General features: G+C 33.4%; 1 protein-coding gene across 1 annotated transcript; it reads right to left on the minus strand.

Annotated features, from left to right (window-relative positions):
- Positions 1 to 6,565: 6,565 nt before the first annotated feature.
- On the minus strand, positions 6,566 to 44,457 carry LOC145664425 (uncharacterized). Its single transcript, XM_081731108.1, has 2 exons — positions 44,254 to 44,457; positions 6,566 to 7,949 (listed from the first exon to the last, which is right to left on the minus strand). Exon 2 carries the CDS (start codon positions 7,939 to 7,941, stop codon positions 7,066 to 7,068), a length of 876 nt encoding a protein of 291 aa, XP_081587234.1. The 5' UTR covers positions 7,942 to 7,949; positions 44,254 to 44,457; the 3' UTR covers positions 6,566 to 7,065.
- Between the last annotated feature and the right edge of the window lie 27,632 nt (positions 44,458 to 72,089).

Raw genomic sequence — 72,089 nt, forward strand, 5'->3', positions numbered from 1 at the left:
AAGTTATTTACGAAACAATTTTCATCAAATGGAAATAATTTTTGTTACTGATTAGGATTTTTGCTAAATTTCGCGCACGCAGAATAGCAGTGGGGTTGAGACGTCATATCGGTTTAGAAATACAGTAGATTCAATAGCACTATGGCCAGAATATTTTCATTAGGTATTTCTAATTTCCTGTTGTAAAGAACCTAGTGTGTATTTATTAAAATCGTACTCTTATCCTTTTCAGAATGACCTTCACATCACAAGGACGACAGAGGGATCTCCAATCAAACGTCCTCCAGCCAGAAAGAGACGATGTGAGAGGGATAACTGGGAGAGAGTGAAGCGTAAGAGAAGAAGAAATAAAGGGGAGCAATATACCTCCAGTCATTCAAAGGATGTTGTTTCAGCCAGGAAAGTGGGTGAACCATGTAAATGTCCAAAAAATTGCTGGAAAAAAAATTAAAGGGGACATAGAGTTTATTTTTCATTCATTCTGGGACTTGGCTGATTATGCAACACAAAACACCTACCTCATGCAAAATATGAGAATTCAGAATACGAAACGTTCCTACACAAAAGGACAATCTTCGAGATCATTCACGTTTTCTTATAATTTGAAAATTAATGGTGTAGATGTTAGTGTGTGCAAGAAGGCCTTTCTTGCAGTTCATGGACTTCACCGCAGCAGAAAACGAATACAGCTACTTCAGGAACAAATCAAGGGTGGAAACATCACAGCCAAAAGTGATGGAAGGGGTAGGCATCACAACCGGCCAAATGCTTTTACAGAAGCCAGTTTGGAATCTGCAAGGAAGTTTATAACATCCATACCGAAATATGCCAGTCACTACAGCCGGAGCCAAAACGCGAACAAGCAGTACCTGGACTGCGATCTCACGATAAATTCTCTATATGAGACAAAGTATATTCCGTGGTGTGCATCTCAGCAGACAACGTCCATTAGTTCTGACAGATTCCGAAGGCTTTTTTGTGAGGAATTTTGTATAGGGTTTAAATTACCTAAGTCAGACACTTGTTCCTTTTGCGACTCGAATAAAATAAATTTGGATCATGCTAAATCTGTACATGACGAAAACGAAGCCAAACAGTTAGAAGCCAGTAGAGCGCTACACCTAGCTAGGGCAGAAGCCGCTAAGGAGAAACTCACCTATCTCTCACAGCTTGCTTCTTCAGATCCTACGAAATATCATGTAATCTGCGTTGATTTACAAAAGACCCTCCCAACTCCAAAATTAACGGTTGGTCCTGCTTTCTACAAGAGAAAACTCTGGAGTTATAATTTCGCAGTTCATGATTGTGGCTCGGACATTGGCTTTATGTTTCTCTGGAGTGAAAATATAGCTAAACGCGGTTCCTCTGAAATTTCTAGTTGCATACTTAAATACATTATGGGAAATAACGTGCAAAGTGAAGAACTTCATATTATTAGTGACAATTGCAAAGGGCAAAATAAGAATTGGACCTTGATTGCCTTATATGAAGCACTGCTTCGGTGTGGACGATTTAAGAAAATTTTTCATCATTTTCCAGTCGTAGGCCACACACAACTGCCATGCGATCGTGATTTTGGCCGCATAGAACTGTACGCACGTAGGCATCACCCCATTGTGTATACAACAGATGAGTGGGCACATGTAATCAGCAGTGCCAACAGAAAGAAGAAATTTCATGTAACTCGCATGCAGCAAACCGACTTCAAGGATTTCACACCACTTGTGTCATCAATTTCCAAGAAAATAACCACAGACACCAAACAGCCTCTCAAGTTTTCAGATGCAGCCGTGTTTAAGATGGAATCAGCTACTCCCTATGTTTTGCATGTAAGCTATTCGTACCAGAAGGAAGCACCTGTATGGACTACGTGCAACCTAAAGAAACGAGGCCGCCCACAGCCAGAAGTGAACCTCAACGATTTGCCATGCAAGTACCAGGAAGGAATTCCTATAGATATCCGGAAATACTCTGATCTAATGTCTCTGTTGGAATGGATCCCCCCAATATACCATAATTTTTATCGTAGCCTTGTTCCGACGGAAGTAGCTGGAGAAGAGTGTGTAGAAATGTTGGATGGACTTGATGATTGATGCATAAGAAGGGTCAACCTTGGTTGAATTCAATGTAATTTGTGACCTGCAATAATATGCCACTATTTCATGTCAGCGCTAAGAGCATTGTGACTGACTTACATATTCATTAAACTTGTAAAGTATTTAGTTTTCCTTACATACTTCAGTTTGATTTTTCATTATTATGTATATTTTTTGTTCACAATATAATTCTTGTGCATTTATGTTAGTTGTTATCCCACAGAACTGACTCCTAAAATTCTGATGCAATAAGGAGCTAACCAACAATGAGTAATATTGAATTACAAAAAGAACAAATTCAACTTTTTTCATTTTAATTGTACATAATTGTATGTCTTTATATAAACTAGAAACTTTAGTGAAGCTTTTCGAATGAACTGCACAACATAAAAATAATAATTCCGATTTATTGATTTTTTCAAACTTTCAAAAGCTATTATCTCGGAAACAACTTTTTGAGGGTTAGCTCCTTATTGCACCGAGCCCTTCATATAGTTTCTGGATACATTAGTTATCAAGAAAAGCTTGGGGCAGTTGACTCACAGCGTATATAGATCACCAACTAATACTTGGCGCGGGAGTCCCAGGTTGGATTCCCGGTGGGAACTCAGGTGGTTTAGATCCCACGTTAAGCTGAAGGTCCAATCTTGTTATTGAACGTGATGCTAATCTCCAATCTACTCACCTATCTGTTAACTAACATCGATCTTTAATTAAAATCTGATTCATATCATCATCCGTCCCAGAAAAATGCAAATACATACATTGTTCCACAGGGAAATTGATATCTGATAAAGATCATCATCAAGAAAAAAATATGCCATCTAAAACATGTTTTTGTATAAAATAGTTACCATAAGAGAGATATTAACAAGACAATAAAAAAAAAAATCACAAAGGACTTGGGAAGAAGAAAAACAAAAGTTAGTATTTATGCCCTTTATCCACAATACCTCTAAAAAATTAATAGTTTATTGAATAAATAAGAAATAATAAAAATCCAAATGGCACCTTTCGAGACCAGACAAATACTATGCTCCGTGAAAGATAAAGAACGATTACACAATTCCAAGTATTTAAGGTTTTACGTCTCACGTTTATGCCGGCTAGGCTAAAGGAGAATTCCAAGTATTTATTCAATCCCATGTGAATATGGCCTAACCTACACTGGACAAACGGGACGTATAATTAAGATCAGATGTGAGGAGCATACATGATACATGCGATTAAATCAACCAGAAAAGACAGCATTAGTCCAACATGCGCCGATCATATGCAGATCCATCACGGATATAAACAATGATTAAAAGAAGAAACATAAATAAAATTGCATGATAGCACTTTAAATAGAGAGGAAGACTTGAAATTAAGTTAAATTTCGAACCTTTCATTACAATGAATTAACAAAAAATGAAGATGAATAATAATAAAACGATTAATAATTCCGTTTCCTTTAGCCTAAAGAATATAGCCGTGGGATAACTAGAAAATGTCATTTCAAAACAGTTAAGAATATAATATGGAAAAATTATAGCAATGTATGATTGTTACCTATTGAAATATACAATTTTAACAATGTAACCATTAAAATTATACTACAGTGATTATACAGTTCCCTAAGTTAGTCCGATAATGATGATAAAAAGTATTCAGCTACCTTTAAAAGGTGTGTGATACAATACATAAAACACAAATGTAATACATTAAAAAAAAAAAAAATATTTCCATAAGTTTATCTTGTGGTTTCAAAAATTGTTCTTGATAAGATAAACCAATCTCAGTTTTTCCCTATGTTGTTCTCTTAAAATGGAAAGTGATTTACATTTTGTGTGCGTGTGAACAACTTTACTGAACTGAAACACTTCGACAGTGATGATGGTCGCTTTGTGACGAACCGAACGAAGAATAATTAACAAAATACTGCGAACTGCGGAGAAAATGTTCTGTTAAAAAATTTTCCAACCAGCTCAAGAAATGTATATGTTACGTCCGAATTGCAAACATTCATATATAATACGCGATTCTTCAATTCTTCTTCTTGCACTGAGTTACCTCAAGTTTTGTAAATATCTGTACAGTTATTATTATTTATTAATACTCAAAATATCTTAATTTTTGAATTTTAATTCGACAGAAAATATATCCAATGAGCAGGCTAATAACCTCTTCAAGCTGTTTGACGAAGCCGCGCCTGGGCTTCAAAGAATTTCGACAGATAACGCCAGCTTACTAGGAGCAGCATTATCTAATGAGGCAAGACGAACAATATTAAAAGACAAAATTTCTAAATTAGAATTATTCTTTACACTTCTTTCCTTGATTTCAGCACACTCTGCCTTTTACCTACTACACGTCTCATTGTCCATGCCAAGGCTGCTATACTTTCTTCGCTGTGCTCCATCTTGGCGGGATGGTGATCTTCTGAAATGCTATGACAACACCTAAAATACCGGTCTAGAATCTATCTTAAATTGCTCACTCAACAATAACTCTTGGTTGCAGGCGTCCCTTCCTGTTAACCACGGAGGTCTCGGCATTGGCCGCGCCATGGACCTGGCTATTTCATCCTTTCTGTCTTCATTCTATGGCGCTAAGCCATTGATCGAGACCATTCTCCAACAAGATCTTAGCCTTGTAACGGATTCGGATGTCAACGACAGCACTTCTAAGTGGTCATTTATCGTGGGATCAAATCCCCCTGATCTTGATACGAGAGGATTACAATCCTCTTGGGACGATCCCATTATAAATCATCACTTTTCTTCTCTACTTCTGTCATCCGATAACCCAGAAGATAAGGCCAGACTCCTAGCTACATCATCTCCTGAAGCAGGCGGTTGGTTCCATGCTATCCCATCACCTTTTTTAGGATTACGTCTTCCCAATGACAGTTTTCAAATTGCCAGTGCACTGCGTTTGGGAGCAGACGTTTGCGAGCAACACAGATGTCCTGCCTGTAGAAGTGTCGTTAACACGAAGGGTCTTCACGGACTCTCCTGTGCCAATAGTGCGGGCAGACATTCACGCCACTCCAGCGTCAATGACATTATCATGAGGGCACTAATTTCAGCAGGCGTTCCTTCTATACGCGAACCGTTGGGATGCAGTCGTTCAGTCGGTAAGAGGCCAGATGATATGACCTAATACCGTGGAAGAAAAGAAAAGCACTTCTATGGGATTTTACTTGTTCCGATACCTTCGCCCCATTCTTCTTCAGCACAAGCTGGCAACGTGGCTGCTCACCGTGAAACAGAAAAACGCAAGAAGTACAGCAATTTACTTGACAAATATAATTTTGTCACTATAGCTATCGAATCAGGTGGTTCCGGGGGTCCCGGTCTTAACTTTATAAAAGAAGTCGGACACCGCATTTATTTATCGTCAGGAGACGCTAGAGCAACCTCTTTTCTACTGAAATGCATCAGTATGGAATACAAAGAGGAAACGTTGCATCAGTTTTGGGAACGCTACCCTCTGGTAAGGAACTGGAGGAGATCTTTTTTCTGTAATCATCTCGGCGAAAGTTTGAAAGTGTATGGATCAAGTATTTGTTTTCGTATTTGTTGTCTTTGTGTTTGTTGTGCAACTGCATCAATCGTTAACAATCTAGTGCTACGAATGTTATTCGTATCTTTCTCGTTATTATAGAGAAAATCCTCCTCCTCTGTCTAGTAAAGATAATGAACGACGTGAAGTAGAATTTCGTGCACTCCCTCCCTTCCAAAGCTGTAAGAAGTTAACAAAAATACAGCCAAAGGCAGCTGCAGTGAAGGAAATGAGTGTTTCATGATCGAAATGTTCGCAGGTGCAGTCCAAGTCGTTAAAGTTCGTTATTGCAAAGAACACGAGAAAGATGTTAAAAACATTGCAAAACCAGCGAGTACATCAGATACGAAAGAGAATTCTTGTAGTTGTGACACTAATGCCCAAAAAATGATGTCTCCAAATTAGTAATTAATTCTTGGCTGCTAACGTTATGTGGAATCTTTGCCTGGTTACTCAATCTTTCTCTAGTTTAAAAGTTATTGTTTAATCTCCCTTGTTTTAAATTGTAGATTTTACCTGAAAAGCTTATGTTGCACGATTATTAGGGCTATTTCTCTCCTGATGAAGATCGAGAAGCGCGATCATTAAATTTTTGCACGAATGTAAATACTTTTTTTTTTTTTTTTTTTATAGCCGCCATATTTCCGTGAATGTTTGCTTTTATATCTTTGTATGCAATTTAGTTGTTCATTTATTTATTTATTGGGCATGATAAAGTTCTATGTTCATAAAGCAATCATATTTTACAAATAGGAAAATTGCAGAAAACGATCATTAGGTTGAAATGAGAGAATGCTTCAATTGTTTGGGATTCAATTAATTTCGATTGTGCCGTATAATTATTTTGTAATTAATTATAAATCCAGGTGCAATGTAAACAATACAAACTAAAAATATACACGTCAATTTAACATTGAATAATCTATTGTCAAAAACTGCTATTTAATATTTTATATAAATTACAAAAGAAAACTTTACATTCACTTTGGTGCATTATATTTATATTCACTGAATTGCAGGTAAATGTGTATTTTATTCAACATGCTAATATTTATTAGGAACCATTCAAAGTGAGAGAAAAAACTAAAAAAGCTAAAAAAAAAGCAATTTCTCGAAGTAGCAGAGCAGAAGACACAACGTATTGAACTTTTTTTTTTTTTAAAAAAAAAAAAAACATTTTATATTAAGCTATTCGATGTGAAGTAAATTGATGAACCTATCGAAATTAACTTACATGAGCAAAAGTTGAGTCGTACTTGATTATGTTTTATTACCAACGACAACGTGAAGCTATTAACTGAAAGCTTCTCTATGAGAACTATACATGAACTGATCTGTGAAATAATATTTACAAAACATAATCTACTTTATTAAAGAGCATGCTAAGAATAGCACCTAGCGTATGAACACTTGATTGCTAAACTTAAGAGAACATTTTTTTCATTGCTGTTGCATATTTCTTATTTAAATCACGAACTTTTCCTTGAAGGACTTTTTGTTGTGTTTTCGCTGCTTGATTCTCTGGCTCAAATTGGAACACATGATCTAAGTCTGACTGTGCTTTCTCGTATTCCTGTATCTGAATATAAGCAACCGCTCGCTTATATAATGCTTTGACATTATTTTCTTCTAATTCAAGAATTTTAGTGCACAAGTCGATCACGAAGTCATGATTATTGCACCGAAGTTGGCATGAAGATAAATTATTATATAAATTAACTTTTAAAGAATTAATGTCATTTTGCAGTTGTTCTTCCGCTTCGTGCTTATCGATTGAGACAATAAGTTTAATAGCCTTACTAAATCTGTAGAACGCGTCAACAATCCTGCCCTTCTGGAAAAGAACTACACCTTTTTCTTTATGATGCACAGCTTTACTGACTTTTTCCTTATCACTCCACTCAAATATCACTGGTGAATTATGCACTTCCTTCAATAAAATCTTGCATCTGAAAGTTAAATTCTCAACTGGTATTTTTGTTTCTGTTTTAAAGTTGACTGTAAACTCAAAAGAACTATACTCTGTTGGAAGCATGGATTGCACGCACTTTTCTACAGTTCTATCTATTTCAGTGTCACTCTCACCTATAACAAAAGTACCATCAAAATCCTTACTGAACGCACTGCTCAGATCTGCATTCTCTGTGACAGTTTCCACCCTCACACTTTCACAGATAATATCACTTATTTCGATTACGCATTTTGCACCTTCCCGTGGTTTATGTTCCCAGATTCCAGGTCTTATTATGTCCTTTTTCACTGAACCATCGGGACTAATCCAACTGAGTTCTTGCCTCATTGTTAACACTGAAAAATAAACATTCTGTGAATATTCACTATAAACTAGATAGCAAATTAAGTAAAGATTATGAATTGTCTTATTTAATCTAATCCCATTTGAAGTTAAATCACTAATAATTGATTATTACTTAAAAATAAAGAACTACAAGTGTGAATTAATTAACGAAAACACTGGATACAATAAACAGATAAACAACCTTAACGTGATCCTTTACATAAATTAATATTGCAAAAAGCTGAATCCTCTTTATTATTATTGAACAGTATTATAATCATCAATGAGATATGAACAAATTATGCTGATTTATTGGTTATATTGTAAACTCTCCTCTTAGTATTCCTTTGGAATACTTGTGCTGTAGAAAAAAGATCATTCTCCATTGTACTTAGCCGTACAGTGTTCCACAAATCAAAAGAAAATTCAAAATGTAACTAATTGATCAACGTAGTTTGTTCATATGATGGGGAATCATTGAAACCATCTGCAATACTATTTGATTTAAAAAACGATTAAAGTTAAGTTGTTTAACTACAACTGCATTCGTTAACCCTCTCTCGGTTCTTACAATAGTATTTTCAAAATATGCATTGTCTATCCATATTTCCTCACTTGCAACATTCCAGTTACAAATTCTAAAAGGTTGTGTTGATGGAATTTAACGTCCCTTCTCATTATAATGGTTGTTACACGCTGAAGTAAGTTTCGAAATGAAATATGTCATTTTACGTCCTTAACTAATAAAAGTGAAAGTTATGAAAGAATTGGTAGACTGAGAATGCAGGGAGAACGGGAGAAATCGGAGAACACTCATGCACACGATGTGTTGTTCACCATAAACTCACATGGTCTGGGTTCGACCAAAGGGACCGCTCGCATCGGAAGTGAGTGCTCTATCAATTCGAAAAACAGAAATATTGCATAAAAATCTCCAACATGGATACTGTAGTTTTGAAAATATGCATGCAAGACAATATTTTTCCGAAATGTTTCAAGTGCAAAATATGCTACTTCACCTAGATTTATAAAAAATACTTAATATTTTAAACCAGATTAATAAGCAATATTATTACGGAAAAGTACTTGTACATGAACAAACTACAAGAAACATTTATATTTCTAGTATGGGTTTCCTCAGTATGGACAGTTCTTTATTTCAAAATATATTTCACGAAGTGCAAAGATTAAGAATAGGCATTTGCTTTCTGACCAAAAGTTTTAATTAAATGATTCCCAAAAATTTCAGAATAATACTTCTTAGTTACGTAACATAAAACGTCAAACAATGTAAAAATGTTTTGCTTACGTCACACAAAGAAAAACGACCTGTTATTGGCGTGACATCACGTCGGGTTCCCTTTAAACAGCCATATACACAGCTTCAAGGAATGCCTTTAAATTCGATTTATTACTGTAAATTATGAATAAATTCAGCAGAACAGTAAAAGGAAAGTAACAAACTAAATCAGATATTAACTGTACATAAAAATAGCGTGTTAATAAGACCTATTCTTCTAGTTTAAAATACGCTATAAATCCTCTGTAATGTTATATCATTACAAATACTTTAGATTTACTTACAATATAATTTTATTATTAAATTAGACCAGAAACATTAGAAGTCTAACCAGGGTGGATTGATTTAAATCAGTCTGATTTAAATCACGATTTAAATCAAGATTTAAATCACTTGATTTTTTTAATAAAAATCGTTGATTTAAATCGAATTTCGAAATAAATTAATTTAAATTGAAAATAAGTAAAATCCAGTTTCTGTTCTGTTCTTTTGATTATGGAAGTTAATAATCATAATACAATGAGACTCAAAGGTACAGTATAGTATGAAAACAAGTGTCATGCAGAGGATGATTAGGGAAAATCCCGTTTTGAACAGGGAACGGAGCAATCCTGCTTTCTTCTTTTCGTAACATTGTGTTTGGGTTTTAAAATCGCTAACTATTCCAACGACGGGGAAATCACCATCAACTTTTAAGACGAAAATTCTTTTTTGTGCGTGTCTGTCTGTTTGTTCCCAGATAATAAGGTGTATTTAGAGGGGTCCTATCCTCTCTCCATATTTTTTTTTTTTTTAATTTTATAACTTTAGGCGAAATGTATGTATTTCATGCCGCAAGCTAGTTCTGAGTTTTTAAAAATAGGCCCCTGCCAAATATCAGTAACTTTTGTGGAAAAAAAGTGTCATTTTGATAAACATTGCTGTACTTTTTTCCTTAATGCTTAACCTTTTAAACTATATCACCTATTTTTAGGTAATAGGGTAGAATCTTCATTATTCGATTAAAAAAGTACCAATAAGGCTTTTTACTTCGTTTTCTTCAAGACTGGAGGCATTTTAGAACACGTTACATACGCTTTCACGCCTTTCTGCGTTGAGGCATAGTGTGTGATGACGTCATAAATTTAAAAAGGTATATTTTGTTATGCGTATTATTTTTTGGCGGGTTACATTTTGCATTCAGAAGACAAATTGTGCACACTCGTTCAGTGCACCCCTTAATAATTTTCAGATCTCTGCGTGGAAACAGAGGGGCAAAAATGTTTTTAAAAAGGATATTTTTTAACAAAAATAGCTTTTTTCGTGATTTTTCCGCCTCAGATAGAGACATATGAATGGTACCGTTTGAAAGGCTGTTCTATTCTGAAGAAAATTATGTACGTACTATGCTCCTAGGATAGATAGGGATGTCTCAGGAAACTGTTACCTGAGATCCTGTTTTATACGGAAATCTGGGATATTTGGGGAATATTATTTTTCGCTGGCTTACTTTTGCACCTACAAGATTGAAATTTTGCACATTTACTCAATGTACCCCTCAATATTTTTCAGATCTCTGCCTTAAAACAGGGGGAGGGATCCACAGAGGTATTTTTTTTAATTATATTTTTAACAAAAAAATCATTTCTTCGTGATTAGCCCGCCCCAAATACATGACGGAGACATTTGAAGGGTACCGTTTGAAAATTTGTTTTATTATGATGTGAATAATGTACAAATCATTATCATAGGCAAGGTTGGCTGGTTTAAACCAAGGTGGTTTAAACCAGCTGGTTTAAACCAAAAAACGAAAAATGTTCGTAAAAGTGAGTTCGTAAAAGCTTGATGAACACACATTTGTGGGTTATCACCTTTCACTCCCGCATATTATTCGTATTATATTCAGACCTAAATTTCCCATTCATTACTCAAAGAGATTATACTGCAAAAGCATCTTTTTTTAAAAAATATATATATATAAGTTTATGAATGTTTCTTTTGTGATTTTTTATAGTTTGTTATTATTGTTATGCAATTGCAAACGAAGAAATTCTAAATATTGTTTCGTTCTAATAATGTTTACTACTGATAAAATACATTGAAATTCCGTACTTGGGAGGTGGGGGTATACAAACCCCACGAAAGGCATTTATTGAAATCAGAAGTATCTTTTGTAACTATTTATGTATAAATGGGTCAGAGCCAAAGTGGACTCAAATAATTCGTATCTTTATTCACTTTTCTTATTGATATGCAAATTACGCCGTTGTATTTCTTTAACTTGGACTAATAAAAGTCGTTGTTAACTAACTTGGATTAAATTAGTTCTTCTGTACTGTGCACTACTTTGAAATATCCAAATGTAATTCTGTATAATGGTTTCACTTGTGCAACTGACTATCTTTTTTCCTTCTGAAATGACTCTTGACAATTATATTAACAAGTATGTAAAGATGAGTACAACGTTTTTTTTTTTTTTTTTTTTTTTTTTTAAATCAGGAGTTCTTTATGAGTGAGTCGGCAGACGTATCGCATTTGTGGCCAATTAGTCCCGGTTCCGAGTTCAAACGGAGGATAATTTCTCTCGTATGTAAGCCGAGAAGCTGTTTGAATTTCACTTTGGGCTTATGTGACCCCTTCTAGCATAACCCGGTTGTTGCATAATAATACCAAGGCGAAAAAAAAAACTTGTTTCTGTCCATATGTGGTATAAGTACGTAAAGCAAATTATTTAAACAAAAAAAAAAAAAAAAAAAAAGGGATTTAAACAAAAAAAAACTTTTTGTTTTTTTCTTTTTTTCAATAAATCATGGTTTTTGCCAACCCTGATCCTAGGATAAATAGGGATGTCTGAGGAAATTGTTATATTACATCCGGGTCATCTGGGGCATTGTAGGAATGTTCTTAGCTCATTGTTAAATAGTTTCCTCACCCTTACTACTCAAGGTAGAAGCTTCAAATTTTGTACACACATTTAGTACACCCCTTAGTATTTCGCAGTTCATTTTGAGATCTGTGCATTAACACAGGAGAGTCCAGAGGGGATCAAAATTTAAAAACAAAAAAAAAAGTTTAAAAAATGCCGATTACTCTCAAAATTTCCCGCTTCAGGGACATGATAGGGAAATGTGAATGTTACCGTTTCAAAAGCTGTTCTATTCTAAAGAGAGTGAGTGATGTATGTACTATGATTCTAGGATAAATATGGATGATGCTGTAGTTACTTGATTGAAAGTCTATAATTTACCTTTAAAAAGAGCCATTTTAAAAGGGTTAAGAAACATTGTTTGCGATTGATATAGGTTAACGATTGGGGATAATTCAAAATTCAACCCCAATACTTTCACTTAAATGGCATAATTAGCATTTAATACTAATTCCTAATGCTTTTTCTTCAGTTCGCGACTTGTATTATACGAGGAGAAAGATTTGATTTAAATCAAAAAAATCGATTTAAATCAAAAAAATCAACAAAAATGATTTTTTTTTAAAAAAATCATGATTTTTTCCACCCTGAGTCTAACTACTACATCAACTCAGATTAATAACAACGCAGACTGAGAATATCTAGGTCACAATATTACAGCTACTAATATAGATTTTTTCTTCCTATTTTCAAAATACGGCTTCCACCTTCCAGTCCTTTCAAAATTCATGGTCTATTAGCATCCTCATACTTTTCTAATTTTTTACCATGCATGTTGAACATTTGTTGGCACATATTATAGTTACAATGTAGTGAGCATATTTGTGAATATATTACGGCTGCAAATAAAGCATTTTCTTCACACACACACTTTACAATTTTTCTACCACCTAGGCTACTGTACATATTAGCAATTGGTAATACAAATCATTGCTACAACGATGTTTTTGTTCGTTGGCCATTATGTTTTTTAGTGCAATAAGAATTCGTATTACATTAGCTACTTTACAGTTTTACTATGATTCGACAAGGGAAGGGGCTATATGGTTAGCGTATGTGCCTTTGCTGCAAGAGACTCCAGGTTCAACTCCCTGTAGTTCCGATCACAATTTAAGCTGTAGGTCATGCCTCATTTAGTCTCGGTGCTGAACGGGATGCTAAACTCCAAACGAATCAACAGGAAGGCAACTGCTTTCGTCACCCACTGGCCAATCGTGAGGACGTTAATTAGTGCAGTTCACTCTGGAAATAAACGCTCATTTACATAAGATAATAGATAAAATGGCACAACTACTTTCATATATTTATGGTAGTAAATGTGTCACTAATGATTAAAGAGCTTCAAGATGAGTAGGAATGTTTGTAGCTACTGATTGTCGTGTACTGCTATCGAACCTAACACTGGTTCAATGCATTGACTTTATTAGTGATTAACATTTCAGTAATATATATAAAATATTATTTTAATATTTGTTAATGCTATGATCTTGTCTTTAGATATTAAAGTACGTATATTTGAATGATTGGGAATAAATAGACAATTAATGTACTTTTTTAAAGAGGCCTAAGGCCCTAAAATATTATATATATACATAGGGGCGAATCCAAAGAGGGGCTATAGCCCCCCTTGACGCTCAGGTATACACTGGATAAAATGGGCTTCAATCCTGCTTTACAGTGGATAAAGCAGCAAACTATGGTTTAGCCCCTCCCTTGATCACATCCTGGATATATATATACACCTCGATTTATTAACGTCGTACACATTTGAAAACATAAATTTCCCTAAGCTGTTTCCTACCAATAACAGAGACATTTTCCTTAGTACTGTAAGAACCTAGCTGTACCAATACATGACGTGTGTAAACATGACAGTCATTGTTTTAAGCGAACGAATAACAGATTGAAATCCGATTGCAAATTTCAACTACTTAGAATCAATACACAAGCGAAATGTTCTCCTTAATTAGATAGTACTCAAATTTATATATAGCGTAATAAAACAAGTTAGTGGAAATTTTTATTCATACAAAATAATAAACATCCATAGGAATTGCCAGAAATGGAAGGATTAACGTAGAACAATTGTTTCGAACTTCCAAATGTATGACGTACGAGCTGTTTTTTACGAACAGAGGCAGGAGAAAGAGAACAGGTTGAGCATAAAGGCGAATGAACAAGATTGCCACTGTTCGGTTAGTCATGAATCCCCGAATAGTGTATCTGCAAAACCATCGACTACGCCTTATTTGCCAGTAGTGATGTGAAGTGGAAAATTTTCCCCTATATTTTTCGGGAAAATTTTCCGTTCTAAACACATATCAGTGATGCAGTAACAATTCCTCTTAACCATAAAATTCATTAACTTCGTGTATAGAAATGTTAAAAAAGTGGAAAATCGTTTAAAGAAACTGAAAATTTTCGTGGCTCAGAAAATTTCCGGTTCTATGTAGGAACAAGCGAAACAATTTTTCATGAATCGGAAAATTTTCATTTTGAAACAAAAAGTAAAACAACTTTTTATGAATTGGAAAGATTTATTTCTCTGTAAAAACAAGTGAAAGTAATATTCATGGATTGGAAAATTTTCATTATGATGTAGAAACAAAGTAGAAAAACTTTTCATAACCCGCACAATTTTGGATATTATGTATAGCGATGTTGGATGGAAAATTTTTCACTACATTTAACTGCACATTGAGCTATAAAATTGAATTCGTCTAGAGGAAAGTTAGACAGCAACAAATTATAATTTTCCAAATAACTTTCGGGAACCGGAAAATTTTCTAAAATTTCGAGTTGGTAAGTAAAAACTCACATAGCGTTTCTCTCTCTCTCTGTCTGTGTGTGTGTGTGTGTGTGTACGTGTAAAGTGCAGCGAACATAAATCGAGTTCGTAGAGTACAAATATCCCATCCCATTATAATTACATGGGCTATGGGAGGGGGGGGGGATATTCAAAATTAACAAAAAATTGTCTACTTACCAATGAATCCTCCCTTGAAAAATTTAAAGATTTTGACGTTTCGGAACTCTCAGCTGGTTCCTTCCTCAGTGGCAAGGTAAAAAGGATTAAAACGGAAAGGAGAAGAAAGGAGTGAAACCAGGAATACATACCACTATATAAAAGTAACGTACAAAAAATATCCTGACATGAACATAGCAGAGTGAAAAAAGAATGAACTGAATAAAAAAGAACGTGGTGACTATGTTAAGCCACTATTGCCAGATCCAAAGTATGCATCAAAGGTAGATATCCAAGTTCGATCAATGTTGCCAGTATCATGGTTCAATGCAGGTTTGTATTTATGAATAAAGAACGATTCTTTAATTTCCCGGTTTTTTTTTTTTTTTTTGTTTTTTTTATTTATTTATTTTATTTTGCTGAACCTATTACCTTAACCTGTTTTATATTATGTGAATGTTGTTTTAGACGAAGCGCTAAACCCGACATGCCTTCTTCTTGTGACTTTTTTGATTGTCTAACATGTTCCTTCACACGCGTGTTAATATTACGTTTAGTTTGTCCAATGTATGAGGAATCACATTCGCAATGGACGCGGTAAACACCTGCCTTATTTAATGGATCGACAAAATAGCTTTTAAATCCAGTGAGACGTTTTTGTCAACTTTTGGGAGAATACTGGAAGCAGATATGTTATGCTTTGCAAGAATATGTTGAATTTTTGTTGAAAGTTGAGGAAAATAAGGAATTCCAATCCAAGTTTCTGCTTCTTTGGAAGTTACCGTTTTGGCGACTTGCAGCGATCTACGTGTTTGATCAAACCATTTTTGTAAAATACATAGCTTATAAGCGTTTTCTTGTCTATTTTATATAAAAACTGTATTTCTTCGTTGAGATATTTTTGACTGTCACAAATTAATAAGCTCTACGAAAGAAGTTCTTCCAAATATTAACCTTGTACATTGGCGGATGAGCTGACTTTTGATGTATGTATGTAGTGCCTGCATTGGGTTTTCGGTATACTTTTGTAATAAATTTATTATGTGATCGGGTAATCAATAGGTTTAGAAATGGAAGGCCGTTATCAGATTCACGTTCAAGTGTGAACTTCAGCGTAATATGCTGATTGTTGAATTGTTCAAATATTTGTGTAAGTGTATTTTCGTAACGAACAAGTAGTAGAATATCATCAGCATAACGGTAATATCTAGCGTATTTAAATGTGTCCTGTCGTAAAATAGACGTTTCAATCTGATTTAAAACGATATTTGACAATATTGGGGATAATGTGTTACCCATGGCTAAGCCATCATTCTGAGAAAAGCAATGATCTTCAAATTGGAATATATTAGTTGTTAAACAAACCTCAAGTAATTGTAATAAAAAATTAGTTTCATAGGTAGAAGCGCCATAGGTAGAACCAGGATCGAGTACTATTGATAGTAAGTTCCAATGGTATGGACGGATACATAACAACGTCTATGGAGGCAAGTAAAATGATATTGGCATTTACAAATGATGATAATTGTTTTACGTCAAGACTGTTTTTTACAACATATTTAAAACCACTATTGTAACTGCTGAGTTTTTTTACATAACCATTTTGATAGTAAATAAGCTGGATGATTGAAACCTGATATGATCGGGCGAAGGGGGATGTCAGGCTTGTGCTCCTTCGGAAGACCATAAATAATGGGAAGACTAGGTGCATGTATTTTCATCATATCTTTTTCAATGTCAGTTAAAAGTGGTGAAGAAGCAATTGTGGACTGTACCTTCTTAATAACCTGTGGTAACGGATTACAAGGATATGAAACAAAATTACACTTCTCTGCTATTTTTAAAATACCGGAAGCATATCTTTGCTTTGGCATAACAACATATTGGTTTCCTTTATCAGCCTTTAAACACCAGATAGCGTGTTTATTAAGAAATATTCTAAATTGTGTAATAAGCCCTTGTACATATCTGGATTTTGGATATGGTCCTACCTTTTTGTATAAGTATAAAAAAGTATTGATATTGGCCAAGCATTCATTTCTAATAGATTACGCGGAATGAGTATCAGGTGCAAGGTCAACGGCTTTTTCTACTGAACAAATTATCTCCTCCAATGGAATGGAAAGCGGAAGGTAACTAAATTTTAAACCTAACATAAAAATCTGATGGAATTTCTTACGTATGTCAATATCGGAAAGGTTAACAAATAATTCTACAGGTGAATCGGACTCTATTTGTATTGGTTTGCGTTTATTAAAAACAAGGGTACCACCTAGATGAGTGATTTTCTTTTCTAAGCGTGCAAATTTAATTTTGTATTCCATTCTTAGCCTAGCATGCAATCTATTCTGTAGAATATGTGCGTATAGCGGGTCAGTACGAAAAGTTAAAGACATCCACATTTGATAGCAATCATTACTGAGCCTGTTTATTAAAAAGTATTTTAACCTAATAATTTGATTTAATGCTCTATTCTGTGCATTATAAAGAATATTGCGTAAAGACTGATTAAAGTCAAATACTTTCCATTTTAAAAAATTTGGAAAAACAGAGTGAATCTCGCATGACTTTAAAAACATTAAGTCAAGAATTGCATTTTGTAATTTAATCCTTGCACTTTCATATGAGCGCCAATCCACCATTTTTGGTGGAAAAATATTATAATTACATGGGCGCATGGGGGGATATTCAAAATTAACAAAAAATTGGATACTTACCAATGAATCCTCCCTTGAAAAATTTAAAGGTTTTGACAATTCAACAATCAGCATCCTAGGCTGAAGTTCACCCTTGAACGTGAATCTGAGAACGGCCTTCTATTCCTAGACCTATTGATTACCCGATCACATAATAAATTTATCACAAAAGTATACCGAAAACCCAATGCAAGCACTACATACATACATCAAAAGTCAGCTCATCCGCCAATGTACAAGGCCAATATTTGGAAGAACTTCTTTCGTAGAGCTTATTAATTTGTGACAGTCAAAAATATCTCAACGAAGAAATACAGTTTTTATATAAAATAGACAAGAAAAGGGTTATAAGCTGTGTATTTTACAAAAAATGGTTTAATCAAACACGTAGATCGCTGCAAGTCCCCAAAACAGTAACTTCCAAAGAAGCAAAACTTGGATTGGAATTCCTTATTTTCCACAACTTTCAACAAAAATCAACGTATTCTTGCAAAGCATAACATATCTGCTTCAAGTATTCCCCCTAAAAGTTGACAAAAACATCTCACTGGATTTAAAAGCTATTTTGTCGATCCATTAAATAAGGCAGGTATTTACCGCGTCCATTGCGAATGTGATTCCTCATACATTGGACAAACTAAACGTAATATTAACACGCGTGTGAAGGAATATGTTAGACAATCAAAAAAGTCAGATGAAGAAGGCGTGTCGGGTTTAGCGCTTCGTCTAAAACAACATTTACATAATATAAAACAGGTTAAGGTAATAGGTTCAGCAAAATAAAATAAATAAATAAAAAAAAAAAAACACGGGAAATTAAAGAATCGTTCTTTATTGATAAATACAAACCTGCATTGAACCTTGATACTGGCAACATTGATCGAACTTGGATACCTACCTTTGATGCATACTTTGGATCTGGCAATAGTGGCTTAACATAGACACCACGTTCTTTTTTATTCAGTTCATTCTTTTTTCACCCTGCTATGTTCATGTCAGGATATTTTTGTACGTTACTTTTATATAGTGGTATGTATTCCTGGTTTTACTCCTTTTTTCTCCTTTCCGTTTTAATCCTTTTTACCTTGCCACTGAGGAAGGAACCAGCTGAGAGTTCCGAAACGTAAAAATCTTTAAATTTTTCAAGGGAGGTTTCATTGGTAAGTAGCCAATTTTTTGTTAATCCCATCCCATTGTTTAAAATGTATCAAGAAAGCGAAAAGAAACCTTTTTGAATTTATCAATTATTTCAAAAACAGAAAATTCCACTATTTCTTGACATATACGCCTGCCTACGTAATGACAGTTATTATATAATAACTACATAAAAGTTCCAGTTCCTTACAAAGATTATTTTTGTAACAGAAAAAAAGAAGAAATGCTTTGACTTTGTGTTTAAAACTATGAGAAAATATCGCCTTACGCGTATTAAATTAACGAAATATGATTTGAAGGAAGAGTAAATTAAAGTTTATGAAACATTTTTGCAGAAATCAAGAATCGTTCGATGTTCACTTCATGAAACTTCTTTCAGACAATATTTATAAGAAATAAATTTTACGGCTAAACAACGATGTAGGAATAAGTGGAGTATGTTTTTATGAATCGGAAAATTTACATCACCGTTTGCCAGTCACCTCTCTGCTTTCTCCTTGCCCTGTGCGAGGGGCTTACTCAAAAAACCGAGGAGCAAACTGTGACGCCGCGAGGAAATGACTGATATAGAGGATACGCAGGACGCAAAATTTTAAAGACAGACGCATTCGCCAATCCAAAAATGATGGTCGCCAGTATCTCTCACGGACAAATTTTGAGAGACCTTTGGTTTGACAGAGCAAGAGATTACATCAGGGCATAAAATTTCAAAACCAGACGATTAGATTCAGGATAATCAATTTTGAATGGAACAATTTACATACATGTTCTAGCTTCAAACAGCGGGTGAAATGATCTCTCGTGTTGACGCGCCAGAAGGCAAATCATTTCGATTGAGGGTGAGAAAGAAGGGGCGAATTACAACGTTGTGACGACTTCACTTTTCAGCTTCGTTGTGAAGACTTCACATTCCGTGTTTTCTCTCAGTGAGAATTATTTTCGTGCGAAACAGAAACTGCGCAGCCTTGTGAATTTAGGCAGAAACCATTCCCACTGAACACTGGTCGCCAGCTCTAAATTTCTAGTCGCCAATGGCGACCGGAAATTTTGCGTCCTGGCATACGTTTGCGGGTACCTGACAGATTCAATTTAATAGGTGAAACTGATACACAGTTCAAGATAATGTTGTTCTGGTACGAGGTAGGGACCACTACAAACTTCTCCGTAACCTGTTAAAAGAAAAATGTAACTAAGTTTACAAGAACAGGAAGTAATCTACACCCCCCAACACCCCCTAACACGTCCAATTTCTTTACACACACCCCTGGATGGAAAAGGAATACTCCCCCAAATACAATTGTATCAATCAGTTTCATATAGGTTATTTATTACATCAAGTTAAAAAAGGTTTAGCGTTTAGGAAAGAAGGCAATATTCTTATTTATTTATTTCTCTTCAAGATACGAAGCGACCTCGTTCTCATGTACGGCTTCGAAAACCACATGACCTCATTGTTTCGGGTGGTGTTTCGATCAAAACAATTGACAAAACAGACCCGCTCATACCTACTCTCCTGGGCTCCGCGATTGTTTCCGAGAAAAGAAGATTGGTGGACAGATGCAGATGACTGAAATTGGCAACGTCTTGAGCGGTCATTCACCTACCTCCTCCTCAATAAGGAAAAAAATATGACAATATAGTAATAGGCCTATAACAAATTCAGTTGGTAAGTGCTACTCTGCAAGTGGTGTATCAACGGACGGAAGCTAGAAGGGTGTAGTCAAAACGTTTTTAGAAATGAAGAGATCGATTGAGGTAAGAATTATATATATATATATATATATATATATATATATATATATATATATATATATTAAACTGAGCCTAGTGTTATGCAGGAACGCATTTGTCGCTACCTTAACTTTTTGTGAAGTATATTTTTATTCACGTAAATTCATTGAGCGGGTTATTAAAATTACATTAAAAAAGACAAAACAGAAAGATGCAAAATATTTGTAAATTGAAAAACTGGATTTCTGGAAAGCAATTAAATGAATGAATAATTTTCCTGTGAAAGATATTCAGAGAAAATAACGTAGCCAGGAAGGGGCTGGAGCGGAAATTAAGAGATCAAATAATATTACAACAATTAACGTTAACAACAGGGTTAGAATATTAAAATAATGAAATTGCAACTATGTACAGTATTAATTACTTAACGAATGTGATTTCAGCATGGGACGAGGGAATTTTTTCCCAATTAAATATTTTGAAAAAAAAAAAAAGAACACTAAAACTTGCTGGCGGTGAATAAATTGAAATAATGGCAGAATTTTGCAAAATAATTACAATAATTCGTATGTAATGTAATTACTGGGTAAAATAGTGATGGTTAATTAATAATACAGTGAAGCCCCTCTTAACGGACATCTCTCAATAGTTGACACCTTCATAAGAGGACAAACTTTCTTATTCTTCCATGTCATAAATGTGTGTGGTGCGGTGTGGTGTTATTTATAGTTAGTGTAAATAGTGAGACTGCCAAAAATGCCCAAATATTTCTGTATTTCAAAAGACGAAATGATATTTCTGTTGAGTGTGGAGTACAACTTTCTCAAGTATGGGGATGGGGAATATCATAACTCAAGATCAGGTGAGTCATTTTTTTTTATTGGTTTCTTATTTAGCAGCAGAAAATAACAGATTTGAACTTGGTTTTCCCTTTGTATTAATATGAAATTTTATTTTAATGATGCAATGTACAGAAATTAATTACTTTTTTTTTTTTTTTTTTTTAAAGCAGATTGAGCTCCATAAATGAAAGCTGCGAGATATGGGGGAACATGGAACCAGTTAACCAGTTACTGTTGCTAATAGTTGCGTAACAAATATACTGTTTTCTTTGAGTTTCTTTAAAAATGTATATCACTATTCTGAGAGCAACCCACTTTTATTTTGAACACCCTCCCAAGTAAAAGTTTCTGGGGTACTTACTGTACAAGAACCAGTTTAAATTCAATTTCATTCTCGTTCTGGCCAGATTTCGTTCCTTCTAATTAAAAACAGGATATTTAACCGATATACAGGGAAAAAAAGTTTTTCAAACAAGACTGTACGCATGCCATTAGAAATGTCTACTGTAACTGACAAACGAGGCCTGAAGAAATCAGTAGCCGGCATACACGTGGGACGTAAAACTCAAAAATTTCATTTCATTTTTACTCCCTCGTGGATGCAGACCATCTAAAAGTAGTTATAGCACATACTATTTATATGTTTCATTTAATTTCAATCAATGTTGCTTTCGAATGCATTCTATCTTTCTTAGAACAGAATAAAATTAATAATTTAGAAATCTATGAAATAAAAAATGTTGGAGACATGTACATAAATACTTATTTATATTGTTATATTAAATAATAAACATCAGTTATAAGTTCGAAGATAAGATGAAATAATAAATAAATGGACTAACATGGGTAATCCTTTATCTCCATTATTGGCCAACATAGTCATGATTCACATTAATAATAAATTTCAAAAAATGGTTGAGTCTCAAGAAAATAAACTAGACTTCCTCAATTTAACGTTCGTTAGGCAGAATAACAAATTCATGTCCAATTTATATAAGAAACCTTCTACTTGCTATTTCTACACTCACCGCAATTCAGCAAATTCGTTTAAAATTAAAATTAACTTATGGCCGAAATTCTTTCTTAGAGTTCACGGTATGCACAAAAAGAAGTTAGAATTCAAGTAAAAATTATTTTTGAATTAGAAAAAAATCTACTATATAAAAGCAAATGTGAGTTTCTGTCTGGTAGCATCACACAATATGTACTGAATCAATTTAAATTATATTTAGTATGATTATCAATCTTAGGTCTTCCAAGAATCTTATGATTAAAGTGCATATTTTAAACGTGGAGCAGGAGCGTCATAATTTATGCGAAAAATTGATTGACGAAATGTAAAAATAATTGAAAATGGGGTCGCTGAGACGAATTGTGACTCTCCACATGCCATTTAAGTTCAGATTCATTTGGTATCTGCATAGGGAGTGCGTATGTGTGTGGAAGGGTGGGGGGAATGGGATGACATTACGGATTTTTTTTATCATTACACAATCATTGTTTTCAGTATTCTGAGGGGAGAGAAGGGGTTAAAATACTTTCCACAAACATACTCTCCCCGTTCGAAGAAGGGACGTTTCGGCTATTCCTTCTCTCTTCGAACTCCCTAGAAGGGATAACTTAATACTTTATAATCTGTGTGTATATACTATAAAAGAGTAAATCCACTGATTCACTCACCAACAGATCTCCAAAACTATTACCGACAAAACCTTGAAATTTTGTATAAACACTCCTTGCACCATAGGCGATAGATTAGGTGAGATTTTGCTATTTATGAACTCTAAAGGGAAGTGGGGGGGAGGGGAATATGGGTCTAGAACGATTTTTTGCTCTTTCCGGATCTCCGAAACTATTAAGTAGTTTGACATTTTATATAAATATTCTCCTTGTATCCTAGGCTGCAGATAAGAGGAAGTTTTCGAAATATGACTCCTAAGGAAGGTGAAGGAGGGAGTAAGACAGTTTCAATGAATTTTTTTCTACCAAATTGTCAGATGTAGAACTGAAAATTTGTATAAATGTTGTTCCCTATTCTATCTCCATATTACACAGGATTTCCAAATATAAACCTAAGATGGAAACTGATTTTTTTTTCTTTTTCTACCGGATATATGAGCGCAGAATCATGAAATTGTGTTTATATTATTCACCTTCATTCAATATCGGAGATGAAGAGGAATGGAACGCAGGGAAAGGAAGAGATGAAAATACTGTCCGCGGAAACTTACGAAGGCATAGGCTAGTAAATGGATATTCTTGGGCAAAACTAAGAAAAGGTTTCAATAAACCTGATAAATGAATTTCGATTCCTTTTCGGTCAAAATTATCAGTTAATTTGAACACAGTTATCAAAAATGGTTTACAAATGAAGTTATAAATTTTGATTAACATACAGAAAATTTTATTGATTATGTTAAGAATTGGGTATATGCGGGAGTTTATGAAGTTATTTGTCAGTGTGATATTCATACCCCGTGATGGTCAAGAGAAATATTGACATCTGGATCAAGAAACAAATAAGAGGTTCGATAGATCAGATTTCTACAGCTACAGGTATTTACGGATATCCAATTATGGCCTCAAGGAAGTTAAAATCATTAGGAAAATTATATATCATATTGGAAGGGATTCATGACAGGGTGGATTGATTTAAATCACTCTGATTTAAATCACGATTTAATAACTTGATTTTTTAAATAAAAATCGCTGATTTAAATCAAACTCCGAAATAAAATAATCTAAAGTGAAAATAAGTAAAATCCCGTTTCTGTTACGGAAGTTAATAATCATAATACAATGAGACTCAAATGTACAGTATGTACAGCATAATATGAAAACAAGTGTCATGCACAGGATGATTAGGGAAAATCCCGTTTTGAACGGGTAACGAAGCAATGCTGCTTTCTTCTCTTCATAAGAATGGGTTAGGGTTTTCAAATCGTTACCTATTCCAACGGGGAAATCACCATCGACATTTAAGACGAAAATTCTTTCGCGTGCGCGTCTGCTTGTTTGTTTCCAGATAATAGGGCGTATTTAGAGAAGTCCTATCCCTTCTCCGATTTTTTTAAAAGATTTATAACTTTAGACGAAATTTATGTATTTCGTGCCTCAAGCTAGTTCCAATTTTTTAAAAATATGCCCCTACCAAATATCAGTAACTTTTGTGAAAAAAGTGACATTTTGATAAACGTTGCTATACTTTTTCCTTAATGCTTAACCTTTTAAATTATATTACCTATTTTTATTCTATTAAAAATCGAATCTTCATTATTCGATTAAAAAAATACCAATAAACCTTTTTACTTCGTTTTTTTTTTTTTCAAGATTGAAGGCATTGTAGAACATGTTACATATGCTTTCACGCCTTTCTGCGTCGAGACATAGTGTGATATGACATCATAAATAAAAAAGATATTTTTTATTATGCCTATTATTATTATTTTTTGGCAGGCTTACATTTTGCATTTAAAAGACTGAAATTTTGCACACTCGTTCAGTGCACCCCTTAGTATTTTTTAGATGTTTTCAGATCTCTGCGTGAACACAGGGGGGTCCAGAGGGGAAAATGTAAAAAAAAAAAAAAAAAGATATTTTTAACAAAATAGCTTTTTTCGCGATTCAGATGGAGACATATGAATGGTACCGTTTGAAAGGCTGTTCTATTCTGAAGAGAATGAGGTATGAACCATGATCCTAGGATAAATAGGGATGTTTCAGGAAACTATTACCTGAGATCCTGTTTTATATGGGAATCTAAAACAGGGGGATATTATTTTTCGCGGGCTTACTTTTGCACCTAGAAGATTGAAATTGAGCACATTTATTCAATGCATCCCTTAGTATTTTTCAGTGTTTCAGATCTCTACCTTAAAACAGGGTGTTGGTCCAGAGGAGTAAAAAGTAAAAAAGGATATTTTTAACAGAAAATCCCTTTTTCCGTGATTTTTCCGCCCCAGAAACACGATGGCGACATTTGAATGATACGATTGAAAATATTTTTTATTCTGAAGAGAATAATGTACAAATCACAACCCTAGAATAAATAGAAATGTCTGAGGAATTTTTTTTATTACATGCGGGTTATCTTAGGCATTGTGGGGATGTTCTTAGCTCATTGTTAAATATTTTCCCCGCCCTTACTATTCAAAATAGCTTGAAATTTTATACACCCCTTAGTATTTCACAGTTGATTTTAAGATGTGTGCGTTAACACAAGAGAATCCAGAGGGGATCAAAATTTGAAAAAAAAAATCAGAAAAATTCCATTTCTTTTTCAAAATTTCCCGCTTCAGGGACATGATAGGGAAATGTGAATGTTACCGTTTCAAAGGCTGTTCTATTCTGAAGAGAATGAGGTATGAACCATGATCCTAGGGTAAATAGGAATGATTATGTAGCTGCTTGACTGAAAGTCTATAATTTTCCTTTTTAAAAAAGCCATAATTTAAAAGGGTTAAGAAACATTGTTTGGGATTAACAGAGGTTAACAATTGGGGATTAATTCAAAATTCAACCCTATTACTTTCACTTAAATGACATAATTACCATTTAATACTAATTTCTAATGTTTTTTCTTCAGTTCGCGACTTGTAATTTACGAGGAGAAAGATTTGTTTAAATAAAAAAAATCGATTTAAATCAAAAAAATCAACAAAAATGATTTTTTTTAAAAAAATCATGATTTTTTTCCACCCTGATTCGTGACGTCCAACAGAGAATACGTCTTTTTCTTTTTTTTCACGTTCTTAAACATAATAAGAAGCAAAAAGTGGTAAATGTATAAATATAAAAATATAAGTAATTTTTTATTCTATGCAATCAAAAATTTTTAAAATTTACAGAAGAAACATGTAATGTTACATAAACGCTTACTCAAATACTCATGTACACATCGTTTACTCGAATACTTATCGTCGGTAACGCGCCTGCTTCTTAAGGACGGAGCCGCGCTTACCCGCCAACTTAGGTTTAGATACTTTTCTTGCTTTATGTTGCCACCTAGCCGAGGTTTTTCCTAACTGTTGTTTGTTTGGCATGCCAAAAAACACTGTGGTTATATCCATAACGATTACGCTCTTCTAAAGTGAATCTGCACTCAGAACTGCTACTTCCTTCATAAGAAACAATTTTTGGTGCAGGTTAAGAATAGTCCATCAAGTTAGAAAAAAAAAAATTCTTCGACTTTTCTTGCTTCAAATAATTCCCTCAGATGTTCTGAGCTGTTACTACTGGCTGAATCCATCTCTAGACAGGCAATAAAAATTTTAAAAATCGTCGTCTTGATCTTCCTGAAATTTGAATATGAAAAGCTATGAGAATTTGCGAAAAATATATATTCTAGTTTTAAAAATAAATAAATATCGGAGGTACAGCAGATCAAAGTTAGCCGTTGTCGAACGTGATATACACACACACACACATATATATATATATATATATATATATATATATATATATATATATTAGGGATGGCCAATTCCGGAATTTTTACTTTCCGGAATCCGGAAAGTAAAATCGGAAAATTCCGGAATTCGGAAAAATTCCGGATTTCGGAAAAATTCCGGAATTCAGAAAAATTCCGGAATTCGGAAATATTCCGGAATTCGGAAAAATTATTTTTTCTTTTTGTAATCCTAAGAATTTTGTTCAAATGCAAACGAACAAATTTCCTTTTTGTAATCCTAAGAATGTATGATGCAAGTTAAGCTGAAACTTACATCCTAAAGTATACACTACTCAATTGTCAGTGTTACCATCCATAGAAATTACAGTGTTGCCCGAATAAGAATACTGCGAAAAGCTTGGTTTGCAGCGAATGAAAGAGTGAACACAACGGTGTTTTGTAACATCATGTGGAAATTCTGACGTCAATGTATGTCCTGGTGTCCGAAGGGAACGGGAAATTACCCTACAACAAGCCCCCGAATCCGCCAAACATCAGATCCCTTGCCGGCAGGACAGCGAATATGTCGAAAGCGCAGCTGTCGGAGTTTTATAACAGTGTTCTGGGATAGCATTCCCAACAACAGGGAGAACATCTATCTCTTGCTGGACTCGTGGACCCCAAACAAAGACGACGAGCTTTCCGATAAATTTGTTCCTGCAAATGTCACATTCAGGAAGCAATTGATTCCGGCTGGAAGTACAGGACTAGTGTAGCCCTTATACGTGTACTTTTTCCGTCCTTACAAGAACTTTGTCAAGTTCTTCACTGACACAATTATCTTGTCGCAGGAAACGAGCATGTGGCACCATGACAATTTCCTGCGTCTCCAGTTCACGCTGTACGAATTCTGCGCTCCCCTGTTCCGCAACATGATTCGCTTTGCTTTCTATAAAGCGGGATACTTGGGCATCGCACCGGAAGCATTCCAGACACCAATTCAGTACTGTTTTGACTCCCTTACCACAGAAATGCGTTATCACTGCGCGTCGCTGGCTATCGTCCGATGTGCATATTGTACTAACTGTTATTGTTTGGATCACTCGATACTTTCTACTCTTCATATCAATTGTATGGCTTAACACTGTCATTTACATAGCTATCTCCCTTTCCCAAACAAATACCATTTGCTATTGCACACACAAGCAGTTTATTCCTTCTGTTTGGCATAGTCTCTCATGTTCACTTTTCAGCCCCATAATTTTGCCCTACTGGTGGACTGCAGCTAAGAACATGGTCACTTCATGTTTGATGCTCTTTCAGGATATACTTTACAACCCGTATTATGCAACGCAAGTCCCGATCACGTACTATTTGCTTGCAAGCTTTTCGAGGTATTTTTATTCTGGCAACACTAATTTCTATGGATGGCAACACTGACAATGCTTCTCATACAGATTTTCTTATGTCAAACATCATGTTCAGTGGTGGGAATACGTTAGAGTTCATTATCTCTTGTCAATATTAAGAGGAACAAGCCAAATGCTAAGTTTTGTGTAGTTTTCGTACTCCAGGCTCTGAACTTTACAGTCCCAGAACTTTTTCTCTACTGGCGGACTGCAGCTAATAATTTGGTAACTTACTAACTATCTGATGCTCTTTCAGTATATGTAACTCTTATTGCGCAATTCGAGTCTCGATATCGCGCCCTTTGCTTGTTAGAAGTGGGCGTGTTGACATGCAGTTAGAAGACTTATATCCATTATTTAAAAAGCACACGTTATCTGTGGAGTACTAACGATTTGCGTCACTATCGAACACTAACATAGCACTAGCGACGTTTAAAGTCGAAATTGGAGTCTGACATAAGTGGCTTGTCAACTTCACGGACATTATATTTTCCTTGAATGCGAGAATTTTGCGCCCGGGAAATTTGCGCCCTACCACAAAAATAGGAAAAAATGCGCTCGCAATATATTTGCACTGGGATGTTTGCGCCCTACCGCAAAAAGAGGGGAAAATGCGCCGGCTATATATTTGCACTGGGATGTTTGCGCCCTACAATTCAACTTATTTTTGTATTGTGTAAAGTAACTTCCACTCACATTTGAACTAGGCTTGCCTCTCATCGTCTCAGTGAGTTACTCCATCCGTTATAATATTCCGAACAAATGAAAAAAATACAATTTTAGTTCACTAAAGGGCAATCCATACAAATACAATTTTTCATTATACTACAAAATTTACAATAAAAGTATAAATGACTGATATATAATTATTTATTAATATAATCAAAGAGTATAATTTAATCTACAAAAGGCTGTTTGGCTCTACCCAGATATCTCTGTTCACAATCCTTGCGAGTTGTTTGGCTTTTCAGGACACAAAATATAGAAAAGAAAATGTAAAGTGAATGTAAAATCAGTTCAGTAATATTATCAAGAAAACTATGTACAGTGTGTTTACTTGCTGGAATTACACTTCAAACACACAATTGCGTTCAGTCGTTCTTTCAGAAAAAAATGTTCCGGAGGGGGGGTCACTGCTGGTACTATTCTATTTATTATTATATTATAGACGTATTATTTTGGTCTCCTCCGAGGGGGCACTCTGAGAGCTCTGGGGAGGCCAGTGTTCCCCCAAAATCATCTCTGGAAGAAGCAGTGATTGCGTTGATCCGTTGTGTTCTTTTGGCTTATATTGAAGTTTATTCTCCCCTTATATAGCCACAATGAAAATAAATCACAAATGACATGGTTGTGGGGGGAGGATTGTTTATGCTGTAATGTCAGCCCCTCCGAGCAAATGCGTAAGCTCCAATAGGTTCTTTTATTTCGCAGGGCTCAAACTTCCCGTTGGAGGTACATCGCAGGCGCAATTTTCCCTGTTCTTGAGGTAGGGCGCAAATTTCCCAGACGCAAAATTCTCGACACCGTTCGAATGACCTCGGAAGATTATATCTTTTTCAATACTTTTTTATATTTTTTTACTCGAGATTTCTTCATAGCTTCTTATTAAAATACATCCTCATTTTATTGTCCTAACCAATCAATATGGGTATGTTGTCAGTAAAATATTTAGATTGATCGAGCCTCTGGTGTGTAACCACAGTATTTCATATCATCCCTCCATTAGAAATCTTGGCTAAACGAACCAATATATGTTGCCAATAAAATAGTTTAGAATGATTGAGCCCCTAGAAATAACCACAGTATTTCGTGACAGACCCAACCTTCCTATTACCACATTCTAGCTACGTGCCTGACTCAAATAATTCTCTACATTCTTTACCAAGCACACATTTTCTAAAGCGGAAAATGCTCTCTAAATACCTAAGCTCATTATTTTCAGCAGATGCACAAATTGGGTAACATTCTATCTACATGAATGCTATATAGTCTATGTCGATTACTGGAAACCGCTTCTCGCTATCTATTACCATATTTACTATATAATGATTAACGTTAAAACCGGAAATGGTTGATTTGTACCGCTTCCGGTTTGAATATTACATTCATCAGGGAACTCGATTCTTAACATCTGTACATCGTGGCCAAAATTGATGGTAATCCATCAGATAGTTCTTGAGACTGTTTGTTTCACTGACGGACAGAATGAATATATGGCTATAGAGTTTTGATAAACTAAATTCGTTAATGAGTGATGATGGAACAAATATAAGAAAGGGAACCAAGAGTAGGCCTACCACCGGAAAAATTTTCGAACACAAAATTAGCCATCGAAAACCCACATGTCCTGGGTTAGAATACCATAGATGAAAACTCTACCACTGAGTCATCAATCACCCGCTTATTAGTTTTATTAATTATTATATTAATATAAATTAATGAATACCTGCTTATGTTAATTATTGAACAATTACATTGTATACTTCGTAAAGTCAAAAATTGTAAATTTGTATTTACTGTACATACAGTGAGCGCAGAAAGTGTTCGTACACCTATGCTATTGAAACGAGAATGCCTGCGAAAAAGAAACAGAAAATTTAAGAAGTGTAATAACACACACAATATGAATAATGAAAACTAAGCTTTATGAATATATCAATAAAGAACCACAAAGACAAGTTTAATGGTCAGAAAGTAAATAAATTCCGTAGGAAGTGTATAGAGTAGACGCAAAAAGAGATTGTACACCTGACGTACGAATACGAAACAAAGATACCACAACTGGGGTTCACTAGTATTCACCTGAGTATACACCTCTGTATAGTTTGACGAATAACAGAATGAGTTTAGTTGTGAATAGGAGTGAAAAAACTGCATGGTGGGCTGTCAAAATGGGAAGCAACCGAACAGAAACAAAAAAGGAAAAAGGAGACAAGAAAAGTAATTATTAAATTGCATAAGAAAGGTACGTATTTGAGAAAGATAGCAAACCTTGCAGACAGGCCTCGTTCAACAGTACAAACAATAATTGCGATGTATAATGTTTCTATCACTGTGCGAAAAAAAAAACAAAAAAAAAAAAACTGGAAGACCAAGAGTGTTGAGTGAACAAGATAAACGTTACATTATTAGGGAAAGAAAAAAGGTTCCGAAAAGTAGTGCTGTGCAATTGGCAACGGATCTGGAAACACGCGGTGTTAAAGTATCAGCCAGTACAGTGCGGAATATTTGCAGGGTATCATGGTCGGATAGCCAGGAAAATGTTATGGGTGAACAAGACAAATCGTATAAAGAGACTAAAGTTTGAAAAAGAGTATAAAGATAAGGGATCAGGCTTCTTTCTGGAATAGGGTCATATTTTCGGACGAAAGTAAATTTAATCTTATCGAATCCAATGGGAGGCGTATGGTATGGCGCAAGGTGAATACAGAGATGAATCCTCAAAATCTCGTCCCTAAAGTAAGACACGGAGGAGGGTCCGTGCTCGTCTGGGGTTGTATGAGTGCCTCAGGAGTGGGTCGTCTCCACTTTATCGATGGAGTGATGATCCACAAAGTGTATATTAACATATTAAAGGAAAATCTCCATAATAGTGCACAGAAAACAATTTATTGTTCAGCAAGGCAACAACTCCAAACATACAGCGGAAAATACTCGATTGTGGCTACTCTATAATACCTTGAAACACCTTCGCACACCTCCCCAATCCCCAGACATGAACCCCATAGAACATCTATGGTCTGTTCTGGAGACAAGAATCAGAAGGCACAGCTTCTCTACTAAAGAAGGCCTGAGAAAAGCTATTCAAGAAGAATGGAACATAATCAGTCCCGAAGCTACAGAACTACGAACTACTACAGGTGAAATCAATGCCACGAAGACTACAGACAATCATTAACGCACAGGGTAATCCCACAAAATATTAAATAACGTAATATACTTTATAAGCATTAATTCAAGCATAAGTGTACGGTGACTTTTTGCGTTTACAAAAAAGGAATTCTCTCTTTCTTCTGAACAAAACAGTGATTGTCTTTGTTTGGCCTTTCTCTTGTATATAGAAATAAAATGTATGAATGTGTAGTCTTAATTCTGGTTATATATATATTTTCCACCTCCCGTTCTCATGCTAGCTGTTTCCAATATAAAGTATGCACGGTGTACGAACACTTTCTGCGCTCACTGTAGGTATGTTGACAATAAGCGAATGTTATTAGAATATTTGTTGAGATTTCTTTTCCTTCACTGCCTTTCGCCTGGTTAAAAAGTAGTTTGCAGTGCTTTGGAGCAGCTGCAGGTGGGAACGCGATAACGTTTGAGACATACCGGCGACTTTTTTGTGTGTGAAAATAAGACCTTCCTCATAAAGCAGTAAATAACTGCAGTAGCAATTGTCTACGTAAGTGATAAAGACATATCCAACTACAAGAAACTAATACAGTATATATATTCATTATTGTGTTTCTCTTTTAACAGCTACTAGCTAGGGATGACCAATTCCAGAATTTTTACTTTCCGGAATCCGAAAAGTAAAATCGGAAAAATTCCGAATTTTTTCTAAATTCCGGATTTTTCCGAATGTCGGAATTTATCTGAATTCCGGAATTTTTCCGAAATCCGGATTTTTTTCCGAATTCCGGAATTTTTCCGAATTCCGGATTTTTCCGAAATCCGGATTTTTTGCAAATTCCGGAATTTTTCTGAATTCCGGAATTTTTCCAAAATCCGGATTTTTTTCTGAATTCCGGAATTTTTCCGAAATCCGGATTTTTTGCAAATTCCGGAATTTTTCTGAATTCCGGAATTTTTCCGAATTCCGGAATTTTTCCGAATTCCGGAAAACAAAATTTCCGGAATCCGGATTCCGGAAAATATTGGCCATCCCTTATATATATATATATATATATATATATATATATATATATATATATATATATATATATATATATATATAGATATAGATATAGATAGATAGATATATAGATATATATTAAAAAACGATTAAAGGTAAACTTTACACAACTTTTCATCCCAGATGATGACTTCAGTATTCATTGCTACATAGTATAAAGAAGTAAATCTAGAACTGTGTTCAAAACCAACTTTGTACAACAGTTACAAAGCGAATTCTTTTTTTTTTTTTTTTTTTTTTCAAAAACATCACTCTCGAAAATTCTGAGAAAATTACAGGAGTCGTATATCAATGAGTACTACATATCATGAAAAGTAGAAAAAGCCACTTTGCCTGTGAACTGGGTAATGAAGTTCTAAAAAAATATTTTCCGGACCAATGCGTTCAATGCTATGGGAAAAAAAAATGTGAAAACCAAACTGGAATTATTTAAATGTTTTATTATTATTATCCTCGTCTGTTACAAAGTTCCAAAGGTCGCAATGAACGAACAAGGCGCTGGAATGTGCGATGACTCATTCTAGAGCCTGTCTATCTCATCTATGTCCTCGGAAAGTATGCGAACTATACTTCGGCCCCACCCCTGCCGACCTCTGACGGAGGAAATTCTCCCTTTGCTTACGGAAAATAAGTGAATGACCTCATCTGTGTTGTCAATATGTCATTCAATCGTTTGGTCTTGACGAGTGAAGATCGTAGGCTATTTAGAATGGCTAACAAGATAGAGGACAGCGAAGTCCGTGAAATATTTCATTTTGCCAACGCTTCCACATCCTACAATTGAAAGATCTCGGTCGCAACAACTTCCCCCTCCTCTTTTGACGGAGGTACGGGAAAGCACACATCGACTGCAGCGCCAGAAGGGTCACAGATCAAATAGAAAGGCTCTAAGAGTTGTAGAAAGGAATATATTTCTACACGTAATCCTATAGGCAGAATGAAATGATGTGATTATGGAAATCGGATAGCGGTGATAGCGCTACACAGAGCTCGAAAAGTAGCGAATAAAATTTTTCAACTCGCTTAAAAAAAATGATATGGTGTGCATAATAATATACATCTAATATTGTAATAGTTTACTGTGTGCCTATTTGGACGAAACAGTAGCACTCTGAATGGCATTCATTACAGGATTCGATAGGTTATAATTAGTGAAATAATCTTTCACTAGACCGCTAACGCTATTTTTTTTTTTTTTTTTTTTTTTAATGACCAATTGTACTAAAAATCCATTCTGAGGGAGCTGCTAATTCTGAAAATTTATAAAGTTGAAAGCTGTTTTTAAAATCACTAGCAGCCCCATCTGCGATTATGGCAGTCCTGACATGTTTGACACCAAGATTTTCTTTGATGTGGAGTGGTAACAAAAAATGAAAAAAATCCTATTCTGTCATCACTTTCAATTGCGTAACATTTGTTTCATTGCTGTAAAAACTTAAATTTAGTCATTCCGCCAATGACACCCTGTATTTTTTCTTATAGAATGGCAGACCAATCCTCTGCAAAACCACAATGATTAACTGAATGTCGGGAGATGTGTTTTCACATTCTGTGCACACTTACGAAACTTGGATACGAGATCCAGAGGTAAAGCGGCGTATTCATGTTTTCAGCACATGTTCTTAGATCTGTAACACTAGTAATATTTTCAGAATTTTTGTGACTATTGTCTTTGAGGAAAAAAAAAAAGAGAGAGATAGAGATAATTGGTTTTAAACATAAAAGAATTCAAGATCTATTTGCTTGATTTAGCGTTATATATATGACGTTCATCAGTGGCTTCCGCATGGTCAATTTTGACGTGCTATATCTCCGGAACACATTTTTAATAAACTGAAAGAAAATATATATACGTTTTTCTGTGATACTTTCATAGTTTCACAGATTGAAATTTAATGGAAATCAGACAATGATTTTCACCTCTCTCACTGTCTGGAGATGGGTTGTGCCGACTCTGGTGAATGCCCAAATATAAACGAGTACAGATTGGATAATATGTGTGCGAGTATAAATGCACATCTGAACGTATGTCATGAAAACGACTGTGCAAAGAAACACAAACTTGTGCCGGGTTATTAGTAAATAGTACGAAGATAACCAGTTTGCTATAAGGGAGCCCCGAAAGGGCGATACGTTACTACACGATGTTTACTTAGTCGCTTTGATTTCACACTTTTAACTCTAAACTTATAGTAGACATAAAATAGAGTTTTTGGTGGTATCCTATTTTAGGCAGGCATAAATTTGTACAATTTACGGAAGAAATATGCTACAAGATTTCAAAATACCATTGCATAAACAATCAAAATATAACGGAATCTTATCTTTTACATGTATAATACAGTAGAAATACGATATGCAAATTGTATGCTTTATTATGTAGTACTCCATAAGAAAGGCACGATAAAACGAAGCGCTATGTGAAAGCTGTGTACAAAGTGATCATAGGAGTGTCACAAAGCTGTGCCACACCCAAAGTATTTTTCTTTATGCCATATAAAGTAATTTCTTTCCATTATCCTCGTTTATGCGTATACCCACTGTCTTCATGCTTCTTAAATGTTTACTACGCACAACTTGAGTTGTGTTTTTAGGTGATCTGGAGTTTTATGCCATATGCCCACACGCTGCCTTTATACTCAGTTCTCCTAAAGTCATTCTGAACCTATTAATGTAAATTCTTCCTTAAGAAACACTAAGGTAGTAAGAATACAATTTCTTCTCCGAGAAGTCAATATTCCATGAATGTAGGTATGCCCCTCTACAATAAGACAGTACGCAGGTTTCCTACATCGTGCTACTCTGATGGTGGAAATTAGTATGTGACACGGTCATCTTTGATATGGACGTATTATTTATAACTGTAATATAGCCCTTGTAATGGTTTCACACTTATAAACGTGAAATAAGTTTCCTACATAGTGAAAAATTTCTTCGACAGTGGAATCTGAATATTCTAGAGTCTAGACAGTCCTCGGCCTATGTTTAATTAAAGAAGCCCAAACTTATTTTTAAAAATAAAATAAAATTTCGCTTATTAGGTTAGATTACGTTAAGCCAAACTACTTTCCTACTAACTACATATTTGTATTCATATTCCCTTATGTGGGCTTCCGGTAAGTACTTATAGTCTCTACAACATTTTACTACAAATGCAAAAAAGCCGGCTTTTTTGGGAAAAAAACGAGAATTTTGGAAATTTTGGCTTTTTTCAGTTTCATGATTTTTCTATTTGAATAGCTTTCTTATAGTATATGGTACTCTAAAATTAAATAAGAATTCATGACCTAACTACCATATTTCGCTCTGGAATTCACCATCATGATGGATGGAGTACATGTTTTATGAATTATAGTAAACATACAGTACGTAGTATCTGAGGGCAATTGTAGAGGATATTTAACTTTATTTTAACTTCTGAGTTATCGACATTCTTTTCTTCTCTATGTCATTTCTTTTTAGTCATCCGTGTTTCATTTCTTCGAGATTAGTAGGCCTACTCTAGCTTCTAGCACACAAGTTAAACTTATGTTTTTTCAATAGATCCCAGGGTTTGCCCAAGTGGGCCCAGCCCGAAAAAAAACCGGTAAGTTTTTCGGGTTGGACCCACCTGAAAAAACCCCTTATCAGATTTTAGACTTTCCTTGGGCGAATTAGAGGCTTTCACGTTAAGGTATACAACAACATTCAACATAAGACCTTTATAAAGTTCTGAATGCACTAAATAATAATAATAATAATAATAATAATAATAATAATAATAATAATAATAATAATAATAATAATAATAAAAACCTTAGCTTGAGATAGTTATACAACAAATTAATGTATGGATTATGCTTTGAAGTAAAATAAGCAATTTTGTATTTTAGAAAATATTTTCCCTTAATAGTGTGCTCGTCGACTTGGCGATACCGAGGGACATTATCACTCATACGTTTGACGGGTTTAAGGTCATAAATGCCAGTACTAATAGTACATATGTACATACATTAGTAAAACTATTAGTATTATATCTTACCTTTGATGTAAAACAGAAGTTTCTTCAACTAAAATTTGCTTTTCCAACAATAACAGTTTAGTTCAGTTATTTGTTGCTACTCTTCAAATAAGCATTCTGTAGAATCAACACCAGCAATAGCGTAAAAATTCTTGTCAAATTTAAGAAGCTTAATGCTCGGGGTTCCGAAGACTATGTAACGCTTACTATTTCAAGTGCTGAGTTCAAATTTCCATACTGGTGGAAGATTTTATGTACACGCCGTGAAAGAAGTGCTCCGGAAATTCCCGAATTAAACGCAGAAGGATCGGAAATTAATACTTCAACAATAAAACTATTTATTTTACGCTTAACCCTGCCATACGTCCCATAAAAGACGGGACAGTCCCGCTTTTGGGCCCGAGTGTCCCGCGTCCTCGCAAATTTAGTCGGGACAAGGAAATTTTCCGTATTTTAACTCCGTTCCATTTCTGATATCAATATCAGCTTATTCGTAAAGTGATACAAAAAATTCTGACATTGGCTGGGAATCCTGTAATTAGTGAATGAACAGTATGCTGTTGCATGCAATAGTTTCGAGGAAGTTATTACACCATACTGTTAGACTTGATAGCGAGCGAAATTTGCAATGCTACTTTTTTCCATTGCACTTGGTGGAAGTTCGGATACTCTCCGGAACATATATATATAAAAAAAAGAGATGGCTTTGAGTGTTTCTACACTTACAAAAAAAGGGAAGATGACTAGCCTTTTCTTCAGCAACACATTAGATAAGTTAACAAGAATTGTAATCTTTTTCAGAGGCTAGGGGCACAGAATTGTGCTTTGGTCCAGGTCTTAGAAAAATGTAAATCTGGTCCTGACAGTTACACACGACACAAGGATAAAAATCAGCTTTTCATCAGATTAAACTGACGAACGTAATTTTGGCATATACAGCCATGTAAATAAATATTGCTAAACGCGCGAAAAATATTGAAGGTAGATTGTACCACTGAATTAAATAATTTGCATATTGTTTTTCTATAAAGCATTTTTATAGCACATCTTAAGTTTTTAAGCATCTTCAGTCTGTACAATTAATTGCAGGGTACGAACAGAGAAAAGCAGCTGCTGCTTAGTGAACTTTCGCCTATTATATTCTTGAAAAAAAAAAAATTAAATAAAATGAAATCATTTAGTCTCACGGTTATGCCTGCTATGTTCAAGGTGACGGTGATGATGAGAAATGAATGAAATGACGGAACGAAGAAAGTGGGAGGAAACGTGAGAATCCCGAGAAAACCCACACACAGGGTGTTTGTCCACCACAAAGCTCACTTGGCGCGAGCTGGGATCGAACTAAGAACCCCATGCACTAGAGGTGAACGCTCTACCACTGAGCCACCGCGGCCTATTATACTTTTGTTCATAACCAGACTACAGTTCATTGCATTGTGTTGGAAAGTTGGGGGGGGGGGGGGGAATGTGAGGTGTCCCGTATTCTCATGGAGAAAATATGGCAGGTTTATATATTTTAAAACATTTATTTATTTCATACAACATGAATTGTATCTTTGTTTTAAATTAATAGACCCCTTTTGGTATTCATATTTGGCGAACGTCAGTCAGGCTTCTGGATGACTTGATCTACATTTGTTCGTTTGTCTGCCGAGCTCCTTCATGGCTATGCGGTTAATGTACGCGTCTTCGGCGTGGGACCCGGGTTTGCTTCCAAGAGGGAGCTCATGTGGTTCGGATTCCTCGTTAGTCAGTAGGTCCCGTCTCATGTAGCCTCGCTGCTGAAACGGACGTTAAACACAAAATCAACTCAACTCGTTTGTCTGCCTCTACCACACACACACTACAGGGTACAACTTTCGGCCTTTTAAGTTAAAATTTTCAGAGTACAAGCACGAGACACTGTAAATTTCTTTTATAGATTTTGGCGGCATACCAACGTAAAATATAAAAATGGCGACCATTTTTTCAAACCAGCGAGTATCCACGCTACGAAATGCAATTTTCAGTCTTTTAAGTTGAAATTTTGACGGTGGAAGCACGAGATATGGTAAATTTGCTGTATAGATTTTCTCGGCGATTGAGTGTAAAACTTCAAAATGGCGGCCATTTTTTTCAAAACAGCAGCGAGTAGAAAATTGTTGCACGTTGTGACAATGACAATCTTGAAATATAAATCAAATTTTAACAATTTTACCCCAAAGACATTGAAATATTTCGCAAAAACCCGATTAAACCCGAAAAAACCCATATGGGCCCAGGTGGGTTGGGCTTTTTCAAAAAAGCCCGGGTTTTTTCAAACCCTGATGGATCCGTCAGAGCGTACTTCCACATTTTTGTTATACTGTAGCTGTACAATGATTTAGCAATAACCTTCCGGATACAACCTTGAATACAGTTTTATAGAAATAATCATTAGCAGATTCAGAAAAGTATTTTGGGAGGTGTTTCTCTGCTCAATGTTTGTTTTTTCTAAAATTTTCTACTTTTTATTTGGGAGGAGCTTGAAGTTAATGAGTAAAGGCATAACTAATTCGAATTCGGGGTTGAATTCCGGACTTCCCGATAGAAGTGCAAAAACTAACCACTCACTCATGGTTGTTGTGCAGTTGTGCTTCACTTAAATATATTCTCTCTCTCTATTGCTTATGGAGTCCGAAGGTTCAATGCCGCATTCACAAAAGCTCTCCACTGACTTCTATCCTTAGCCAACTAAATCCAGTTTTTACTTTGTACTCCTATTTCTGAGAGATCCATCTTAATATTGTCTTTCCCTCTGCTCCTAGGTTTTCCTAATGGGCGTTTTCCGATTGGATTTCCAGTTAAAACTTTGAAAGCGTTCCCACCTTCTTCCATTCTGGCTACATGACCTGCCCACCTCAGTCTCCTAGACTTGATGACCGTAACGATGTTTAGTAAACCGTATAAATTAGGCAGTTCTTCGTTATGAAGTTTCCCCCATTCCCGTTCCTCTTGTGTCCGAATATTCGTCTCAGGATTTTATTTTCAAATACTTTCAGCCTGCGTTCTTCCCTCATTGCAACCGACCATGTTTCACAGCCATACAGAAGAACAGGCATGATTATCGTTTTATATATTTTAAGCTTTAAATTCCTCGACAAAATATTTTGAACTGAATAATAACACGAATTTCCTGATTTCAGTCGACATTTAATTTCTTTATGGATATGATTTTCGTCTGGTAATATTGATCCTAGATATTTGAAAGTATCCACTTTGTCGAAAGTAATATTTGATATTTCAAGGCATCCACAATTTGCCGTATTACGATCCCAGTGAACTTCCATGTATTTAGTTTTCTCTGTATTTACTTCTAAACCAATGTCGCTGCAAGTGTTTAGTAAGGCCTGTGCCTTTCTTTCTATTGTTCTCCTATCATCCCCTATTAAATTTACATCATCAGCATACGCCATTACCTGGTGAATACCATTCAGCTCTAGGGCAAGGTTATATCCGGAATATACATAATTTTCCTTATAGCGTACTTCGGAACAATGCTGAATAATAATGGCGATTACGCACCTTCTTGTTTCAGACCATTCTCGACATTGAATCTCATGGACAAGAATTTTTCTACTCGGACTTTATTCTGGGATTCATTTAAACACATTTTAATTAATCTAACTAGCTTTTTCGGTATTCCGAATCCTGTAAGAATTGTACAATACTTCCCTCCTATCCGAGTCGTAAACCTTTATAAAATCAATAAACAGCTGTTGTACTGGATCATATATTTCCATTTCTTTTGGAGTATTTATCGAATAGTAAATATCTGGTCGACAGTTGATCGATTTCCCTAAATCCACACTCATATTATCCAATAATTTCATCTGCGTGTGGAATCAATTTTGTTAATATAATGTTAAGAGAAATGCCTCGCTAATTATTACAGTAAGTTTTGTCGCCTTACTTGTGAATTGAAACAATGATGGATTCTTTCCACTCTTCTTAAATGTATTTCATAGAATTTTTTAAAATTGAATTCCTGTCGTTAAAAATTTAGAAACCTTCAGGACTAGGTAAACCGTGATGGTGGTTATGATCCTAGGAAACCACACGATCAGATGAACGGTCCATTACGCATATGATTCATGAACAGAAAATTCGGTACCGTACTTGCCCGATTCTAAACAAGCTTAAGGAACAGTCAGTGCATTATAGAATTCGGAATTTTACCGATTTTGCAGATCCGAAGTACCTGATAGGTGGTAACAGATTATTACGTATGTGACCAATGAATGAAAAATTTGTTCGAAATATCCATATAATGTATATGAAAGTTAAAACTTAAAAGTTTCAAGAATGTGCAGAACCACCCGAAACCAAGCTCTTGATGTGCAGCCTTTAAGATTATCATATAAATGTATTTCTCTCATGTTTTATTTTATTTTGTTTTAAAAACAGGGTGTGTGATATTTTGAAGTAAAAATACTACATACAATTTTGCTAGTTATTTGTGTATAATTTTTTTCAAATAAAGTACTTACTTTTGTATATAAGAGGTTAAAAAATTATTACATCTATTGGTTAATCCTTAGGAATTCATAATATAAATAAGTTAATTAAAAAAAAAAAAACTTTTCGAAATTCATGGTTTATTTTAGGTTTTATATTATTACCTACATCAACCACTAATTAAATGAGTTTTTGTGCTGTAGCGAAGCGTAACAAAGCCTGCTTTATCAATTTGAAGCAAAATTTTGAAAAAAGCCCTAAAATCCCAAGCAAAAAAGCGAAGCAGAAAAACTTCGTTACTTCAACTCGTTTCTCCTGTAAATATTCTATTTTTGACGTACCTCTGGGGCCCTTCAACTAAACATAGCCCCAATCCTCTTTTACACTCAGTTATTCATTTTAACCGTAGAATTACCATTTTTATAACGGATTGTTCTTAACAAGCACTTAATTACGTTTCTTGACGAAATAAGTAACTATCTCATTAACTTATGTATGGTTCCATAAACTGTTTTAGCACGACTGGAAAATAACTAGGGAAAAACTTTGGGATTCACTCGAGCAGACGGTTCCACCAAATAGAAAATTTAAAGATTCATCTACCCGACTAATGTCCTAATGAACCTAACCTAACCTGAAAATGCAAGAAATTGTCATACTTTGGTAGAACTGTCTGCTTGAACAATTTATATGGCATTACTGCTCTATCGCCGTACCAATTTCAAAATAGAAAAAAAAAAAAAAAGTACCAAAATGTACTGCATTCGGTTATTTTTGTTTGGATTACATTAACTTATATTACGTTATTAGGCATGCAGTTTTACTGTACGGATCCATAGTATAAGTAGTAGTAGTAGTAGTAGGAACGGGTTAGAAGCCCCACAGTGGTTGGTTGGGTTGTGTTCTCGACATGAAATGGGCAAATTAAAGACTTGCCCAAATTATTCTCTACATTTTACAATCTATGAATCCTTATACTGAAAGAAGTACCTCTCCGCGAAATAGTCCATCCGCCTCCCGATACAGTGCCGCTTACAACATAAAATACAACCAGCAAATAAAACCACTTTCTTAACTTTTAGTATTCCCCTTACCTGACTTTCAATCATTCTGCCTCACAAAGTTAAATAAATTCTCCAACTGATCCGATAAATTTCATAAAATTGGTCCGGCGATACAGAAGTTAACCCATCCCTATAGGCAATGTTATACACACATATATATATATATATAAAGCTGGAGTAATTTTGCGCACCATATTTTGGGAGATTTACAAGTAAAAATGAATACTATGTATGAAAAGACATATTTATAAGGAACACATTTCTGAAGGTTAGAGAATTTTATACAAAGTAATACAGCTGTATTTTAGGTTTACAAGTGTAAAATCCCTAAAAGTGCTTTAGAATAGTTAAAATGGGTGAGTGTATATGAAAGATGACTGTATTAGATGTTACTTTCCACCGGCAGTGTATTTCTGTACAGTATACAGAAGCTATATTTCATATTTACAAGTATAGCATTATTAGTATGAAATGACAAGTGTTAACTTTGCCAAAAGCCACTTCTTTTCACTATCCTTGATACGCGTATGCCCAACATCGCTGACGCGCCTGATCTCTGGACGCACCCCCGCGCGTGACTAACGGCTTTGCCCTACTCTGACTCGCTTAGATAGCATTCGTGTTTTTTAATGGTCACACAGTATAGGTTGGTTTGTACTTTTCATTGTAGTTTCTTGTTATACAGTCGGAAACCATAGTTACGCTCAAATTGAAAAGGAATTGTAGTTTTTCTATAATTACTTCTGGTGGCCCCCTCAAGTTTTATCTATGCCAAGTGAGATATTTTCATGTCGTCCAGCGCAAATCTTTTAGAAGACAATAGGAAGGAAATTACTGAATTATAATTTTTCAATATTTATTTCGACCTCTGTTTAGCAAAAGGGGTCCAGCTCTTTTCTTTAAAAAAAAAAAATGTTGGTCATTTCTGTTCACATTCGCTTAGTTTAGGGTAGGGTAGGGTAGGGTAAGTTAGTTTAGTTTGCATTATATTAGTGTAGGGGTCCTGCATAATTTTCCAAAAAATGATAGAATTTCGCTTATTTTTACTAATATTAGGTTAGATTAGATTTGGTTACGTTATGTTACGTCTAAGTAAATTACTGTAAATTTTGTTTTTACGTGCTTCTGGACCCCTTGTACTAAACATACTCCATTATTTCTAGTGGTGCGCCAAAAGTAAACCTGCACGAAAAAGAGTTACGTAACAAATTTTACTAATAAACCCATTCTTAATCTGTATCTTAACAAAAAAATTTTCACTTCGGTTTTCTATCTATCTGGACATCTATGTGAATTTTGTCGCGGATCATCCAACAAAAGTGGTTAATAGTTTATCAACTAACAATTACAATTAGTTACATCTCATTGCACCACGAAATTTCATCTCTGCAATAAATATTTGTTTTGATAGTGCACATCAGCTAACAGAAATAAGAGGAAAAAAATCTACAGGTATAACGTTAAACCCTACCTTTATTTATCTTTTATTTTATGTCACTATAAAGTTATATTTGTTTCTTGTCCATAATACTAAGGAAATAACGAACAACAACCGTCAAACTAAAACTGAATTAAATTCTTGTCTCTTCATTATCGTTGCCTTGTCTTCTTCACTTGACTTCACTTCTGCTGCGCCAGATACGACGCAGGAATGTTGTCACTTCACGGCTGTGGCATCAAATAATACACAGAAATATTGCCACCGTCTTGAATAAGACCTATCGGCATTGGACAATGTACAGAGGGGCTTGTGTATAGCCCGCTCCCCCAGTTTTTTGTCACCAGAACTGGAAGAGTCACTACTACTACTACTACTACTACCGCTACTACTACTACTACTATTGCTACTACAACTTATCTCGAGAACAGAACCCAACCAACCTCTGCGGGGCTTCTAACCCGTTCCTACTACTACTCATACTACTACTAGCACTACGATTACTACTACTACCACTACCGCTACTACTACTACTACTACTACTACTTATACTAAAGCTTCCTTACCACAAGATTTACATCCTAAATCTTTATAACAAGCGATTCCGATTCATTATGAACTAATATGAATTGTCAGAATCACAATGATTCGTTTAAAATCACTGGGGGGAGCGGGCTATACTCAATCCTACAGAGGTAACAACAAAAAAGTAAGATAGGTCAAATAGTCTAGAGAATAAACTCTTTGAAATTGAAGAGAAAAGCGGCTGACAAGAGAGAGCACTATGAACTACAGAGAAAAATGCAATTTTTTAGAGAGATAAAAGAGAAAAAAATTTGAAAAGAGAAATCGTCGCCGTGAATAGAATTGTATCCAAGTCGAAAGGTCCCGAAACATAAGTTGCATACAAGAGAGAGTAGAACTGGGAACGATAGAAAGAGTAGAGAGGACATAAAAAAACCAAATGATTACCTGTACCAATGTCCACTCCACAGTCGCAGCGGGGAGAGGGACGTTGACAGAGGCGATAGAGGCGAACGGGAGTAGGTGCGACATGAAGACGGAGTTGGAGTAAGATACGAATTTGAACTGTGGAAACAAACCAAGGAGGGGAGGTTAGAGGGGAAGGGTGATGCCACTACCAATTAGCTGTAGGACTTTGGGAGTTATAATGTTTCCAACGCTGTAGATGACGAGAAAAGGAATTAGAGCGGTAAGAGAAGGGCGAGAGATTGAGAAAAATCGGATGACCAAACAAACTGCCAACACGTGCAGCGCGGTCGGCTGATTCATTCTCATCAAGAACCACGTGACTTTTCACTAATAAACAGAAAGTAGAAAAGCCATGAGTGGTACGTAGTGCTACCAACGATTTGATCTCTAAAATACGGTCAGTTGTATAAGTTCAAGGTTATGATTGTAATGTGAAAAGAAGGGACTTGGAATCAGTAACAAGACATACTATAGCATGAGAATGTTGAAGAGAGTGACGGAGGGCAGCAGCTACAGAGTAAGCTTCTGCTTGAAAGATAGTAGTAGAAGAGGGCAATTTGTAACTGAAATGTTGATTGAGAAAAGAATCGTAGAAACCCGAACCGACAGTCACGTGATTTAGAGCCATCTGTATATAAATAGTGGATGTTGGAGGGGAAGTGAGAAAGCCAGGAATGGAAAAGCGAAACATAAATGTTGGGATATTGGAGACCAATCGAAGAGGGAGGGTAAGGGGCAAGTTCGATATTGAGATCTAAGGGTGAAAGAAAATAATCATACAAATAAGGCAAAGGAGTCCGAGATCGAGAAAGTAGGGGAAGGAGAGGGGGAAAGAGTGGTATAACTGTAATAAATAAAGGGAAGGGAGGAATGATAGGGACGATGATGAGATGATGTATATAGGTATGATAGTAATTGGAGTTTGGGTAGGAAAACAGTGGAGGTACTGGGGAAGCGAGAAAGACAGAAGGTATCACTGAGGAATTTAACATATATTGTTAGGGGAGGAACACGTGCTTCCGTAAATAGAGCTGTGGCAGCAGTAGTGGGAGGAAGTAAGAGGGAACAACAAATGGTGCGATATTGAAGGGATTGGATGCTTTTAATACGTTTGACAGGTTTCGGGGAAAGGAGGAAAAGGCCATAGGTAATCATAGGGAGGTAAACTTGACGGAATAGTGTAAGGAGGTGACGAATGTCAACACTCCAACAGGGGTTACTGATTATTCGGAGAAGATGAGTATAACGGTTAGTTTTAGTTCGTAGGTATCGAAAGTGAGGAGTCCAACGCAAAGAGGAATCCAAGTACATGCCCAAATATTTAACAGATGAGACTTGAGGTATTGAAACACCACGGATGACTAATTGGAGAGGGGAAGGAGAACGTTTCCGGGTAAACTCCACAAGATGTGTTTTAGTCCAGTTAACTGAAAAATTATATTGATCACACCAAAGGGCGAAGGATGTGAGAGCCGTAGTAAGAAGATTTGAGACTAGGGAAGGAGAAGAGGCTGGAGTATACAAGACAGTATCATCTGCAAAGCACAAAACACGAACAGTATTGCCAAGATGACGGATTTGACGAGCGATATATAAATTGAATAAAAGGGGGGCTAAAAGAGAACCTTGAGGAAAGCCTTGGGAAGTAAGTCTGGAGGAAGTAGTCGCCAAATTAGTTTTAATTTCCATAGAACTTGTGTATAAATATTGTCCTTGCATGCTGGGCTGTGTATAAGAAAGGATTATGCGAAATACACCTCTAAGAGGCAAAAGGGGCAGCCTGAACGTCTTTCCTTCTTACACATTCAAGATCTTGTAAAACCATGAAATTTTAATAAATATCTTGTGATGCTCCACCATTTCTTCGTATGCACCAAGAAGTGGACATCAACTAAATTCTTTCTCCTTCTCTTCTGAAAAGGTAAGCTCTTGGGTAGGGATGGTACCAAGACCAAGACTAGTCTCGGTATCGTCTCGATAATTCGAGACGAGACCGAGACAGAGACGGACTTTTATATACCGAGACGAGACCGAGACGGACTTTTACATACCGAGACGAGACCGAGACCGAGACAGACCTCTATAAATCGAGACGAGACCGAGACGAGACCATGATCAGTCTCGAAAGTCTCGGTCTCGTCTCGAATATTGATAGTTATTTTGCCTTTACTCAAAATTTGTTTCATTGCTGTATGAGATAATATGGGAACGGTTGATTGATGTACATTGGCGTGTTCAGGGGTAGGTATCGGACTCAAGACCCTCCAGAAATAAATTTGTAATAATTTTTTTGCATTGCACGTACAACACAAATGTTTGTTACCCGTTCCTCAAGCCTCTCTCGAAACAAAATCCACTGCTGTTGTATATAATCTTCTCTCTCTCTCTCTCTCTCTCTCTCTCTCTCTCTCTCTCTCTATATATATATATATATATATATATATATATATATATATATATATATATATATATATATATATATATACAGGGTGGCCCATTTTAATCCATATCTCAAAAACGGTTGAACATAAATGGACTGAACAAAAACTAAAATAAGGAATACCATGGGGCAGATCGAATGGCGATGTCATGGTGCCCCTAAGGCCGCTTTTCAAGGGGGCCCGGGGCCCAACTTTAAAATCTTAAATGGAAACATGTCGAGTGGCACCTCATTAGTGGCCATTAATAAAGGAAACCACATTCAATCCAAGAAGAAATACAGAAATAAAAACATATTATGAATTAATTTCGCCGTGCAAATTCAAAAGTACGCCAATAATAATAATAATAATAATAATAATAATAATAATAATAATAATAATAATAATAATAATAATAATAATAATAATAATAATAATAACCTATATTGTAAAATTGTAGGAGACTGTGACTTATAGTCTCTTGAACCACCCGACCGATCTCCATCAAATATTCAACATTGATAATGTTCGTACCTGGGAGTATTTTGTCTATTCGTTCTGATGGTGTTACTTAAGGCAGGGGGAGGATGGAAAAATATAAAAAATAAAGAAAACTTAATAAGTCTTCAATCAAACGATCGATCTGGATGAAATTTTCAACATAGATTACGTTTGTACAGTGAAATGCTTTTAATCATTTCACTTTGATGGAGGAATGTAGGGAAGGAGGACGGGGAGATATACAAAAATCAATGAAAATTAAAAAACCGTGACTATGTTAATGAATTAATAAGTCTTGAATCACTGGACAGGTCTGCATCAAATTTTCAACATGGATGAAGTTCAAGCCTGGAGTGGTTTTCATCATATCACTTTGACGGTAAAACTTAGCGAAGTGGTGGGTAGGGGAAGAATATGTATAAAAATAAATAAAACTGAATAAGTCTTGAACCACGCGACCTATCTCGATCAAATTTTTAACATATATGAGGTTCGGGCTTATGGCTGACCCATAAGTGTTGCCAACCTATAAATTTAAAAAATCACTAAGTCTAGTAACAAATTTGATCGTAAGTTTACAACACTGCAAAAAATAAAAATTGAGATATTTGAAACATAAAAAATACTAGCATAATCTACATAAAATTATAAGACTTTTTAAAGAAACATTTTCACGAAAACTCAAAGATAAACCCGTAAAAAGTCCCGAAATTTTGTATTTGTTATAACTTTGCCAAATATTCATCAATTTTCAAAATTCGAACGACAATCAATAGAGAAATAAATTTACTATCTTTTCAATGTCTTGTAGGTTGCATAACTCTAAGGATATTATTACAAAAACTCAAATAACTCCCTTATTTATATATGGATCTTTAAAATTCAAATGGCATTGCGTTCTGTATGTCCAAGGGTCTGAGTTTTATAGCTTTATAACCATAAAACTCTTAAAATCAATTAACGATAATTTAAAACATACTTAAAATTACAAGTTTGGATACTAGTAATGGAATCTTCTGTTAACCTCGTTCTCTATAGGAAACAATGATTTCTTAAACTCTGTCCATTGGTCATAGTAAAGTTGAATAAACAACCATTAATTTCGAAGACTTCCGTTTCGGTTTGTACATTTCTCACAATTACATTAAAATTATTAGTAAGATTGAACTTCTTTTGGGGATCCATACTAACCACTCCATTTTTTCTTTAGAAATAAAATTTTATCACTTTTGTTATTTCTTAGATTCGTTTTTAAAGAACAGTTGATGTATTTTGTAACTATTAGAAAGATTTTTCTTTCCGTCATACCTCATAAACAGTTTTTTAGTTTTCATCTCTTTTATAACTTGATCAGTATCTTCGTTATATCTCTGTGGCAATAAGGTTTTGTATTTCTCATTTAGATGTACTAATACCCTTTCCCCAGTGTATTTTGTTTGTATCAATTTCCATGAGGTTATTTCGTATGATTCTCCTTCTTCCAGATCTTGCAATTTAACAAGCTTTAAAATGTTAATATTGTTTTTCTTGTTTAATTTTGAGGCCATTTCTCATTTATTGTATAAAACTTTTAAAAATTTGTTTATTTTTGTAGTGATCTTATCTCGTTATATATATAGTTAATTAACAATATATAGTTAACAATGTATTTTATATTTTCGTTTTATTTCTCCATTCATTACTTTAATAACATTAAGCTCATCCTTAAACATAGCTATTTGAGTAACCATATTTTTATAATACTCTTTCTTCGAAGCTATATTAAATCGTGTTGATAAACCAGTGATAACGGCAGAAGCAGATGCAAATGCTGTTGTAATAATGGAATAGACTGTAACAGGAATAAATATATTGATAAACCCCGTTGAAGCAGAAAGTAGTATCGAAAATGCAATAAGAGTAACATAAATACATTTTAACCTCTTAAATTTCCTCTTATTTTTCGCTAGTAAATTTTGAAGTGTTAATATCGTATCCTCAATTAACGCAATTAGATTCTCTCGTGGAATGTTATCTGGTATATTCATTTTATTAAATAAGTTTTTATGATCATTTTTAAATTATCGGTTTCACTAAATAAACAAAGGGGAACAATTCGTTCCTATTAAACACAATCATCATTCATCTTAGCTTAAACACAAGTGGAACGATTCGTTCCTATTAAACACAATCATCATTTATCTTAGCTTAAACACAAGTGGAACGATTCGTTCCGTTTTGTATGGTTTGGATCACAATCTGTTTATCTTCTTGGTTTATATATGTTTTTATGATAATTACCATAAAACACTTTACAAACTAAAAAACATCTAATCGAATTTAAATTTTCTCAATCATCTTTTCTTTCTGTACATCGTATTCAAAGTTTTTCTTACCAATCATAACAAATGGTTTTATCAGGAACATCACTTTCAAAATTCACAGTCAATTTCAAATTAGTTCTATCACTTACGGTTACTGATTTATGATTGCTTGTATTAGTAACAAACATTGGTCTATTTTCTAAAAATTCTCTTGGGTAGTAATACATCTCCGTGTTTCCAATTGTAACTCTCTTATATACCGTATACATTTCGTAAGCTTTGAGATATTTGTGTTTTTCGAAATCTAAGTTCAAAGATTCTAAGGGGAAACATTCATTTCTTCCATTCTTAAAGTGAATATTTTGAACCTTACAGCGATCGAATTTGCTTGAGTCTTTTTCTTGATTATCATTTCTATCAGTTTGGAAAAAGGCAATCACGAAATCAGGCATATCGAATTCGTTAGAGTTAAATTGTGTGGTTAAATCAAATTCTAAATATTTACCTGTAACTGACTTTTGTAAACATTGACATGTGTTGAAGGAAATAAGAATCTTACCTTCTTTTAACATGTTAGTTCCTAACAAGGTACCATAGCTAGATTCATAATTAACAACAGGCATTCTTAACTAAATATTTGTAGTCTTAACTTTACCTGGATGTGGTTGATCATTCTCATACGTTCCATCTTGTTTCTTAGTTTTCCAAATGAAAAATGCGCTATCATCAGATCCACTTCTTTTAAATATATATTTCAACACTCCTCTCCACATAATGTCTTTATAATCAGAACAAAACCAGGTAAAAGTCTTAGTAGAAATAATATTTCCTCATCTGTTCTCCACCATTTGATTCCTTCCCATCCACTTTCATCATAATGATTTGCTTCTGGTTTTGAAATCGTACATGTATTTACAGCTGTTGAAGTTAACCCGGGATGGTCTATAGTATCTAATATTTGTCCATGCTTGCTAATTTGTATTTGAGAAAACAGATGTGGAAAGAAATTATTAATGGGTTTAATATTTGGTTTACCAGTGTACTCACCGTCTGCATCTCTTCCTGTAATTTCAAAACTTACATACATATAAGCATAATAAGGATGAATATACCCGTCACCAATGTCGATATCAAACTCAATTGATCTGTTTGGTTTGTTTAGGTTTTCAATTGTTCTTTGATTAGGTTTAAAGGTTTGTAACTCATATGACTCTATCTTATCCATATTTATTATAAAGTGTTCTTATCGTTTTATGAATTAAATCCATAAAACAAATGTAACTTCTCCAAATATCCTTATTTCTATTCACCTGACTAATGATTTCCGAAAAACTATATCCATCTGTAAACATTTTTAATACTACAATCCATAAATGCCCACAGATTACTTCGTTAAAATGTTGTATTCGACTGCTATTATCCTCTATATTATGACCAAGATATTTTACGTGTTTTTAGTGGATTACCTCCGAATGAATCAAACACATACTTTCTATTTCCTTCTTTCCAGTAACAAATCCAATGTTTTTCTATATTTTTAGATGCATCAAAGTTAACAATACCACACTCATTCTTCCTTGGCTGTTTAGGCAATTCATCACTCATAAACACACCTCTAAAGTTTTTTATCTTAAATCGCTTAACAAGTTGTATTAGGTCTAAATTACTTAAAGGTTTAATTTCTTCTTTTTCTTTACTTTTTTGGGCTTTCGTATTTTGTAAGCGTACCGCCTTCTTTCTCTTCCATTGCTAAATTATGTCTCTTTTGCTCTTTTAATTCCTGTTTATTGTTTTTTACATCATCTGCAGCTTTTACAATAGTAGCTACACCTCCAACAGCTGAACCAAGAGCAACCTATTAAAGCTAGAATGGTTGGAATTGTAAATATAAAACCTCCATAATGAACTTTATTATCATTTGACTTTATTTCTTTGTTTATTTCCTTAACTTGTGGTATAGAAAGAGTTATAGACATACATTGTCCTTTACTTAGTTTCGCGTCTTTTTGTTTGATTTGTTTCTTAGTTAAAATGTGATCAATATTTAATTGTTCAAGTTCTTCGTTAGGAACTTTAAATGTAAAACTAGTCAACTTCATACTTATATATTTATTATAAAACTTTTATGGTAAAATCCATAAAAATTAAACACAAATACTTATAAACCTAAACCAAATCTTACTTTTGTACTCATAGCCAAAGCAGTTCCTAAAGCAGGTAATCGTTCTGTTAAGAAGTTTGTATCTTTAGCAAAAGCTCTTTCCCATGCTTTAGTTTCTAGTTCCTTATCTTCAATATGCCTTGGTTCTGTATCTTTATTGTCTCTGTAGTATATATCGTGTTCTTTACAAGCCGCATCTAATGGGTTAATACCTTTATCACCTCTTTCTAATCTTTATTGTAGCTTAGTCCCCGGACCGCAGTACGAAAATCCTGGAAAATGTAGCTCAAACGGTAATTTATTAATTAAGTCATTTACTAATCCTTTTCCATACTTCTCACTATTCCAAAACTTTGGTGGTAACGTATTCAATATCTTTATCAAATAACCGATACCCTTTGGATCATTAGGAATAAATTGTGCGAGTTTAGAATTAATCATATCCATTATGCCTACTTTCTCATTGTAAAAGTTATCGTTTCCAGCTTTTTCTTCTCCATCTATAACTATCAATCTATCAATTAATTTTCTCACATCATCCATCCATACATATTCTTTAGGTAATTCGTTGTATATTTTTATTCCCTCTCCTGTCTTTGGTGTTTTCTTTCTTGGTGGTGTTGGTCCTAGTGTTGGTTTTATATATTCATCCCAAATGGGTTTAATGATTTCAAGATATTTTTACCTCTGTTAGATCTTTGTTTTCTTCTACTTGGGTAGCTATCTTGAAATGCTACATTACTATCTATAACTATCTGGGTATATTTTTGTAAATCATCCTCATCATAATTTGTTGGATTGTTTCTTGTCAATAGTTCCCATAAGCCTTCTGTTACTGTATAATGTCGATTGTTTATTATTAAATCATCACCATTTATTTTAACTTCTTTATCTCCAACCGTATTTCTTATTTTCCCATCCTCATTATACGCTTGTATTCCGAAAACCTTATCATCTCTTGTATAATATCTTGTACCAACTTTACCAAACCGTGTTCCTTTTTCAATTGGTTCTATACCTTCTACTTTATCTTTAATCTGTTTTCTCATATACCTAATTCCTTTAGTCAGGCGAATCATCATCACCTATTGAAGTGAGTTGTTCTTGGAGGTGTTTCAAATAAATCAGAATCTAGTCTTGCATTTTTATTTTCAACTGGAACTAACTCTCGAATTAAATTTTTATTTTCCTCTGTTACTTTTGCGATATTTTGTTCTAAGCCTTCAATTGCATCTATAACAGGCTGACTTTGTTATATTTCTCATATCTACCTCGATTAGCTTGTTTAATTTCCTTAAATCTTTTCACAAGTTCTTTTAACTTTATATATTTCCTAGCTTCAGCAGCATCTAAATCACTCATTTATTATATAAGGAAAAGATAAAAACGTACACGTTCAAGTACGTTCATCCACGTTCATTATACTTTTAAAAAGTTTTTAATTTTATTTCTGTATTTCCCATTGTTCGTTTTCCTAGTCATATCTATTGTTAAGAAACCATGCTCTTCTTCCCAACACTTATTGCAGAGTGATTGTAATTTTTCAAACGACATATCAGATCCAACAAATTCATCATATATATGTTTTAAATTCACATTGTCCTGCCTAAAGATACAAAGAAAATTTAAGTTGTCTCTTATTAGTTGTTTTGTTACTTTAGAATATGTTTGTCCAAGATAGAAACAGTTTAAACCTTTATGTCTACCTCGAGTAAAATATTCTCTAACATGGTTTTGTTCTAAAATGAAATCATCAAACACTACCACAGAATCGTTCTCACACTCATCTAATGGAATAATCTCTTCGTTGTTTCCTTTTACTATTGCAATTGTCTTATTAATATCTCGTTCTGTCTTGGAAAAGTTGTATTAGCTGTTGGTATTTAGATTGATGTAAACTTTTAGAATAGATATAAGCATTTGTATATTTAAGCCAATCCGGTGCTAGTAAAAAGTTATCAATCATTAGTGTTGTTTTACTACAACCACTAGGTTCTACAATTAAACATCTTATATCATCAGGTAGCAATATACCATTCTTCTTCTTTTTTACAGTTTGGTGTGATAACCTTACTCGGATATCCCATTTATTCATTTCAACTTTTATTATATAATAAATGAAAGTATTTAATTTAAACGGTTATTCATCTGTACTAAGCATGTACTTGCATTATCCATTTGAAAACGATTTAGAAGTAGCTGTTGCAGGATTTTATACAACATACTAAACACCAAACATTACAAAGAAAAATAATAAGTTAACATTTTGTAGTAACTTTTCTAACTATCCTATTCTGACAAAACAACTCATAATTCAACCTGGTCAATATAATTTAAAAGTTAGAAGAATATATTAAATCAAATCTTCCATACTTAGCCGATGCTTATAAAAATATTAAATTTACTAAGGACAGAGAAAAAATAGAGTTAAAATATTTAGCGAACATTGTGATATAACCTTAGGTATCATTAACACTGTATTAGGTTTTAGTCAGAAGTTAGCTAAAGGTTCAGAACATGTTGGAGATAAGGTACCAAAGTTTCACCCATTCGATACTATAAATATTCACTGTGATTTAGCAGAGGGCATGATTTTAAAACATAATGATACAACACATAACGAAACAGATTTAATTGCAACGTTTAGAACAAATGCAGAAATTAGAGAGCCAATTATATATGAGCCTAGAGAAAAGATATTTTTCCCAATACATCAAAACAAATTTAATAATATCAAAGTTTCAATTCGAGATGAGAATAGTGATTTGATTGATTTTGATGGAGCTCGTATAACTGTTCTTCTCGCTGTTAAATAGGTATAAATTTTGTATATAATAAATATGGATATCTTTGGTAATGTTAAGAGTAGGAAGAATGGCGTCATTAGCGAAGAGTTCAAAAACCTTATTGATTTAGAAATTTTTTTACATCAAATTATAGAACATGTGTTGATTTTAAAAAGAAAAGACTTGTTAATGTATCTGATGCTATTGACCAACAAGATGTAGTAACTTTTCATCAGCTTGAGTCAATAAATAGTCAATTATTAAATAGAAAGTGATAGAAACAAATTTGAGGATGGATTAAAATCATTACAAAACACATACATAAAGATAGATGATATTAATGCTTTTCGGAAAGAATATATGGAAGAAATCCAAAAGACTAATAATAAAGTAGTTCTTTTGTTTAGTGCAAAGGTTCCTATATCAGAGTTCAGTAAATACAAAGCAGAAATGGCATCGTAGTTAGAGAATGTTGTTAGAAAGGATGATATAGATAAATTTGTTACAAAAGATTTCCAAAAATCAAACAAAGAAGCAAATATGTTCATTATGAAGAAAGAAACTATAAATCTATTATGTCGATTGAGAACTAAGAATGTTAAAGACCCAATCTTTAGAATATTTAATCTATCGAATGGTTATAAATTTCTCTATAATGGGAAAATAATGCATATGGAATTAAGTTTGGATAAATACTATCTACATATATTTTTGAACGATGCTTTAGTTGAAACTTTTCCTTTAGACGTTAGAAATGGTGATATAATTACGTTTCAAGCAGATAAAAATTCAGCTTTCGAAGAAGGACAATTACTATCTGTTATTATGTACGTAAAAAGAGAACTTGAATGATTTTCTATATAATAAACAGGATGTATTGTGTTAAGTGTAAGAAATCAACAGATACGGAGAAAAATGCCATTAGAATAGAACAAACAAAGAATGGAAAATATATTAAGAAAAGTATTTGTTCTGTATGTGGTGTCACTAAATCTCAATTCGTTAAAAAGAAAGATTGACTAGAAGAAGGTAAAGGTATTAGAGAAGACATTATAGAAGAAACTCACAAACCTTCCAGAAAGAATTATCCTAGGTTAAGTGTTATTGTTAAAGGTATAGATGATATATGGCAAGCAGATCTTGTAGAAATGGATAGTGGTGTGTTAAAAGGTGTCTCCAAGTTAAATAAAGGCTATAAGTATTTGATAACGATTATTGGTATCTTTTCGAAATATGCTTTTGCTGTTCCCGTTAAAGATAAGAGTGGTAAAAATGTTACAGAAACGTTTGAACCAATATTAAAAATTAGAGAACTTAATAACTTACAAACAGATCAAGGCAAAGAGTTTTACAATAAGGAATTTAAGAAGTTGATGGAGGTAAATAAGATTAATCATTACTCAACCTATAGTGGTAAGAAAGCTTCTGTTCTTGAGAGATTCAATAGAACTCTTAAACAAAACATGTGGAAGAAATTTACAACACAAGAAATTATAAATGGATAGAGATATTACCAACACTAGTTAGAGAATATAATAATCGTGTGCATAGAACAATTGGTTTGAAACCTATAGAAGTTAGCAAGAAGAATGAACGAACAATATTGGAGAAAGAATATAAGCATGTTAAACCCAAATACAAATTAGGCGATTATGTTCGTATAAGTAAATCGAAAGGATTATTTGAGAAAGGATATACACCTAATTGATCAACAGAAGTATTTGTTATTAGCGAAGTTATTCCATCTAATCCACCTATGTATAGAATTAAAGATTTAGAAGAAGATGTACAAGGCAGATTTTACGAACCAGAACTATTAAAGACGAAACACAAAGATGAATACTTGGTGGAAAAGGTGTTGAGAAAGAAAGGTATCAACGTATACGTTAAATGGCTAGGATTTGATGATTCACATAATAGTTGGATAGATAAAAGTAATGTTGTAGTGTAAATATAAATGTTATCTTTTTTGGTTCTTATTCCATAAAAGGCTAGTATATTATAATAACAAACTAAGTGGACCGAATTCGGACTACTTTGAAAACTCATCTTACACAGTAACGAAAAACTTTATCCTTCTAATTCTAGGAACTTTATTAAAGCAACTTACGAAATAAAACTTGCAGATAGCGAGGAAAAATAAGTTAAAAAATTATTTTCTAAACAATAAATATGGGTACTATGGATAGTTCTCTTAGTTTAAACGATATTTGTTACGAACAGATTAAAGACAATTATTGGTATGGTATTTTTGGTGATTTCAAATTGGTTATAGATAAGAGTACAGGATATTTCAATGCTACTAAGTTGTGTCAAAATGGAGGAAAAGAATTTAAACATTGGACAAGGTTAGATAAATCAAAAGATCTACGATATTATAACAAGAAATTAGGTGTCCCAGATCTGCACCACCAAAACTCAATTTACATAGTTGAGTCAAAAGGAACAAATAAACAAGATCTATTAGTATCAGGAACATATGTAAGAAAAGAATTAATATTGAGTATCTCGTTTTGAATTTCAAATGAGTTTTATGATAAGTGTTACAATATAATCGAAGATTACTTCACACAAGACTTTAAACAGATTCAAGAAGACCAAAAAGAGTTGCAAATAAGAATAGGGAAAATAGAACAAACAATGGAGAGATTGAGCATTGAAAACGAGGGCTTAAAAGAAATTGCAGCACCATATACAGACGATAATTCAAAAGATAATTGCCTAATCATATACAAGAAGAACAAACTTAATGGTCCTTTCCCTTATTATGCTATCAGATGCCAAAAGAGAAGCCTATATAAGCCTCTTTATGAAGCAGAAGAAAAATATCCGAATCATGAGATAATATACGAAAAGTTTAGAGATCCTAACAGTATTAAGTTATTCAACCTAATGCAGCAAGAACTAGATATTCGTAAAGGTAAGGGTAATGAGTTTTCGACATCCATATCAGAAAAAGATTTGGTTAAAGAAATTGATGGTTTATATGATCGGTTAATATATAATCCTATGTAAAAGCTTTAAATATAACTTTTATGATTATTATTCATAAAAGCTTAACATTAATCTACACTAACTTAATTCCAGTCTTTTTCTTCATAAAAAAACGTGCTATCAATATCAGGACTTTCAGGATATCTAGAATAAACCGGATTATCAAAATCAAGTTCTTCTGTAGAATATTCAATATCGTTGTTGTTGTTATGTATAACCGCTCTACACAAAGGACAAGTGTTATTATTTACTAACCAGGTAAGCATACACCCAACACAGAACACATGTTCGCATGTTGTTTTACACAATTGGGTTTTTGTTCTTTGCATATTGGACATTCTTCTGAGTTTTGTATTAAGTGTAAACCTGATGAAAATAATATTAGTTTGTTTCTAAGGGGATTGCTAACATGCTTATTTACTCTTAAGAATTGACCTATATTGATCTTGTCTTTGATCGCTATTAGAAAGTTTTCAGAGAACCTCCTATTCCAACAAGTATATACTATCTTGCTTAAATCTAAGCCTTTTCTTTCAAACTCGAGAATGAATTTTTCGCTTTTATCATCTAAACTAAATTTTGGCCAATAAACTTTATTTTGGTATTTTCTCACATGTGCTTCATCTAGTTGTGGTGTAATAGCTTGCCAATCGATAAGAGAGTTACATTCGCTCAAGAAGGTTGTTATTTCCTTTCCTTCAATGTAACACCTTTTAGAAACTATATTCCAACGGAGTTTATCTTTAAAGGTACTTAGGTACGCAAGTTTAAGCAAATTTGAATGATGAGAGATTATATCCCAATGTAAGTATTCTCTCAATTGTGTGCAAAACTTAATAACTTGTTTCTGTGTATACTTTCTCCAGTTATTTTTTTCACTGAACGCAAGCCAATCAATCTCTTCTTTAAACTCATTAACAAAATCTTCACTCATTTGTCGAGCATATTCGTACGTGTAGTAATCCCAATGAATATGCTGTCTTGTATTTATATGTTCTTTATGTTTTAATACGAATTCTGGTTTTAAATGAGGATCTATACTTTGGTTCACACAATTTGTCCCAGGAAAGTTTATCATCAAACTTGTTAATGATGTTTTCGTGTTTAAGTAGGTCTTTTCTTTTTGACAATCTGACCCAATCGATGTGTTCTTCATGATTTTCAATAAACGAAAGTGATAGATTATGGTTTGATGTAACTAAATACCAATTTACCTTGTTTTTGAAAGTATGTAGAAATTCTTTGGATAAGCTCTTTATTTCTGAAATTTGCTTCCATTCTTCGAAATTTCGACTATTAAGTACATCTATAACTATATTTCTACAAAGTGGATTTTGAAAGTATTTACAATACGTTCAGGATTTAATTTTTGAACCATGTCTTTTATAAGTTCAGTTAGTTGTTGTGAATTTATTGCAGTTGTTTTAGCTTGTTCATTTGGTTGTTGTGAATTTGTGGTAGTTGTTCTTAGAGACTTATTTCTGTGCTCGTTGATTAAATTTATTAGTTCTGCTTTCCTAAGCTTTGAATAACCATGTATTCCTTTCTCTCTGCAGTATTGTTTAAGTTGGGGAATGGATTTCCTTTCCATAGTCTCGTTTTGTATATAAATTTAAAAAATAATTATCATTTTTGCTAATTTTCTATATAATAAATATGGAAACACATTGTAAATTGATACAAAATAAGCTTATCCTTATTCATCAAGATCTTAAACTCATAACAGCACTGCTAGAAAAACATATATTAGTAAAAGAACAAGAAATGCTATTAAAAGAACAAGAAATCTTATTAAAAGAAAGATTTACACCAGAATCAAATTGGGATAGCGATGAAGAGATTGAGTCCACAAATGATGGTGAGGAGGCAGATTTAAAAAAAGAATAATAAAAATGAATTATTTTTCATTAAATCAATAGTAGCTTTGATGGGTCTCCCCATGAAAGCCATGTTCTAATACAATATGCTAATAGACATTGAGATTTCCTAGGTCGCATGAATATTAGCTGTTGTATTAGAAAACGAAAATGATTAAAATTATTTTTTATATAATAAAAAGTGATATAGTAATAATGAGTTTAATTAAGCATAAGTAATAGAATTAAAAAAACTTGTGTAAAGAAAAGGGGATAAAAGGTTATTCCCGATTAAGAAAAGCAGAACTGATAGACCGAATTAAAGAACATGAAGATGAACAAAACAGATTAAACTTTAACCAAACATTTCCATTTCAAGAAGACATTTTTGAAAAACCAAAACCTAAAAGATTAAGTAGAAAGCAAGCTTTAAAACTGTTCCCATTTAAAAAAGACGTATTTGAAGAACCAAAAGTAAAAACTGAATCACAGCCAATTAACGTAAAACTTAAAAACTCGGCATTCAAATCAAGATTAGAAACATGGAGATTTACAACAACTTATAAAGAGCATGATCCTCTAGAACAATATATCAATTCAACATCAAAGGCTTTAATAAATAGATTGAACATCAGCTTACAAAAACATGGAACGTTAAAGGCTAATTCCTAATAAGCTGTCAATATAGGAAAGGTAAAGAAATTCAAAACATTTACTTCAACATTAATAACAAAGAAATATTTCAATCAACCAATCTAAAAGTGATGCTAAAGAAATATTAAGAACAAGAATGGATGAGTTCCAAGCTAGAGGTTCTGGATTGGCTCTTACAAATATAAACTATCTAGAATTAGCTCTTAATAAATATGCACCATATAGAGGATCATCATACATAGAACTGCCAAATGAAATCAAAAGAAAACGGGCTGTTATCAATGTAAAGAACAAAGATGAAAAATGTTTCTTGTATTCAATTGCTTCTGCATTACATCCTGTTGAAAAAGACCCACAACGACCACCAAAGTACAAGCATGTTATAGACTTAGAAAAAAATAAAAGGCATCAATTATCCTGTAAAACTAAGTGACATCCCAAAAATTGAAAGAAGACTCGATATCATTTAACGTTTATACATATGATGATGATGGGAAATACATAGTGTACGTTTTATATCATACTAAAAACAAAAAACACCCATGTGAATTTATTATATATAAAAAATAAAATAAAACACACTATTGTTGGATTAAAGACCTAAGTAGATTAGTAAGTAGTCAAATAACCAAATAGAGAGCTCGAAAATACTTATGTGATACATGCTTGTTATACTTTTACTCGCAAAGTGCATTAGATAAACACGAAAAAGATTGTTCTACTCACGAAGCTGTTAAGATAGAAATTCCAACAAAAGATACATATGTTGAATTTCAAAACTACCAATATACAATGAAGATACCATTCGTGATTTTCGCTGATTTTGAATGCCAGTTACATAAGGTTATGGAATATAAGCAATGTTATCCAGAAGATGAAGCATATACCAAAAAATATCACCAGCACAAGCCATCTGGATTCTGTTACTATATTGTAAAACAGACCCTGTTGTGTATAGAGGTAAAGATGCAGCTAAGAAGTTCATAAGAATGTTAAAGATAGAAGCTAAACAAATATCAAACATATATAGACAAAATAATGATTTACCATTAACACGTAAACAGATAAACGATGTCAGCAAATCCAAATCCGTTTCCTTTAGCTTAACCTGTATATTCGTAAAACGTAAAATTTAAGGTTTTGTTACATTTTTATTTTTATCAATCCATTTGTTTAGTTAGTATGAGGAAAACTCATGAAATACGTATTTAGAATTATAGACCTGAAAGAATTATACTGTTAAGCAAATGTTCATTAGGAATTGAGCCTGGGCGTGCCTACATTGAAGGCGAGAACGTTAGTAGCTATGCTATGTGGGTGACATTTTATAATATAGAATTATTTTGTGGAACTCTAGACATGATTTTAAACACTAATAGCGTTGATAATTTTATACTTTGCAGAACTTAAGTCATTACGAAAGATTTTCTTTTTAAGATTTAACTTTCATTGTATGTTTACATACTTCGCCATATTTTAAGTCATTCATGTAATACTGTTGGAAGATATTTGTTTTATATGAATTAATATCATTAGTTTGAGGAGGCAAATTTTGTAAAAAGCATCTTTTGCCTTTTAATCATGAAGCAGGTGAGTGGCTAGATATATTTATGCACGTAGCGGAGACCATTAATTATTATTTAGATAAGATAGGTATTGTTGATGTAGGATATTTAGATTTGATTTTCATTGGAGAGCACATTAGGTTTTGATTTTACGGAAAATTACTAGATTCACTACTCATAAACCTGATGATGAATGGAGCGTTAAACTTAAAATCAACACAATTCATGCAACGATGAATGAAGGTATCGGTATTAATCTTCATTTTATGAAAAATATTTACATCGGTAAATTTGAGGTATGATTTTATCATATTTGTAGAATGGAATGTAGGTGTTATATTTATTTGTTTCAAAGCATTATGGTATTTTAATCTAAAGACGTATTATTATGAATATGTATATGATAAATTGATCAGTTTGATACTGTTTATACGACGTTGAAAAACATTTATTACCTTTTCGTGTTCATTACTTTGTCAGGATTGCTTGATCTACATATCTTTAAACAATTTGTGTGTTGATGGTCTTGATAGATCGCTAATAAATACACATATCGATGAAGATTGAAGGTTACGCATAGTGTGTTATTCAGTTTTCTTGTGATGTTTTTAATACAGGAAAGACATTACAAAAGCATTTTGAATATTTTTTTTGTGTATTATTACTACTTTGTACAATATAATATTTGTGCGGTATATATAGGATTATACAATGCAATGTGTCTGTAAATCAGCATTTTAAATATAAATATCTTATTATGGTAGACTGAAAATTGTTGACACTAGAGCTCATGGGTTTGATTCTGAAAGATGCACGATTTGTCAGATATATTATCACCTAGTTTCATTTTATGTCGACCCAAAAAATTCTAATTTAACTTTTAAGACTTTTAACAATGTTTGTGCAGTTCATTTTATTTATGACGCAATGAGGATTGCATATCTTTTAGGGGTTTCAGCCTTTTGTTTTCTCATTTACACCAACTAGTACTACGACTATCAAATCATGATCGAAATACTATACAGAGTTAGCAACGCTTTGATGAAATAGAAGACCTTCAATGAAACATAAGGCAAAATACTTGAAAATCGTGTATTTGATACACTTTTTTCGCTAGAAATTTGAAGAACGAATTATACTGTTTTTAGTTTTGGCAAGACACTTGAAGCAAAGTATTTCATATTCACAACTTAGTTGATTTCGAGAAATGAAGATTGTTATTCTTTTAAAAAATTTCAGCAATAACTTTGAAATTTGATGGAATCTGAACTTGAGTTTTTTTTTTGGAAGGGTCATAGTTGTCCAAGGATACAAGATACCTGCGGTATAAATATCACATCAACACATGTAGGAACACTTTTCAATGGGGCCTACCACGTATATATGCTTTGTAAATATTCTTGTTGTAGGTCAGATCTCTTTTCAAAGAGGTCTGATCTGTGACAAGGTTATTTACAAAGCATATATACGTGGTAGGCCCCATTGAAAAGTGTTCCTACATGTGTTGATGTGATATTTATACCGCAGGTATCTTGTATCCTTGGACAACTATGACCCTTCCAAAAAAAAAAAACTCAAGTTCAGATTCCATCAAATTTCAAAGTTATTGCTGAAATTTTTTAAAAGAATAACAATCTTCATTTCTCGAAATCAACTAAGTTGTGAATATGAAATACTTTGCTTCAAGTGTCTTGCCAAAACTAAAAACAGTATAATTCGTTCTTCAAATTTCTAGCGAAAAAAGTGTATCAAATACACGATTTTCAAGTATTTTGCCTTATGTTTCATTGAAGGTCTTCTATTTCATCAAAGCGTTGCTAACTCTGTATAGTATTTCGATCATGATTTGATAGTCGTAGTACTAGTTGGTGTAAATGAGAAAACAAAAGGCTGAAACCCCTAAAAGATATGCAATCCTCATTGCGTCATAAATAAAATGAACTGCACAAACATTGTTAAAAGTCTTAAAAGTTAAATTAGAATTTTTTGGGTCGACATAAAATGAAACTAGGTGATAATATATCTGACAAATCGTGCATCTTTCAGAATCAAACCCATGAGCTCTAGTGTCAACAATTTTCAGTCTACCATAATAAGATATTTATATTTAAAATGCTGATTTACAGACACATTGCATTGTATAATCCTATATATACCGCACAAATATTATATTGTACAAAGTAGTAATAATACACAAAAAAAATATTCAAAATGCTTTTGTAATGTCTTTCCTGTATTAAAAACATCACAAGAAAACTGAATAACACACTATGCGTAACCTTCAATCTTCATCGATATGTGTATTTATTAGCGATCTATCAAGACCATCAACACACAAATTGTTTAAAGATATGTAGATCAAGCAATCCTGACAAAGTAATGAACACGAAAAGGTAATAAATGTTTTTCAACGTCGTATAAACAGTATCAAACTGATCAATTTATCATATACATATTCATAATAATACGTCTTTAGATTAAAATACCATAATGCTTTGAAACAAATAAATATAACACCTACATTCCATTCTACAAATATGATAAAATCATACCTCAAATTTACCGATGTAAATATTTTTCATAAAATGAAGATTAATACCGATACCTTCATTCATCGTTGCATGAATTGTGTTGATTTTAAGTTTAACGCTCCATTCATCATCAGGTTTATGAGTAGTGAATCTAGTAATTTTCCGTAAAATCAAAACCTAATGTGCTCTCCAATGAAAATCAAATCTAAATATCCTACATCAACAATACCTATCTTATCTAAATAATAATTAATGGTCTCCGCTACGTGCATAAATATATCTAGCCACTCACCTGCTTCATGATTAAAAGGCAAAAGATGCTTTTTACAAAATTTGCCTCCTCAAACTAATGATATTAATTCATATAAAACAAATATCTTCCAACAGTATTACATGAATGACTTAAAATATGGCGAAGTATGTAAACATACAATGAAAGTTAAATCTTAAAAAGAAAATCTTTCGTAATGACTTAAGTTCTGCAAAGTATAAAATTATCAACGCTATTAGTGTTTAAAATCATGTCTAGAGTTCCACAAAATAATTCTATATTATAAAATGTCACCCACATAGCATAGCTACTAACGTTCTCGCCTTCAATGTAGGCACGCCCAGGCTCAATTCCTAATGAACATTTGCTTAACAGTATAATTCTTTCAGGTCTATAATTCTAAATACGTATTTCATGAGTTTTCCTCATACTAACTAAACAAATGGATTGATAAAAATAAAAATGTAACAAAACCTTAAATTTTACGTTTTACGAATATACAGGTTAAGCTAAAGGAAACGGTAATAAAAATGCATAAAATGGCAAAATAAAAAAAATGTGGGAAAACCCCAAAACCCACGATCATGGTGATCGCACGGCAACAGGTGGAATCAAACTAGTGGCCCCACGGGCCATAAGTAAGTACACTACCAATGATTCATTGTGTTTAAAATGATGCGATATCTAAACTTATAGATTCCATGTTGTTTGGTTCCTTCCGTTTCTTGGATAATGTACTTCAAAAAGAGGGGGCTCCCTCATACGATATAATATAAATGGTCTTCAATCTGTGGGCAATCATGTACATATGATAAAACTTAATTTACACATACATTTGCAAGGCGTCATAAATATATTACATTAAATTAAATTCATCAGTAAGTTATAAATAAATAATATACCTAAAACACTAAAAAACATTCTCTCTATCCAGTACATAGGTCCAAATACAATATCACACTGTTATAGTTAATATTTCCAAAAATAGTAACTGAAATTAAAGAGATCATAATATATATATGTGCTAAGTTAGATTGTAAGCTAATTAAATGATAATGCGTTGTGTCTGTCTTATAAAATTACTCCAAACATCTTTTATAAAAGCTGTATGAGCTACCTACAATTCCATTCCTAAACAGCCCCCATAAAAATGTTCCTAAATTGCAGCGTTGTCTCCTCAGTTCAGACACACACCAAAAGAAATAATTCTAACAGCTCTATTTTCTAATAATAACATATGCTAAGTAGAAAAGATATTTCATATATATAATATACATTATTAATAATTAACATTTATAATCATAATAGTAATGTCAATATACCCTCTCTGCCTTCCACAACTCACATAATTGTAAAGCTTCTAACTATAAACTTTACCTGGGTATTTCTAAACTATTTTCAAATATAGTAGTCCAGGATAACCAATCAATGTGCACACGATTCCGCTCAACTCGAATGCTCACGAAATTTTGATTATATTTTAATAATCAAGCTTTTAAAATAATAAAAGTAATACAAAGGAATATGTAAAGTAAAACGTTCTTACTCATTCACAAAATTATCTAATCAAACTTATGTATCATCGAAATAGATTTAACCATTGAACCTATATTAAGCTTTTATCTATGCTGGCTTGTTGCAAAGTCTTTTGAAATCATTTGCATTTAACAATTCCCGATTATATTATGTTCATTGTATTACTCTTAAGGAACATCGTAGGTAAAATAAATCCGTAAGATAATAAAAAATGTAAGAACCAACAACGTCGCTCTTCACAAACTTATTTGACCATACAGTAAGTTTTCTGTCCCCAGTTACGCAAAAACATGTGTTGTATCATTAGTCTATCGTTAAATTTCATAATACTAAAAGAATAATATCAAACAAAAGTGACAAGTCAGTCAAAACTGAAAAATAGCTGCAACCCCCTCCTAAAGTATATAACATAAGGTCATATGTGTTACAATTCTGATAATTCAACAGCGTTTAAATCTGATTATTACCCTCTATACGGTTATAAATTTAGCAGTTTCAAGTATTCAGTAAATAATTAAGTTGACTCTATTATATATCCAGCTTACGAAAATGATATGTCATATTCTAATTCATTTGGTATATCAGGTATTGTATTTCTTACAATTCTTGTATTTAGTAAAACTGTCCAGAAATTGGTCTCTAGTTGTCGCTTATAATCAATAAGACTATTTACTTAAATACCGCAGCTAAGCCAAATCAAAATTTCCTATACTAAACATCACAGTCTGTGAGTAACATTATATAGCGCACTGTAACTTTCATTAGTTAATAATACAAATAATAAAGTTAAAATTTAGACAGTAACAAGCAAAATAAATATGCAAACATTCATACCAACAACTCTTGGCACATACAAACGAAAAAGTCTTAAGTTATACATAAACATGGAATATCTACATAAAATTCCTTGTTATCAAACATTTAACTTTCAATATTTAGAGCAAAAATACAATTTTAATATCAAAAGTTAATAAAGTTGCGGATAATACTAAGGAAAATCCTTTATCATGTGCATAAAATCGTCAATAAATTTAAAAAATTATATCAGTCATAGGCTAATTATTTATTTTAAAAAGGCCAGTATAAAGAAGTTAAAGAAACAGTTGCTTTCAAACATAAATGTATTTTATAACTGACTTAATGCTATTTGGAATAAAATGTAAACAAAATACATAAAATCAGTTTCATTATTTCTAACAAAAAGTGGTAGTACAAAATCAAAACCTTGTTCTTTCTGTTGATAAACAAGAAAGCAGTAGCAATAGTTAAGTCTGTATTTCTCTTCTGTCAGTATTATATAAGTCCTCTCACCCATCGGGATATTAAAATAATCCTGCACTCCAAATTTTAACGGGAATATCAATAAAGTTTATGTAAAATCGTGTAAAATTTTACTATACCACAAATATCCAGAAAAATAAAAATGCAAAATTCTAATGCGTCAAATATATCTTAATTTAGAAACATCTCAGTTACCAGGTTTTCTCAGAATTCTTCCATTTCCTCCCACTTTCTTTAATCCATAATTATCAACTATTTCGTAACAATAGTCGTCTTTCCTACCCTCGGTGTCTAGCTGTAGGACGTTAAACATAGAAGCTTTAAAGTTTTTCAAACAGAAAAAACATATTATATAATATTCTTACAAGTTTGAATACCAAAACTAGCTAAATTGTTTAAAATATTTTAAAGTGAGTTCCATGATAAAGTTCAATTTTTTTTAAAAGTCTTGTTCACAAACTTTCGTGCCCAAAATGACCTAAAACATAGAAATGCATTTTCAAAATATTATTCAAGTTTGATCTGCAGTAATCTATAAGGAAATCAAGGACAGAATCTAGAGCTATATGATATTCAACATGTTATGGCATATGCTAATGACATAAATCTAATAGGAAAATAATAGAAAGAAATACAAAAGTCTTACTGTACGCTTACAGTAATAGGAGTTTTGACGTATATGCCAAGAAAACTAAATACATAAAAGTACGATGCATTCGTAGTACTGCAAAATATCAATACACGAAAATATGCAGTAATAGTTTCGTTAAAGTAAATACTTCCAAATATCTAGAATCAATAATATCAAATCATACCAAATAAATGGTTATTGAAACGCAATGAAATATTTTGGCGGCACAAATTTTATCAAAGAACGCAAGAGCTTAAATATGAACAATACTTATGGTTTCTGTAATGTATGAATAAAAAAAACGTACTCGGTTACTTTCAAAAATACAGTAAAGATATTTTAACGAAAATCAAAGCCATACATTCAAACCCTAAAACGGTAATAAAAATGACAATGAAACTTCACAGCAATCACATAAATAATGTATTACGTTAACCAAAACATTAATAAAGCCATCGTATGTATGGAGGTAAGGTAATCAACTCATGTATCCAAAAAAAAAAAAGGCAATAAGTAAAACGTTTTTCAAAGCCCTAACTGAAAAATCAAATCGGAAATCAACCACTAGAAAGACCTATAAGTAATTCATTGAACAATGTTAAAATATTTCTCCTACAAATAAAAATACAAAGTAAAAATAATCAAATACAACTGTTAGCTGCAAACCAAAGTCATTAGAAAATATTTGTGAACCTTTGGAATCCAAATGACCTCACACTAGTTAATTAGTAAAAAATTTCCAAAGTTATAATAAACAATCTGTACGTTAGTTCTATTAGTAAAGATTGTTTCACTCATCAATAAAGGTTCAACAGTATGCTAAGCACAAATCAGAGTATTGTACAAATATTCTCCAACAACCATATGACGTAAATAAATCCTTTCAAGTGTATCCCTAAAACTGCAAAGAACAAATTGAAAATAGCTCACATTCAATACTTCTGTAATTCGAAATTTTAATAGGGCAAGTCGTTTCCATATATGGTAAGTCGTAACTTCTCAATCCTTCCACAACATAACATCAACATAATAATTACTAATATCAACATAAGTCAAGCGTATTATCACAAAAAATCACCCCTAACACCAAAAAATATTCAGGCCACATGTTGAGAAACACTATATTAAAATATATATAGGTTGTAATATTCCAAATTTTAACTGGTCAAATCCAAAGGTTGAGTTGATTTTGGGGTAACGTCCCGTTCAGCAGCAAGGCTATACGAAACGTGGACCTACTAATTAACGTGAAATTCAAACCACATGAGTTCCCACCGGAAAATCAAATCCCTAGGGTTTATATAGATATCTATATTATTTCTCTGATCAAAATTCTATTCTCAAACATAAAGCAAGTCCAATTTATAGTAAATTTCTTTCAGAACTGCATAAAATAATACCTAAAATAAAAACTAGTAAATCATGGATATTACAGTCCTAACTTAATCTTCATTGAATAGTATCCAATGTGCGTTTCACCAAGTATACAATCAACTTTCGTCATTTAATAACATCGTTAATCCATATATTCATAACTTTTTCATTCTTCTGCTCATGTTTCCTTCTTTAAATATAATAAATAATATAAAATACTACTGTTCAATACTTAAAAATATTAATAATAAAAGCTAAACTAAAAAATCACGTCCAAGCGTGACACTAAAAGCTAGTCGTTACGTATCTACCAATATTTATCAATCAAATCATTCTCTATGCCTCAATTCTAAAGCAAACTGACTTAGTTCAGGGAAGCTTTAAACTAACGATATATAACAATAGACATATAAATTTCAAGGAATTCTTCCGTTTCCTCCCGCATCCACAATAATTAAACCTATCATACAAAGTCTACATAAATATATTTCCATGACAAACCATATACAGTAAACAAAATTATAAATATTATACAAATTTGGTTACAGTGTTCTTTTCCACAACAGATCTCGCTTTATTTAAATAGGTTAAATTATGTTTTCCAATGCCTATAGTTCGTGTGCACGTTCATTAATTAAAATATAATTTCATAATCAAATTTGTTCCTTGTTCTCCAAAACGCATAGCCTTATTTTACATGGAAATAATAATAATATCAAATAAGTATTTCTACATCTTTATATCATGTATTATGTTTTTCTACCATCAAATGTCAGTGCAACTGTCTTTATTTCAAGCAATAATACTGTTTTATGCTGTAGCTCATAAAGTGAATAAAAAAGATCCTTACAACTGTAAATTTTAAACGGCTAAGTTTTATGCCTGCTATATGCCAAAATCAAATCCTACAAATATACGCACATAATTTCATTTCTATATGTTTTCTGTATCGTCGCTTTGCAACCAGTTATATCTACTCCTACCACAAATTCATTACAAAACCAAGACAAAGCATAACAAACAAAATCAATGGCACTAAACTGACAAATAGTTAATTCAGTAAAAAATCACGGCACCAAACGCTATGCTCTGGTCTCTGTTCTGCACACCTCCAAATATAAAACTAAAATATTTCATCTTCCTACATATATTCCTAAATAATTATAGTCAAAATATTAAAGTCACTATATCGACTTTTCATATCCCCCCTAACATTCCCTTCAATAGTTTCAAATATTTCACAATACACACTACATCCTTCATCCATAATTTCTACAAATCTTATATATTAATAGTAGAAAATAAAAGTTCCTCTCCTCACATTCTAAACAAATACATAAAATTATAATCACGTACGTTCACAAATCAATTTTGTTCCTCGTGTAGCATTGTCGCAAACGCTCTCGCCTTCAGTGCAAGTAGTCCCGTGTTCGTTGCCGCTCAAAAGTCAAACAGCCGTCCTAAGTAATTTTTCCTGCGGTTTCCTCATTCATACCGGATAAATGCCTAAATAATATATAGTATACAAGTTCCGCGTTACTTCCTTCCTTCTCCTATCCTTTTCCTTCCTTTCATCAAATAATCTGCTCGGCAAGGGGCGTCATCCTTCATACACTACAAACTATTCAAACAAATACATAAAATCATAAACACATAGCTTCACAAATAAAAATTGTGTCCCTAAAATCATTCTCGCAAGCGCTCTCACCTTCAGTACAAATGGTCCCATGTTCGTTGCCGCTCAAAAGTCTAACAACCTGCCTAAGTAATTTTTCCCTGGAGTTTCCTCATTCACACTGAGTAAATGCCAAAATAATACCTAATATACAAATTTCAAGCCACTTCCTTCGTTCTCCTATCCTTTTCTTTCCCTTCCCTTTCATCAAATATTCTGCTCACCAGGAGCGTCATCTCATACAATACAAACTATCCAAACAAATGCATATAAAGTTATAAAGAAATACGTTCACAAATAAAAAAAATTGTGTCCACACACAGCAATGTCACAAGCG

This window comes from Thermobia domestica, chromosome 11, assembly GCF_964235325.1.
Source record: "Thermobia domestica chromosome 11, izTheDome1.hap1.1, whole genome shotgun sequence".
Taxonomy (NCBI): Eukaryota; Metazoa; Arthropoda; class Insecta; order Zygentoma; family Lepismatidae; genus Thermobia; species Thermobia domestica.

What these genes read in the sequence shown, in the direction of transcription:
- LOC145664425 (XM_081731108.1), bottom strand. Translation starts at nt 7,941, where the DNA reads ATGAGGCAAGAACTCAGTTGGATTAGTCCCGATGGTTCAGTGAAAAAG.